We start from the raw sequence: 72,089 nt of genomic DNA on the forward strand, positions 1-72,089 counted from the left end.
ATTTGTAACTTCTTTTTCATTTATGATTTACTGATTTGGGTCCTCTCTTTTTCTTGATGAGCCTAGCTAAAGGTTTAACAATTTTGTTTATCTTTTCAAAGAACCAGCTCTTAGTTTCATTGATCTTTTCTATTGTTCTTAGTTTGTTTCTGCTCTGATATTTATGATTTCTTTCCTTCTACTAACTTTGGGTTTTATTTGTTTTGTTTTTCTAGTTCCTTTAGGTATAAGGTTAGGTTGGTTATTTGAGGTTTTTCTTGTTTCCTGAAGTAGGCTTGTATTGCTATAAACTTCCCTCTTAGAACTTCTTTAACTGCATTCCATAGATTTTGGATCATTGTGTTTTTGTTTTCATTTGTCTCCAGGTATCTTTTTATTTATTCTTTGATTTCCTCAGTGATCCATTGGTTGTTTAGTAGCATATTGTTTAGCTTCCAGGTATTTGTGTATTTTTCAGGGGTTTTTTTTTCTTGTAGGTGACTTCTAGTCTCATAGCATTGTGATCAAAAAAGATACTTTTTTTTTCAAACTACTTACATTTACTCAGTCTTGTTTTGTGGTCTGGCATGTGATCTGTCCTGGAGAATGTTCCATGTGCACTTGAAAAGAATGTGTATTCTGCTGCCTTTGGATGGAATGTTCTTTATATATCTATTAAGACCATTTGGTCGAATGTGTCATTTAAGGCCAGTGTTTCCTTATTGATTTTCTGTCTGGATGATCTTTCCAGTGATGTAAGTGGGATTAAAGTCCCCTACTCTTATTGTGTTACTGTAAATTTCTCCCTTTATGTCTGTTAATATTTGCTTTAGTTATTTAGGTGCTCCTGTGTTGGATGCATACATACTTAAAATTGTTATATCTTCTTCTTGGATTGATCCCTTGATCGTTATGTAATGTCCTTCTTCGTCTCTTGTAACAGTCTTTGTTTTAAGGTCTATTTTGTCTCATATAAGTACTGCTACTCTGGCTTTCTTTTGGTTTCCATTTGCATGAAATACCTTTTTCTATCCCCTCACTTTCAGTCTGTGTATGTCTTTAGATCTGAAATGAGTCTCTTGTAGGCTACATATGTATGGGTCCGGTTTTTGTGTCCATTCAGCCACTTTATGTCTTTTGATTAGAGCATTTACTCTGTTTACATTTAAAGTAATTATTGATAGGTATATACTTATTGCCATTTTGTTAATTATTTGGTGGTAATTTTTGTAGTTCTTTTTTGCTCCTTTCTTCCTCTTTTGTTCTCTTCCATCATGATTTGATGACTACCTTAAGTGTTATGTTTGGATTTCTTTTTTGTATGTGTATGTATTATAGATTTATGGTTTGTGGTTATCATGAGGTTTATGTATAGTTTTTTATATGTACACACACACACACACAAACATATATGATTATTTTAAGTTGCTGCTCTCTTAATTTCAAACACAGTTTAACAACCCTGCATTTTTAGTACCCTCCCTCCACAATTACTGTTTTTGACATTATATTTTATAACTTTTTGTTTTGTGTATTCCTTAACTACTTATTTTGGATATACATAATTTTACTACTTTTGTCTTTTAACCTTCCTACTAGGTTTGTACATGGTTGATTTACTACCTTTACTGTTAATTTCCTTTTACCAATGAGTTTTTTCCTTTTGTAATTTTCATGTTTCCTTTGTGGCCTTTTCTTTTTCACTTAGAGAAGTCCCTTTAACATTTCTCGTAAAGGTGGTTTGTTGGTGCTAAACTCTTTCAACTATTGCATGTCTGTAAAACTTTTGATCTCTCCATCAAATCTGAATGAAAACCTTGCCTCATATGGTTGTAGGTTTTCCCTTTCATCACTATAAATGTATTGTGTCACTCCCTTCTGGCCTGCAGAGTTTCTGCTGAAAAGTCGGATGATAGCCTTATGGGAGTCCCCTTGAATGTAACTTGTTGCTTTTCCCCTGCTGCTTTTAATATTTTCTCTTTATCTTTAATTTCTGCCATTTTATTACAATGTGTCTTGCTGTGATCCTCTTTGGGTTGATCCTGTTTAGGGCTCTTTGTGCTTCCTGGACCTTGATATCTGTTTCCTTTAACGTAATAGCTGAAAGCTTTTTTATTCTTTTTTCTTTTTTTCTGTTCAGCATTAGTGATTTCCACTGCTCTGTCTTCCAGCTTGCTGATCCATTCCTCTGTATCATTTAATCTACTGTTAATCCTTCTAGTGTATTTTTCATTTCAGTTATTGTATTCTTCATCTCTGTTTGTTTGTTCTGGATATTTTCTAACTCTGTTAAAAAATTCTAACTTCTCCCTCTGCTCAAGCATTCTTCTCCCAAGTTCTTTGATCATATTTACAGTCATTACCTTGAACTCTTTTTGGGTAGATTGCCTATCTCTGCTTCACTTAGTTCTTCTTCTGGGGTTTTATCTTGTTCCTTCATGTGGAATATGTTCCGCTGTCTCTTCATTTTGCCTAATTTGCTGTTTTTATTTCTACGTATCTAGCAGATTGGTTACATTCTGCTACCTTGGAGAAGTAGCCTTTTTTAGAAGACATCCTATTCATTGCAGCAGTGTACTCCCCTCTGGTCACCAGAGCTGTATGCTCCAGGGGGTTTCCCCCTATGTGGGCTGCATGGGGCTTTCTACTGTTGTGGGTTGACTACTGTGAGTAGTCTAGTAGGTGTGGTTGGACCCCTGTCCAGTTGTTTGCCAGGCCCTGCCTTGTGTGGAGACTGCCAGCCACTGGTTGGTGTGGCTGAGTCACGAGGCAACTGGCCACAGAACCCTGGGGGCTCCGAGGGTTACAGCTGGCTCACTGGTGGGCACAGCTGAGTTCTGGGGGGGATGGTTATGGGACTGGGGTTCCCAGATCTAGTATTGGCCTGCCAGTGGGTATGGCTGGTTCCTGACATGGTTAGCTGTAGATTCTGGGGTGTCTCAAAGCTGGTATTGGCCCACTGGTGAGTGGCTGGATCCCAGGGTGACTGGCTGAGGAGTCAAAGGTATCTTAGAGCTGGTATTGGCCTGCTGGTAGGTGAGGTTGGAGCCTGGGTGGTTCCAGGGCTGGTGTTGGCCTGCTGGTGGGCAGGACCAGGTCCCAGGGGGTCCTGGAGCTAGTGCCAGCTCACTGGTGGGTGGATCTGGGTCCCAAGATCTCAGGCTGCAGGGCCCTGGGGGTCCCGAATCTTGGGTCAGCCCACTGGTGGGTGGAACTGGCTCTCAGTGATGCTGACTGAGGGACCCAAGGAGTCCCAGAGCTGGTATTGGCATGCTGGCAGGCAGGGCCATGGCCAGGTGGTCCTAGGGCTAGTGCCAACTTGCTGGTATGTTGGCTGGGTCTTGAAAATGCAGGCTGTGGAGCTGCAGTGATCCTGAGGCTAGTGTCTGTGTGCTCATGGGTGGGGTTGTGGCCCCAGGGATCCTGGGGCTGGTGCACTCCCATTAGTGGGTGCATCCAGGTCCTGGGGCTAGTGCCAGCCCTCTGGCAGGCAGTTACAGGTCCTGAGGTCTCTGGCTGCAGGGCCTAGCGGTCCCAGAGCTAGTGTTGAATCACTGGTGGGTGGGGCTGAGGCCCAGGGGGTTCTGGAGCTGATATTGGCCCAGTGGTGAATGGAACTGGATCCTGGTATGGCTGACTGAGGGCCCCAAGGTGTCCCTGAGCTGCCAGCCTGCTGGTGGGTTGGGCTGATGCCCAAGGGGTCCTGGGGCTGGTACCTGCCCACTCATGAGTGAGGCTGATCCTGGGGCTAGTACTGGCCCTCTGGTGGGTGGGGAAAAGGCCCAGGGGACCCTGAGGCTAATGTCAGCTCACTGACAGATAGAGCCACATCCCAGGTTCTCTGGTTGCAGGACCCTGGGGTTCCCAGAGTTGGTGTGTTGGCCCACTGGGGGGTGAAGCTAGGACTCAGGGGGTCCTGGGGCTGGTGTCTGCCCACTTTTGGGCAGAGCTGGGTCCTGGGAGTCTCTGGTTGCAGGGCCCCAGGGGTCCCAGGAATAGCACCTGTGCACTTGTGTGTGGGGCCAGGTCCTGGGCCCTCTGGTGGCTAGGGCCATGTCCTGGGGCCACTGTGGGCTCAGGAGTTCTTAAGACAGTCTGCCTGCTGGTGGGTGGGCCTTTGTCTCCCCACCGGCTACTTGCTTGGCCTGAGGCATCCAGTTACTGGTACAGACAAGCTAGTGAGTAGGGCTGGGTCCTGGTGCTAATAAGCTAGATGAAGGATTCCAAAATGGTTCTTGGCAGCATCAGTGTCCCTGTGGTATAATGAGCTCCTGAAAATGGCTGCTGCCAATGTCTGTGTCCCCGTTGTGATCTCCAGTTGCCTCCCACCTCTCCAGGAGGCTCTCCAAGATGAGCAGGTGGGTCTTACCCAGGCTCCTTCCAAATTACTGCTTCTGCCCTGGGTTCTGGAGCGTGTAAGATTTTGTGTGTGCCCTTTAGGAGTGGAGCCTTGATTTCCCACAGCCCTCTGGGTCTCCCGAAAGTAAGCCCCACTGGCCTGCAAAGGCAAACTTTCTGGGGGCTTATGTCCCTTTGTAGGACCCTTGGACTAGAGATCCTGATGTGGGGCTCATACCCATTGCTCCTTGGGGAGAACCTCTGCAATTGTAATTATCCTCTTGTTTGTGGGTTACCCACCCTGGGGTATGCATTTGAGTATACTGCTACTCTGCCCCTCCTACCTGTCTTGTTGTGGTTCCTTCTTCATATCTTTAGTTGTAGAAGATCTTTTCTGCTAGATTCTGGTCTTTCTCATAAGTAGTTTCTCTGTAAATAGTTGTAATTTTGGTCTGCCCATGAGAGGAGGTGAGCTCAGAGTCGTCCTACTCCTCTTGGCCAAGCTACAGAAAATGTCTGGTCATTGAGTTTTTGATGCTTTTGGTGATGTTGTTAACAGTCTTTGTTACCTCTTTTATAAGGGCATGCATTGCCTGAGCATTTCACCAGAACTTCTTAGTGACCCACACACTTCTCCAGGAAGAGATCAGGCTATGCATAGTCTGCTACAGTGATGAATCCTTCAAGGTATATATCAAGTTGGTCTGGCTTTAGCTAAACATTGCTCTTGCAGATCCTGGAGAAAAAGCCAGCAATTAGGCCACCTAGAGTCACTATAAGGATCTGGTAGTCAGGTTTTAGTTCTTGGTGATGCCAAGGTAAGAGAAAGAGAGAAAACCTGGAAATGTTAGTTTGGAGGGATATAGCCAGATATTGAAAGTAACTGAAAGATTGAAAAATTTGGTACAGGTTGACAGTTTGGACAAGGTAGTAGGGTTCATTCCAGTTTACAGGTAGATGCCAAAAATGGTTTTTCCACAGTGGAAGAGAAAGTCAATTAAATCTCTATCAGACAAGACAGAATTTGCATATCCATCAGTTACTTGCAATTCACAAAGAGGTAGGAAATAGCTCAAAGAAAACTGACAGGGTCAGAATCTGATAACCCAGAAGGATGTGCTGTAGTTTTTTTACTGAAAAATAATCAAAAATATTTTTATATCTCATTTGTTTTCTTCTTTCAGTTTTATTGAAATATAATTGATATACAGCACTGTATAGTTTTAAGATATACAGCATAATGACTTGACTTATATATACTGTGAAATAATTACCACAGTGAATTTAGTTATCCATAATCTCATATAGATACAGTAAAAAAAAATGTTTTTGTGATGAGAGCTGTTACGATCTACTGTCTTAGCAACTTTAAAATATACCATACATCAGTGTTAACTATAGTCATTATGTTGTACATTACATTCCAAGTAGTTATTTATCTTATAACCGGAAGTTTGTACCTTTCAACCACCTTCATCCAATTCACCCAGCCCCAACCCCCACCTTTGGTAACCACAAATCTGATCTATTTTTCTATGAGGTTTTTTTAAAAAAAAAATTCCACATATAAGTGAGATCATTAGTATTTCTCTTTCTCTGTAAGACTTATTTCACTTAGCATAGTGCCCACAAGGACCATCCATGTTGTTGCAAATGGCAGAATTTCCTTCTTTTTTTGTGGCCAAATAGAATTCTGTTGTATGTATATACCACACTTTCTTTATCCATTTGTCTTTTGATGGACATTTAGGATATTTCCATGTCTTGGCTATGTAAATAATGCCACAGTGAACATGAGGGTACAGACATGTCTTCAACATAGTGATTTGCTTTCCTTCAGATATATACCCAGCAGTAGAATTGTTGGATCATATGGTAGTTCTATTTTTAATTTTTTGAGGAACCTCCATACTTTCCATAGTGGCTGTACCAATGTATGATCATCCAAACAGTGCACAAGGGTTCACTTTCTCCATACCTTGAGAGCATTTTTCTCTTGCCTTTTTGATGATAGCCATACTAACAGGTGTGAGGTGATGTCTCACTATGGTTTTGATTTGCATCTCCCTAATGATTAGTGATGTTGAGTACCTTTTCAGAAACATGTTTTTTTCTACAGTTACCCCCCCCCCCCCTTTGAACAACAATAATATCAAAGAAATATTATTCTGGATCACAAAATAAGGCTGATCTCATTAGAGTTGGCCTGATTATTTACATAGAAACAGGAGTAATGATTTTGTATATAAGCCTTTTTTAAGTTTGCTGTAAGTTTTCATGAGGACTCTCAGACTGGAATGTAAAAGCCTGTTGAGGATAGGAAGGCAAGCCAAGAATTTGCCATCGCATTTTATCTTCAGTACCTGTAGATTTGGTTGAATCCCTCTTTTTTTGAGGTCAACAAAATATCCTAAGATTCCTTGCCTGTCAGGAAGTGATTTTCCTTACTCATTTATAAAGCTAGAAACCTGTACGTAAGGTATCAGGCCAGTTTTCTTAAGAGGGCTTTGTAAGCATTTGCTCTATAAAGTCAACCTTTGTTCCTTTCCTTGAAAGTGTCTAGTCAGTCTCATTAAATGAATCTCATTCTCAAATATGACATTCCAGAAAAAGCCTTGGTTGCATAACTGATGTTTCCAATTACGTTCTGTTAACAAGGAGGATAGACTCATTGAATCTATGCACATAACTAATATTGCCATGAAAATAAGAATACTCAATAAGAGTTCCCGAATTATAGAGGGATCAGGCAGGGAGAGAAAGATAAATGTTTCATTTCTTTTCACAAAAGCATAGTCTACTAAATTGTTATGAGTTAGAGATAGCTTACATGCAGAAAATAGAACACTAAAGTACTAGCAATATTCCTAACAAAACCTATAATCATCCTTCATCACTTCATTTAGCCCTATGTAATTAATTCCTCTTCCACTTGATTTCAGGTTTCCAGTTTCATGAACCCATCTGGTTTTCTACTAGAGTTCTGGAAATCCTGATTTTGGCCACTGGTATGGCCTCAAAGTTGTTTGATGCTATTAGAAACCTGTGCCCAAGAATACCCAGCTGGCATAGTCCTTTTCCATGGGTCTCTAAGACAATCCTTTGTTTAAGACAAGCATTCTGGCCTGTAGCTGATGGCAAATGCTTTCAGGGAAGCATCAGAGTAAAAAAAAGAAAACTATCTGTGGTTGACAAAAGACAAAATGGCTGTGGTTAACTTATTACCGATAATTTTCAAAATGAATGATCTGATGAGAGTTCATTATAAAAATAATGCATTTAACCAGGAAATTTGGTTTTGTGGCATGCAAAGCAAAATAAAGTCAATTCAGAAAGGTTTTAGACAAAATATCTATAAACATAGCAGTTAGCCGTATTTTCAAAGAGTGGGTATCTAATTTATGAAAATGCGTGAACACAATGCTTGCAGAGAAAAAGACCTTCAAATGTAACATGTAATAATCCTGACACATAATACACCAAGAATACATCAAGCATTTATTTAGAGTATACCAAGAATATATCAAACATATTAAGTAAAGAATGTCAAATCTGGAGTGGGTCCTGAACATCTTAATAAGACTCCATAGGCAAGTGATGGGAATTCTCAGTTGAAAACCATTGGCCTAGAACATACTGGATTTAATTTTAAGAAATAAAATTGTGACCAAGATAACACTTTAAAAAATAACTGAAATTATCACTAATAACATTATACTGTTGTTGTCTAATATCAAGAAGAACAGTACCAGGACTCTGATAAATGGAAACATCACTGACAGCAAGGACATTGATAAATCTCTAGGAAATTCAAGTAATTTCGTAAATATTTGTATTAATAACATTTTACCCATACATATTTAGCCTAGGGAAGGCTAAGTGGTTCTTCTGATTTGACAACACTTCCCACGTAACTCAAAACATATCAGATAAACCTAATAATTTCTAGCAACTCTTTTTACAAGGTGAAAGAACAAATCCTTTGTGAGTTTCCAGGGGCCTTGGGAAATTCAAAGACAGTTTTAGGTGCAAAAGATAACATTTAGGATTCGGTTTTAGGAAGGCAAAATGTCAGAACTTGTCAGGAGGTTTGAACATTTAATTAAATGGGATCATGGGTCAGTGAAAAACAATGCTTGGCTACCTATTTTACGCCAGTGACAAAGACAGATTTTAAAAGTAAATATTGGAATTAACATGATTGTAAAAAACCTTACATCTTTTAAAAGTGAGAACACTTTGTTTTCTTAAATAATCAGGGGCATGGTGAAGTCAACATAAGGCACAGGAAATTATTCTAATAAGACATAGCCTATTTGCCTTCAAAGCAGATTACCAGAAGAAAAAGTAAAACCTTTTACAACCTCTTAAGAGCAGACCAATAATCTAAGAAAATTGTGTCACTTAACAGAGAGAAAACCAAATTCTAGTCTTGCATCAATATAATATTTGAATTAAAGCTGTTTTTAAAAGCTTATTAATAAATTTATCAACCTTAACTAGCTTGGACCACAACAAAATTCTTCATCCATGAACCTTTTACAACTTTTTATATCCTTTCAGGTTTTGTCTAACACTCTTTTCTTTTTCATTCTGGAACAACCAGTTCTTTTACTTTAGGACAAAACTATTTCCCTTCCTTAATAAAAATATACTCTCTATACCTTGCATGCAATATATCGATTATATATTTTAATAATTGGTAACTTCTGTTATGTAGAAAAAACTTGGAAGTGGATAATTATGAACTGTCATACACTAGCATTTTATACCAGACTAGCAAAGCTTGCAGATATACATTTCACAACTTTTTATAATCATACAAAGGATATAGTAGTATGTCCTTGTAGTAAAATTTCTCCAATTGGAAAAAAGTGAACATGTTCATTAATAAATCCAAATGTATACACCCTTAAAATTATGCCTAGCAATTAATTTTTCAGTATTTTATCTCATTTATAATGATCTAGGTATCACTAGATATCTATAATGATCTAGATATTACTGAATATCTATTAATTAACATCATTTAGCATAAATCTGTTTTCAGTTACCTAAGATCTTCAAAACTATCTTTTTTAAATACAGCTATATTGAGATATAATTCCCATACCATACAATTCACACCCCTAAGTGTACAGTTCAATGGTTTTTGATATAGTACATTATTAATTTTTAAAAATTGTGGTAAAAATATATGTATCATAAAATTTCCCTTTTAACCATTTTTAATTTCAGTTGCATTAAGTACATTCACAATGTTGTGCAACCATAACTACTATCCACTTTCAGAACTTTTCACCATCTCAAACAAAAACTCTGTACCCATTAAACAATAACTTCCCATTCCCCCTGCCCCAGCCCCTGTAACCTCTATTATACTTTCTGTCTCTATGAATTTATCTATTGATGGTACCCCATATAAGTGGAATCATACAATATCTGTCCTTTTGTATCTGGTTTGTTTCACTTAGCATAATGTTTTCAAGGTTTGTCCATGTTGTAGCATGTATCAGAACTTCATTCCTTTTTATGGCTGAATAATATTCCACTGTATGTGTATACCATACTTGATTTATCTATTCATCTGTTGATGGACACTTGGGCTGTTTCCACCTTTTGGCTATTGTGAATAATACTGCAAAGAATATTGGCATATACAAGTGTATTTTGGAGTATCTGCTTTTAAATTCCATTGGCTATACACCTTGGGGTAGATTTACTGGGCCATACGTTAATTATATGTGTAGTTTTTTGAGGTACCGCCAAACTGTTTTCCATGGTGGCTAAATCATTTTACATTCCTCCCAGAAATGTATGAGGGTTCCAATTTCTCTACATATTATCTGACACTTATTCCATTTTTAAAAAAATGATAGCCCTCTTAGTAGGTATAAAGAGGTATATAATTATGGTTTTGATTTGCATTTCTCTAGTAACCAGTTATGTTGCACATCTTTTCATGTGCTTATTGGCCATTTGTATATCTTCTGGAGAAACATCTATTCAAGTCCCTTACCCATTGTTTAATTGGCTGTCTTTTTGTTGTAGAGTTGTAGATGTTACATAGTCTAGATATTAAACCCTTATCAGGTATATGATTTCCAAATATTTTTTCCCATCCCATAGGTTGTCTTTTCACGTTCTTGATGATGTACTTTTATTTATTTATTTATTTTAATAAATTTATTTATTTATTTATTTTTGGCTGTGTTGGGTCTTCGTTTCTGTGCGAGAGCTTTCTCTAGTTGCTGCGAGCGGGGGCCACTCTTCATCGCGGTGCGCAGACCTCTCACTGTTGCGGCCCCTCCTGTTGCGGAGCACAGGCTCCAGACGCGCAGGCTCAGTAGTTGTGGCTCACGGGCCCAGTCGCTCCGCGGCATGTGGGATCTTCCCAGACCAGGGCTTGAACCCGTGTCCCCTGCATTGGCAGGCAGACTCTCAACCACTGTGCCACCAGGGAAGCCCTTGATGATGTACTTTGATGCACTAAGATCTTTAATTTTGATTAAGTCCATTATCTATTTTTTCTTTTTTTGCTCATGCTTTTGGTGTCATTTATAAGAAACCATTTCTGAATCCAAGGTCATAAAGATTTATCCTTGTTTTCTTCTAAGAGTTTTATGGTTTTTCCATTTATATTTAAGTTGTTGCTTCATTTTGAGTTAATCTGTGTATGTGGGGTGAAGTAGGAGTCCAACTTCATTCATTTGAATGTGGGAATCCAGTTCTCCTAGCCACCATCCATTGAAGAGATTATTCTTTCCCCATTTAATGGACTCGTCACTCTTGTCAAAAAGCAATTGGCCATAGATATATGGGTTTATTTTTGAACTCTTAATTCTATTCCATTGGTTGATATGTCTATCCTTATATCAGTACCACACTGTTTTAATCACTGTAGCTTTGCATTGTTTTAAAATTGGGAAGTGTGAGTCCTACAACTTTGTTTATCTTTTTCAAGATTGTTTTGGCTATCCAGGGCCCCTTGCACTTCCATGTGAATTCGAGGTTTGGCTTTTGCACTTCTGTAAAAAAAAAAGACTGTTCAAATACTTATAGGGATTGCACTGAATCTGTAGATTGCTTTGGGTAGTACAGGTATCCCCAACTTTTCAAAAATTCTGAAGAGGAGTTTCACTTTTACAAGAAAAGGCAAAAAGCAAAAATAGTGTTCAGCATTTCTTTTGCAGGGAGCTGTTATAGAGGCAGCAAGCGCCCTGAGCAGCGAGAGTGGCACCACCAAGCTCTTTCCCTGGGAAATACACTCAGCATCAAGTTGCCATAGCTATGAACTGTGTCTGTGAATATCTGTGCTTTACCTCAATTTATCTTGTGCATCCATTAGCAAGATGTGTCCTCAGGTAGCCGCTTCTTTGCTTTACGCCATTTCAGTTTACAAAAGATTTCAGAGGAACACTCTACTTTATATTAGGAATATATAGGCCTTCTTTAATTTTTTTCAGCATTGTTTTATACTTTTCATTGTGTAATTCCTCAGTTAAATTTATTCCCAGGTATTTTGTTCTTTTAGATGCTGTTATAAATGAAATTGCTATATTAATTTTCTTTTCTGACTTTTCATTTCTGATGTAGAAATATAATTGAATTTGTGTGTTGATTTTGTACCCTGCAACTTTGCTGAATTTTTTAATTAACTGTAATAATTTTCTTCTGTATTCTTTGGGATTTTCTACATAGAGGATCTTGTCATTGGTGAATAGAGATAGTTTTCCTTCTTCATTTTCAGTTTGAATGTCTTTTATTTATTTCTCTTGTCTAATTTCTCTGGCTAAAAATTCTAGTGCAGTGTTAAATAGCAGTGGTGAAAGTAGGGATCCCTGTCTTGTTCTCAATTGTAGTGGGAAAGCTTTCAGTCTTTCGGCATTGAGTCTGTTGTTAGCTGTGGGTTTTTGATACATGCCTTCTATTATGTTGAGGTAGTTCCTTTCTATTTCTAGTGTTCTGAGAGTTCTTATGATGAAAGGGTATCAGATTTTCTCAAATGCCTTTTCAGTGTTGAATGAGATGATTGTGTATTTTCTTCCCTTGGTTATATTAGTGTGATGTATTATGTTGATTGATTTTATGCTCAACCTTGCATTCCTGGATTAAATGCCACTTGATCATGGTATATAATTTTTTAATGCTTTCAATCCTGTTGTATTTTGTTTGGTTGTATTTTGTTTGCTAGTATTTTGTTGAAGATTTTTACATCTATATTCATAAGGGATATTGATCTCTAATTTTCTTTCTTGTGATGCCTTCATTCAACTTTGGTATCAAGGTAATGCTGGCCTCAAATAATGAGTTAGGAAATGTTCCCTCTCGTATTTTTTGGAGGAGTTTGAGAAGGATTAGTGTAAATTCTTTAAATGTTTGGTTGAATTCATCAGTGAAGGCTTCTGGTTATAGACTTTACTTTGTTGGAGGTCTTTGATTACTGATTCAGTCTCTTTACATGTTTTAAGTCTATCAGGTTTCTCTTTTTTCTTTAGTCAGTTTAGACAATTTACATGTTTCTAGGAATTTGTCTATTTTTAATAGGTTATTTAACTTATTGGCATACAATTGTTCATACTATTCTCTTATAATACATTTTTCCCTCAAAAGTCATTAATAATCCTCCCATTTTCATTTACAATTTTAGTTATTTGCATCTTTTCTTATTTTTCTTTTTTAGTCTAGCTAAAGGATTGTCAATTTTGCTAATCCTTTTGAAGAGCCAAATTTTGGTTTCATTGATTCTTTCTATTGTTGTTCTGTTCTGTTTCATTTATTTCTACTCCTTCCTTCTGCTAGATCTAGTTTTAGTTTGCTTTTCTTTTCCTAATTACTCAAGGTGTAAAGTTAGGTTTTGATTTGATATTTCTTCTTTTTTAAATTATTAGTTTATTTTTAGAGCAGGTTTAGGTTTACAGATAAACTGAGCAGAAAATACAGAGTTCTTATATGCCTATTCTCCCCCTACCCCTGCCCACAGTTTCCCATATTATTAACATTTTGCATTAGTGTTGTATAACTGTTGTCATAGATGAATCAATATTGGTATGTTATTATTAACTAAAAATCCATTATTTACATTAGGGGTTCACTCTTAGTGTTGTACATTATATGGAGTTTCACAAATGTATAATGCCATGTATCATACAGGATAGTTGCACTGCCCTAGTAAGGTGCACCTGTCCTCCACCTATTCATTCCTCCCTCTCTTCCCCTGAACCCCTGGAAACCACTGATCTTTTTACATTCTCCATATTTTTGCCTTTTTCAGAATGTCATAGCTTTTTCACTTAGTAATATGCTTTTAAGGTTCCTCCATGTCTTTTCAGGACTTGATAGCACATTTATTGTTGTTGCTGAATAATATTCCATTATATAGATGTACCATAGTTTGTTTATTCATTCACTTATTAAAGGACATTTTGGTTGCTTTCAAGTTTTAGCCGTTGTGAATAAAGCTAAAACTTACATATTTGTTTGCAGGTTTTTGTGTGGACATAAGTTTTCAACTTATTTGAGTAAATACCAAGGAGTACAATTGCTGAATTGTATGGTAAGAGCATGTTTAGTTTTGTAAGAAACTGCCAAACTCTTCCAAAGTGGCTGTACCATTTTGCACTCCCACCAACATGAGAGAAGGTTCCTGTTGTTCTACATCCTTCCCAGCATTTGGCGATGTCAGTGGTTTGGATTTTAGCCATTCTAATAGGAGTGTAGTGGTTCTTGTTGTTTGAATTTGCAATTCCATAATGACATATGATGTTGAGCATGTTTAATATGCTTATTAGCCATCAGCGTTTCTTCTTTGGTAAGGTGCCTGTTTATATTTTTTACTCATTTTTAATTGAGTTGTTTGTTTTCTTAATCTTGAGTTTTAAGAGTTCTTTGTATGTTTTGGATAACAATCCTTTATCAGATATGTGTTTTGCAAAGATTTTCTCCCAGTTGGTGGCTTCTTTTCATTCTCTTACTAGTGTCTTTTGCAGAGCAGAAGTTTTTAATTTAAATGAAGTCCAACTTACCAATTTTTTCTTTCATAGCTCATACTTTTGGTGTTGTATCTAGAAAGTCATCACCAACACCAAAATTATCTAGATGCTTCCCTATGTTATCTTCTAGGGGTTTATATTTTTGTGTTTTGCATTTAGCTCTTTGATCCATTTTGAGTTAAATATTGTGAAGGATATAATATCTATGTCTAGACTCATTTCTTTGCGTAGATTCCAATTGTTCCTGCACCATTTGTTAAAAGACTATTATTTCTCTATTGAATAGCCTTTGTTCCTTTATCAAAGACAAGTTGACTTTGAATGGGTCTTTTATGAACTCTCTTTTCTGTTGCGTTTATCTCCTCTATTCTTTCCCCAACACCACACTATCTTGATAACTATAGCTTTACAGTGAGTCTTAAAGTTGAGTAGTGTCACTCCTCTGTGTTCTTCTTCAATATTATGTTGGCTATGATGGGTCTTTTGCCTCTCTATGTAAACTTAAGAATTAGTTTTGACAGTGTCCACAGAATAACTTGTTAGGATATTGGTTGAGTTTGCATTGAGTTTCTAGATCAAGTTGGGAAGAACTGATTTATTTATTTATTTATTTATTTATTGGCTGCATTGGGTCTTTGTTGCTGTGTGCGGACTTTCTCTAGCTGCGGCCAGCGGAGGCTACTCTTTGTCGTGGTGCACAGGCTTCTCATTGCGGTGGCCTCTCTTGTTGAGGAGCATTGGCTCTAGGCACGCAGGCTTCAGTAGTTGCAGAACACGGGCTTCAGTAGTTGTGGTGCGTGGGCTCTAGAGTGCAGGCTCAGTAGTCGTGGCACACGGGCTTAGTTGCTCCACGGCATGTGGGATCCTCCCGGACCAGGGATCGAACCCATGTCTCCTGCATTGGCAGGCAGATTCTTAACCACTGCACCACCAGGGAAGTCTCAGAACTGACATCTTAACAAAATTGAGTCTTCCTATTCATGTACATGGAATATGTCTCCATTAATTTCTTTTCATTTCTTTCATCAGAGTTTTATCATTTTCCTCATATAGATCTTGGACACATTTTATTAGATTTATACCTAAGTATTTAATATTTTTGGTGATAATGTAAATAGTATTATGTTTTTAATTTCAGATTCCAATTGTCCATTGGTATTATGTAAGAAAGCAATTGACTTTTGTGTATTAACACTGTATTTTGCAAATATGCTATAATTGCTTATTATTAGTTCCAAATTTCTTCTTGTTGTTATTAATTTAGATGATCTATTTCTTCTTGTGTAAGTTTTGGCAGATTGTGTCTTTGAAGGAATTGGTCCATTCCATTTAGGTTATCAGATTTGTTGGCATAGAGCTGTTCCTCATAATCCTTTAATATCCCCTTAATAACTATGAAATTAGCAGTAATTGGCTCCTGAAATATCAGAAATAAATAAATCACTAATATCAGAAATAAAAATTTCTGATATTAGTGATTTCCGTCTTCTTTCTTTTTCTTACTTAGTCAGTCTAGAGGTTTGTAAGTTTTATTAAACTTTTCAAAGAACCATCTTTTGGTTTTGTTAATTTTCTCTGTTGATATCCTGCTTTCAATTTCATTGATTTCTGGTAATTTTTATTACTTATTTTCTTCTGCTTATGTGAGATTTAATTTATTCTTATTTTTCTAGTTTTCTAAGGTAGAAGCTTATATTATTCATTTTAGATTTTCTTTCCTAATAGCTGCATTCAATGCTATAGTTTTCCCTCTAAGTACTGCTTTTGCTGTATCTCACAATTTTGATGTTATGTTTTCATTTCCATTTCAAATATTTCTGAGTTCAAAATACTTTTTAATTACTCCTGAGACTTGTTATTTGACCTGTGTGTAATCTAGAAGCATGTTGTTTAATCTCCAAATATTTTGGGATTTTCCAGCTAACTTTCTGTTATTGGTTTCCAGCTTAATTCTATTGTGATCTGAGAGCATAATACATATTATTTTAATTCTTTTAAATTTGTTAAGTTGTGCTTTGTAGTCCAGAATATGGTCTATCTTTGTTAATTTTCAGTGTCAACATAATGAAAATGTGTATTCTGCTGTTGTTGGATGAGTTGTTATATAAAGGTCAGTTAGATTCAGTTGATTGGTACTGTTCAGTTGAATTCTGTCTTTAGAGATTTCCTACCTGTTGAATTTATTAATTACTGATAGAGGGGTGTTGAAGTCTCCAACTATAAGAGCGGATTCGACCATTTCTCCTTGAAGTTCTATCAGTTTATGGCTTATGTAGTTTGATGCTCTGTTGATAGTTAATGTTACACATTAAGGGTTGTAATGTCTTCTTGGAGAATTGACCCCTTTATCATTATTTAACACCTCTCTTTATCCCTGATAAGTTTCCTTGCTCTTATGCCTGCTTTGTCAGAAATTGATATAGCTATTCCAGCTTTCTTTTTATTAGTTTTAGCATGTAATATCTATATCTACCTCTTTATTTTTAATCAATCTGTGTTTTCATATTTAAAATGGGATTTTGTAGAGGATATATAGTTGGGTCTTCTTTATCCACTCTTCCAGTCTCTTTCTTTTTATTGGTGTATTTAGAACATGATGTCTAAAGTGATTATTCCTGGGCTTCCCTGGTGGCGCAGTGGTTGAGAATCTGCCTGCTAATGCAGGGAACACGGGTTCGAGCCCTGGTCTGGGAGGATCCCACATGCCGCAGAGCGGCTGGGCCCGTGAGCCACAACGGCTGAGCCTGCGTGTCTGGAGCCTGTGCTCTGCAACAAGAGAGGCCGCGATAGTGAGAGGCCCGCGCACCGCGATGAAGAGTGGCCCCCGCTTGCCGCAACTACAGAAAGCCCTAGCACAGAAACGAAGACCCAACATAGCCATAAATTTAAAAAAATAAATAAATAAATAAAGTGATTATTCCTTTTCTAACAGCCTTCCTTTCTTTATATAGATCTGGGTTCCTTACCTATATAATTTTCCTTCTCTCTGAAGGACTTCTTGTAACATTTCTTGCAAGGCAGATGTACTGACTACACATTACCTCAATTTTTGTTTGTCTGAGAAAGTCTTTATTTCTCCTTCACTTTTGCAGGATAATTTCTCTGGGTACAGAATTCTAGGTTGATGGGTTTTTGTTTCTTTCAGCACTGTAAATATTTCACTCTGCTCTCTTCTTGTTTCCATGGTTTCTAAAGAGAAGATCAGTGTAATTCTTATCTTGCTCCTCTTCAGTAAAGTGTTTTCCCCCACTCTGGATTCTTTCAATATTTTCTCTTTGTTTTTGATTTTCTGCAGTTTGAATATGCCATGCTTAGTAGTAGACTTTTTGGTATTTATCTTGATCAGTGTTTTCTCAGCTTCCTCCATCTGTGGTTTGGTGTCTGTTGTTAATATTTGAAAATTCTTAGTCATTATTACTTCAAATATCTCTTCTGTTCCTTTCTTCTTTCTTCTTCTGCTATTCTCATTATGTGTACATTACACCTTTTGTAATTGTCTTACAGTTCTTGAATATCTCATTTTGTCTTTACATTCTTTTTTTTTCTCTTTGCATTTCAGTTTTGGAAGTTTCTTTTTTTTTAAATTAATTAATTAATTAATTAATTTTTGGCTGCATTGGGTCTTCATTGCTGTGTGTGGGCTTTTCTCTGGTTGAGGCAAGCAGGGGCTACTCTTTGTTGCGGTGCATGGGCTTCTCATTGCAGTGACTTCTCTTGTTGCGGAGCACAGGCTCTAGGCACGCGGGCTTCAGTAGTTGTGCCTCTCAGGCTCCAGAATGCAGGCTCAGTAGTTGTGGCACATGGGCTCAGCTGCTCTGTGGCATGTGGGATCTTCCTGGACCAGAGCTCAAAGCTGTGTCCCCTGCATTGGCAGGCAGATTCTTAACCACTGCACCACCAGGGAAGTCCTGGAAGTTTCTTTTGACGTATCTTAAAGATTACTCAGTCATTCCTCCTACATGTCTAGTCTATTGCTGAGCCCATCAAAGGCATTCTTCATTTACTATAGTGTTTTTGATTTCTAGCATTTTCTTTTGATTTTTTATTGGAATTTCCATCTCTTTGCTTACATTACCCATCTGTAATCATATTTGTTTAAAATTCTTGGTGTGATACTACCACAATCTTTGCCACTCTAAATCTGATTCTCATACTTTCTCTGTCTCCTCAAGTTGTGTTTTTTGTCTTTTAGTATGGCTTATAATTATTCTGTTGAAAGCCAACCATTATGTGCTGGATAAAAGGAACTGAAAGTTGCTCCAGTGGTTGTTTGTGCTCCTGGACTTCTGCCAGCTCTCTGTATCTTTCTGTGTGTCACTAAAATTTGGAGAGCAGCAGTTTTCTGTATTACCTCATCTCTGATAGATCTAAAAAGAGATGCTGATTTTCAGTTTGTTCAGTTTCTTCTTGTTGTAAGAATGAGAGTGATAATTTCAAAGTTCCTTACATGCCATGCCAGAAACAAGAAGTCTTTTTCATCTTTTCTAATGTATGCATTTACAGGTATAAATTTTTTTAGTGAGCAATGCTCTTACTGTATCCCATGTGTTTTGCTATGTTGTGTTTTCATTTTCATTTGTCTGTAAGTATTTTTTAATTTCTCTTTGATTTTTCTCTGATTCATTGGTTGTTTAAGTGTGTGTTATTTAATTCCCACAAATTTGTGAATTATTCAATTTTTCTTCTGTTACAGATTTCTAGATTTATTCTATTATGGTCAGAGAAGATACTTTGTGTTATTTTAACCTTTTAAAACTTATTAATATTGTTTTGTGGCCAATATACGGTCTATCCTGGGGAATGTTCTGTGTGCATTGGAAAAGAATGTGTATTTTGCTGTTATTTAGTGGACTGTTCTATAAATACCTGTTATCTCTAGTTGGCTTATAGTGTTGTGCAAGCCCTCTATATCTTTATTGCTCTTCTGTCTAGATGTTCTATCCATTATTGAAAGTGGGGTATTGAAGTTTTCAATTCTGTCCATCATTGTTTCATATATTTAGGGGCTCTGCTATTTGTTGCATGTAGGTTTATAATTAGTATATCTTGTTGAATTGACCCTTTTATCAATGTACAGTGCCCTCCTTTGTCTGTTATAGTATTTTTTAACTTAGAATCTATTTTAAAAGGTATCAGTGTAGTGACCTTTCTCTATTTTGGTTGCTATTTGCATGGAATATCTTTGCAATATCATTCTTTTCCCTTTGAACATATTTGTTTCTTTTGATCTACAGTGGGTCTTTTGTAGATACCATATAGTTGGGTCATATTTTATTTTATTTATTTATTTATTTATTTATTTATTTTTGGCTGTGTTGGGTCTTCGTTTCTATGCGAGGGCTTTCTCTAGTTGTGGCGAGCGGGGGCCACTCTTCATCGCGGTGCGCGGGCCTCTCACTGTCGCGGCCTCTCTTGTTGCGGAGCATAGGCTCCAGACGCGCAGGCTCAGTAATTGTGGCTCACGGGCCCAGTTGCTCCGTGGCATGTGGGATCTTCCCAGACCAGGGCTCGAACCCGTGTCCCCTGCATTGGCAGGCGGACTCTCAACCACTGAGCCACCAGGGAAGCCCAAGTTGGGTCATATTTTAAATGTATCTTACCAAATCTCTGCCTTTTGATTGGAAAGTTTAATCCATTAACATTTAAGGGAATTACTGATAAAGACTTACTTTTGCTAATTTGTTATGTGTTCTGTGTATGTCTTGTATTTTATTACTACCTTATTTTTATTTTAGTTGATTTTTTGTAGTGAACCATTTTTCTTCCTTTCTAATTTCCTTTTGTATATATTCTATCCATATTTTCTTTGTGGTTACCATAGGGATTGCATTTAACATCCTCAAGTAATAGCAAAATCTAATTTGAATTGACACTAACATAACAGAGAGGTACGCTGACTGCAGAAGAATCTTCAGTTTCCCAGCACATGGACCTGCTAGGGATTGGAGAGACTCCTGGCAGCCTAACTGGAGAGAAGTGGCTGGCTTGAAGTTTTCTAGGGCAACAGCATGTATTGGCAGTAAGCTTGGCAAAAGGGGACCTGAAGCACCAGAATGTTGGCTAGGTGGTTGCCAATAGGGCCATATATTTCACAGCACTGGATCTGGTTCATGTCTATAATGCCCCTGGGGACAGCAGTGTATGGGGACACTGCTGGGGACAGTGGGGACAGCAGTGTACAGGCAGTCTGGTTGCTAGAAGGGCCACCAGGGCATCAGTGCAAACACAGAAATATCTGGAATTCCCCCCAGGACAACAATGTGTTAACAGACACATGTATGGAGGGGCCATGGGGATTTAGAGGGTGGGATAGAACAAGGCTGAAAAGGCTCTAGTTCCATAGCAAGTAGGCTGGCTGATAGCCTATGACCCCTCAGTTCCCCAGCCCCAGGGCTGGCTGAAAGCCATAAGAACTCAATAAATGCTAGCAGGTAAACAGGCTATTTGTCACATGGTCCTCAAAGATACCAATGTGCCAAGGGGACAGTGCCCAAGAGGGTTCTATGTTATACACACATGTGCTGGATTATGGCTGGAAGGTCCCTCAGTTCCCCAGTGCAAAGCCTGTTCAGTGACCTAAAAGGCTATGGTTTCTACATCACAAGGATAGACTGATGTCTGAAGAACCTTTGGTTCCCCAGCATTCAGGCTGACTGGGTGCTGGAAGGAACCCTGCAGCCCTAGCAAGTGAGTATGTTGACGGTCTAATGGTTTCTCCAGGAAACCCTGTGCAAAGGATAGCCGAAGCCTCAAGCTTCCTGAGCTTGTGGGTTGGCTTCAGGCCAGAGGGAACAGTATTCCCCAGCTCCAGGCATTTTATGTGATTGAATATACTCTAGTTTCCACAACAGTTTGGCAGGCCGATAACAGAAAAACCCTTGGATTCATAGCATGCCAGCAGGCTGTAGTAGGAGGAAGGCTGGAACCCCAGCTGGTGGGGAGTCTGGTGGCCAGGATGTTCCCTGAGGCACAAGCTCAACAGACAGTGGCTGAATGGTTTCTTGCTTTGTCAGCTTGTGGGCTGACCAAGGTGCAAAAAGCCCTGTGGTACCCTTGGGGAAGGCCAATAATATAACCTAAAATGGTCTGATTTCTACTGCAAGTGGACAGACTGGTGGCCAAAGAACCCTTGGTCCTTCAGCCTGAGGATATGCTGGGGTCAGTCAGGAACATCTGAACCCTAGATGGTGGGAAGACGGTAGCCAGAAGGTTCCCCAATGCACTAGTGTGCTGGAGGTATGGTGGCTGAAAGGGTCCCCTGAAGTGCCATTGTGCTGGAAAGATGATTGCTTAACAGGTCCCTATATTTCACAGCACTATAGTGGGCAAATGTACACAAGCAGTCTGGTCTCAGAAAAGGCCCATAGCGTATCAGTGCAAGGTTAAAACATGTCTGGAAGTGCTCCAGAGTACCAACATGCTGGCTGGCACATGTCCAGAAGAGCCCCAGGTTCCTAGAGGTCAGAATAGACCTGATGGTGGTCGGAAGGTTCCTCAGGGCACCAACAAGTGGGGAGGGCAGGACTTACGGTAGCCAAAGGGACTCAGACAGCTGAGCCAAAGGGCCAAGGGTAACCCAGTTGAGGTCTGTACTGTGACTGAACATGCTCTGGTTCAGCAGCAGAGTTGCAAAATGATAACCACAAAGCCTCCAGGTCACTAGCATGCCAGGAGAATGTGGGCGGGAAGAAATTCCTGAAAGCCAGAAAGGCCCTCCTGACACTAACATAATGGAAGTAACAGGGGCCAAAGGGACACCAGTGTGCTGGACATGTGGTTCTCAAAACGGTCATATAATCTATAGCATGAGATCTAGCTAGAGCCTTTAAGGGTCCGTGGGACTCTAGTGTACGGACAGTCTGGTGACCAAAAGGGCCCACAGGGAAGGTGGTGTCCAGAATTTCTACCCGTGGCACCAGCGAGGTAGCAGGTAAGTGACAGGAAGAGTCCCAGAACTTGAGAGGGCACAATTGAAACCATGCAGAAAGGCCTCATCTTGCTGATAGCCTAGTAGGAGGACCCTATGGTTCCATCATTTAAGGACAATCTGGGGACCTGAAGGATCCCCAGAACCCTAGGAAGAGGGGAAGAAGTTTCACCGGGGAACCCGCATGAAGGACAGACGATGGCCTAGAGGGCTCATGATTCTCAAGCTTGCAAGCTGACTGAAGGCCTGAAGGGCTCTCTATTCCTGTTTGGGATGCTAGGGCCATAAACTAAATGCTCTCATTTCAGTCACAGGTAGGCAGGCATGTAGCTAAAGAATCCTCAGTTCCCCAGAGCATACACAGACTGGAGTCTAATAGGAAACCTGGAACTCTAGCTGTTAGAAAGTCTGGTGACCAGAAGGTTCCCTATGGCACAGCCCAGATGGAAATGCAGTGGTGAAAAGGGCCCCCTTGCACCACAGTTCTGGTTGGATGGCTTCCAGTAGAGCCCTGTGTTCCATAGCACTGGACAAGGCTAGTGCCCATATGAGCTCTCCTAGAACCCAGTGCAGGCAGTCTGGTCTGAGAAATGACCCAGCATACAGGCTAACAGTCTCTGGAAGTGCTCCCAGTGTGCCAGCACATTCTGGAAGAGCCCGTAGGAACCTAGAGATCAAGATGGACAGGATGCCCAAGGGCTACAGGTTCTACATCCTACAAGAGGAGTGAAGGTCAGAAGGGTACACAGTTGCCCAGCTTGCAGACCAACTAGTAGCTCTTAGGACACGTGGAATTCTGGGGTCTAGGGTGGATGGTGATCAGAGCATGCTATGTATACTAACTTCTGCAAAGGCTCTTGACAAAAGGATTCCAGGTTCCATTTCAAATGGGACAGCTGAGGACTATAAGGGCCATAGTTTCCCATGCCTGTCTGGTAACCAGAAGGTTTCTAGTTTGTGTATCACACTATCAGGCTTGTGGCCAAAGAACTTTTGGTTCCCAGGCAAGCAGGATAACTCCAGGCCAGAAGGAACCCAGGAAGCATAGCGAAGGGGTACATTGGTGGTTGGAAAAAATTCATCAGTGCACCCACATTGGGGGGAAGTATGGTGGCTGAAAGGGCTCAGGTTTCTTAACTGAAAGTGCCCAGTGTATTCCAGTGCGAGGCCTCTATTACGACGGAAAATGTTCTGGTTTCAACAGCATGTGGGAAAACTGGCGGCTGGAAATCACCCAGGTACCCAGCACACCAACAGACTTTGATTACAAATTTAGGGCCAGAAGGGCCTTCACGACATTAACGTTACGTGGAGTAAGGTGCCTGAGTGGGACCAGGGGCACAGGCATACTGGAAAGTATGGTTCACAGTAGGGCCATGTGTTCCTCAGCACAAGATTTGGCCACGACCCATGGGACCCTAGGTTTTAGGAAGTATAGTTGCAAAATGGGCCCTCAGGGCAGCAGTGCCAGGTCAGCTGGTGTTCTGAGCTGCCTCCCATGGCACCAGTACAGTGGCAGGCACATATCCAGAAGAGTCCCAGGGACTGAAAAATCAAGATGGACTCAGACCAAAATGTCTTGTCCTGCTGACAGACTAATAGGAGGAACCTGGGTTCCACCGCATACGTGTGATTGGGAGCCTGAAAGATCCCCGGAACCTTAGTGAATGGACATGTTGGTGGCAGGAAGATTCTTTGGGGTCCCCACAGGAAGGACAGACGGTGGCCTAGAGGGTTCATGATTCCTGGGCTGGAAGTGCAGATGATATCTTAGGCCTGTACTGTGAACAAAGGTGTTCTGGTTTCAACATCAGGCCTACAGTTCCCCTGGGGTATGGTAGTGCTATGAGGGGAAATGGTCTCCTTCCACCACCGGTGAGCAGGCTGGTCGTCCAAGAGAGCAACACAGTTCTTGGTTTTCCAGAGTGCACACAGGCTGGCAGCTGGCAGGAATCCTGGAACCCTAGCTGGTGGCAAGTCTGGTGGCCGGAAGGTTCCCCAGGGCACTGTGCAGATGGAGGTACGGTGACGAAAAGGGGCCATCTTGCACCAGGGTTGTAGATAAATGGTTACTTATAGGGTTCTGTGTTCCACAGCACTAAGCAGCCTATTGTCCTTATAGAACCCAGTGCACAGGCAGCTCGTCTCAGAAAGTACCCCCAAGAACACCAGCGCCAGGGCAGAAAGTTACCAGAAGTGCTCCAAGTGGAAGTGTCCTGAAAACCTCCTTGTTCCCGGATGTCAGGACGGAAAACAATGCTCAGTGGGCTCTGGGTTCCACAGCCTATAGGGAGGGTGATTGTGGGAAGGGTACGTGCAAATGGTGTAGCTGAGCACTGGAGGGGCCAAATATCCCTAGAACTAGGCCTGACCAGTGGCTGGAAGAGTTCTCGTTTCTGCATCATGCAGGCAGGCTGGTGGCCAAAGAACCTTCAGTTCTCAGGCATGCTAGAAGACTCTAGTCAGGAAAGAACCCTGAAACCTAGCAAGGAGCCACGTACCTGAACCGAAAGTACCCATGTTACCTCAGTGTGTTATGTACTATGACTGAAAGTGCTCCCATTTCAACAGTAGGCAGCCAAACTGATGGCTGGAAAGCCCCCAGGTCCCAAGCACACTGGTGCATTGTAGATGGGAACTACCCTAAAACTCTGTGGTGAAGAAGGCCCTCATGACACTAATGTGGTAGAGTTTGGGTGCCAAAATGGGTCTGGAATACCAGCATTTTACAAGTATGGTTTCCAATAGGTCTATATATTCCACAGCACAGGCTCCGGCTAGGGCTGATGGGACCCCCGTATGCAGGTACTGTTTCCGCCTAAATGGCCAGCTGGGCAGCAGTACTAGGGCAGATGTTGTCCAGGAGTAATGCCCATGCTACCAGCGAGGGGCATGGAAATGTCCCAGGCATGAGAGGGCAACATAGCCCAAGAGCAAAAGGCCTTGTTCTGCTCTCAGTCTAATTGGAGGAGCCCGGGTTTCCATCCCATGAGGATAATGTAGGAGCCTTCATTATCATCAGAACCCTACTGAGCAGTAAGGGTGTTGGCAGGAAGGTTCTCTAGGGCACCAACAAGAGGGACAGCTAGTGGCCGAGAGAACTCACGATTCCCCAACTAGTAAGCTCTCGGTTCCCCTGCAGGATGATAGTGCTGTGACCCCAAATGCTCTCCACCTAAGGCGGGAAGACAGGTCGCCAAGAATCCTTGGTTCTCGTGAATGTTCACAAAGTGGGGGCCAGTAGGAAACCTAGAACCCTAGCTAGCAAGAAGTCCGATGGCCAGAAGTTCCCTGGGCACTTACAGATGTGGTGGGGAGGGACTTCCCTGGTGGCGCAGTGGTTAAGACTCCACGCTCCCAATGCAGGGGGCCCAGGTTCGATCCCTGGTCAGGGAACTAGATCCCACATGCATACCGCAACTAAGAGTTCGCATGCCACAAGTAAGGAGGCTGCAAGCCTCAACTAAGACCCAGCACAACCAAATAAATAAATAAATATTTAAAAAAAAAAGATGCAGTGGAGAAGAGGCCCCTTGCACCACATCTGTGGGTGGATGGTTGCCAGTAGGGCAGTGTGTGCCACAACTCCGGTGCAGGATAGTGCCCATATGGGCTCTCCTGGAACCCAGTGCACAAGTAGTTTGGCTTCAGAAAGAACCCATAGGGCACCTGCACCAGGTCAGAACATGTCTGGAAGTGCTCCCTTGGTGTGAGTGCCCTGGACCAAACGTGTCCAGAAGAGTCTTAAGGGACCTAGAGTTCAGGCTCTTAGTTTCACAGCCTACAAAGACGGTGATGATGTGAAGCATATCTGGTTTCTCCAGCTTATGGACAGGCTAGGGCCATAAGGACACGTGGAACTCTAGGTGCTGGACCAGATGGTGCTTGGAAGGTGCCCAGGGACACTAATTTGTGTGGAGTTCCATGTTTGAAAGGGTTCTAGGTTCTTTTTCAAATGGTATAGCTGAGGACCATTCCCAAGGCCAGGCCAGGCTGGTGACTGGAAAGGCCCTGATTTCTGCACCACAGTGTCAGGCTGGTGACCTAATAACTTTAGGTCTGCAGGGAAGCCGAACAATTCTAGACTCTAAGGAACACCGGAATCTAAGGGAGGAGACACGTCGTTGGCTTGAAAGTTCATTGGTTCATCCATGCTGGTGGGAAGCACGGTGTCTGAAAAGGCTGAGATTCCTTAGCTGTGGGGCTCACGGTACATAATCCCAAGTCTGAGACTGTGACCAAAAGCACTCTAGTTTTAAAAACCGACAGGTAAAGTAATAGCCAGAAATCCCCCTGTTCCTGAGCATGTCAGTGTACTCTGAGCAGTAAGAACTCCTGGAAACTTCCCTAATGCGATGTGGAGTATGGTGCCTAATTGGGACCGAGGCCACCAGAGTACTGGAAGCGTGGTTTCCAATTAGGCTATATATTCCACATCACAGGATCTGGGGAGGGCCCACCTGACGCCAGTTCACTGGCAATCGGGCTAAATCAGGGCCCCCAGGCAGCGGTTGCATGGCAGATGGTGTCGGGAAATGCCCCCTGCGGCACCAGCGTGGTAGCAGGCAAGAATCCAGAAGAGTCCCGGGGCCTGAGGGCTCATCAGGTTGATGGCTGAATGAGAGGAGCGCATGTTCCCTCCTTATGAGTACGGTTTGAGGACCTGAAGGATCGCCGGAACCTTGGTGAGAGGGAAATTTAGCGGCAGGAAAATTTCCTGGGGCACCCGCGAGAGGGCAGACGGTGGCCGAGAGGGCTCATTTAATCCCACGATTGCTAGCTAATTGAAGGCCTGAAAGGCTCACAGTTCCACCTGGTCGGTGCTAGTGCCGTGAGGAGAAATCCTCTCCTTTCACTGCAGGTGCGCAGGCTGGTTGCCCAAGAACCTTTAGTTCCCCAGAACAAGTTCAGGCTGGGGGCCGGTGAGTATCCCGGAACTCTAGCGGCCAGGAAGTCTGGAGGCCGGAAGCTTTCCAGGTATACCAGCTAGATGGAGGTGCGGTGACGCAGAAGGGCTCTCTCGCTCCAGGGATCTGGATGGATGGTTGTTTATAGGGTTCTGTGTTCCACAGCATTAAGCAGCCTAATGTCCTTATGGGATCTCCTGGAACCTAGTGCGTGGGCAGCCTGGTCTCAGCACCCCTAAGACACCAGCACCGGGGAAGATACGTGCGGAAGTGCTCCCGGCATGCCAGCGCCCCTGGACGGCTCGTGCCAGGAAACCCACCTCCAGGTTAGTAATGATCCCCAACGGACTCTGGGTTCCATAGTCTGCAGGGCGGATGGTGGTCAGAAGGTATATGATTCCCCACCTCGCGGGCTGGCTGGGGGCCATAAGGACATATGGAACCCCGGAGGCCGGGCCGGATGGTGATGGGAAGGTGCCCAGAGACACTATCTCGTGGGAGGCCCTAAACCAAAAGGATTGTAGGTTCTGTTGAAAACAGAGCAGCTGAGGACTGAAAGGGCCATCAGTTACCCAGTTCAAGGCCTGTCCAATGACCATAAGGGTTTTGGGTTCTCCACCACAGTGGCATTTTTGTATCAGAATACCATTTGGTTCCTAAGTACATGTGATGACTCGGGGCCAGAAGGAGCCCTGGAACCTTAGTGAGAGGCCATGTTGGTGTTTGGAAGATTTCCCTGGGTAACCAAGTGAGGAGCCGGGGGAAGTGGGGGTTAGGGAAAGAGGAGGATGGATGGTGTCTGAAAGGCTCAGATTCTGGATCCGAAAAGGCCCACGATATCCCAGAAGGCGTCCTAAACTGTGACTGAATATGATTCGGTTTCAGTAGCAGATAGGCAAATTGATGGCTAGAAATCCCTGGGACCCGGACATGACCGTGTACTGTGGGTAGGAAGGACTCCCAGAAATTTATGGGAACGTAAATGCCCTCATGACACTAACACGAGAGTACAAGTATGGTTTCCAGTAGGGGGCGTATATTCTCGACACGAATTCTTACTTCAGCCCATAGTATTCTAGTACACAGGCGGTCTGGTCACAAAAGGACCCTCAGGACAGCCAAGCCAGGGAAGATGGTGTCTGAAAGTGCTCGCTCGGGCATCAGTCCAATGTTAACTAGGCATCCCGAGGAGTCGTGGCGTGGGGCGGTGCTGAGAAAGTGAGAATGACCCAGACGAAAAGAGCTAGTCCTTCTGAAAGCCGGGTAAGAGGAACTCATGATTGCGTTGTGTAAAGACAATATGGGGGTCTGAATAATCACTGGCACCCCAGTGAGTGATCAGGTTTTTGGCAGGAAGATTCCTTGGTCACCTGTGTAAGAGACAGATGGTGGCTGCGAGGAGTCAGGACTCCTGAGATTGAGGGCTGAGTGATGGCCTGAAAGGCTCACGATTCCCCTGCAGGGTGGCAGTGCTGTGACTGAAAATACTCTCCTTTCCACCTCAGACAAGCCAGCAGGTCGCCAAAGAACACTTAATTCCCCAGAGCATGCACAGAGTGTGGGCCTGTAGAAAATCCGGCACCATAGATAGTATCAAGTTTGATGGCCGGAAGGTTTCCTGGGTCAACACCCAGATGTATTTGAAGTGGCAAAAAGGAGCCCCGTGCTTCAGATTTCTGGATGGGTGGTTGCCAGTAGAGAACGCCATTCTAAAGCAAGGGTGCAGGCTAGTGTACATAAGGGCTCTCCTAGAACCCTACGCAAAGGTAGTGTGGTCTCAGAAAGGACCCACAGGTCACCAACACCAGAGCAGAATGTGTCCAGAAGTCCTTTCTGAGTGCCAGTGGCCAGGGCAGCATGATTCCGGAGGAACCCCCTTGGGTCCTACCGATCAAAATGAATGAGACGCACAGAGGGCTCCAAGTTCTGCAGCCTATTGTGAGGGTGATGGTCACAAGGGTACACAGTGCCCCCAAATAACGGTGAGACTAGGGGCCATAAGAACTCTAGGAACCTTAGGTGCTGGGTTGGCTGGTGATTGGAAAGTCTCCAGGGACACTAGCGAGCAAGCCAGGTGACTGAAAGGGTTCTAAGTTCCATGGCACACGAGCTAGCGGAGGACTGGAAGAGCTCTTGGCTCACCGCAGCCGGGCCTAACTCGTGACCCAAAGGCTTCTAGGTGCTGCATCACGGGGGCAGGTTCGTGGCATAAGAACCTTCGGTTACCGGGCACGTGAATGATAGCAGGCCGGAAATAGTGCTGGAACCTTAGAGCAAGGGTACTATTGGTGGTGCGTAATTTTAGAGGGCACCTGAGCTGGGGGAAGGATGGTGGCCGAAAGGGCTCAAATTTCTTAGTTGAAAGGGCCTGGGGTATCTCGGTCGGAGACCTGTACCTGGATCGAATGTGTTCCGGTTTCAGCAGTACGCAGGCCGTCAAACTTGGCTGACAGCCCGTGATTCCCATTGGACTGTGGGCAGGAAGGACCTCACGAAAACTTTTAAGGCTGGAATGGCCCTTATGACACTTAACAGGATGGGAGTACTGGGGCCAAAGGGGACCCCAGGCACCAACAAACTGTTAGTATGGTTTCCAGTAAGGTCGTATATTCCACAGCAAGGATTCTTTTCTTTTCTGTAGATTACTTCTTATCTTTATTAGAGTTATTTGCATTTTTGTAGCATCAAATATTTATATCAAAATTCCTCTCTGACACAGGAGGGCAAAAATGTTGCTGAACTATACAGGTAAATGAGTCTAATACTGGATTTTTTTTTTTATTGTAGTTGACAATACTGTGTTAGTTTCAGCTGTACAGCACAGTGCAGCTTATATTGCCTTATAGGTTATTACAAGGTACTGGGTGTATAATTCCCTGTGCTATACAGTAAATCCTTGATCACAGCAAGGATTCTTAATTCAGTTCGTAGGACCTCAGTGCACTGACAGTCTAGTTGCCAAAAGGGTCACCATGTCAGGGGAAATGGTGTCCGGAAGTACCCCACCAAGGCATCATTGAGGTGTCAGGCATGTACACAGTAGGGTACTGTGAGCAGGAGCTGTGGCTTGCTGGGCCCAAGGCGTAAATTCCGCCTCCTGCTGAAGTGCTGGTAGGAGGAGCCTATGCTTCCACTGAGGGGTGTGAAGAATCCGTAGAACCCTATGGAGGAGGCTGGTTGGTGGCAGGAAGGTTACCCTGGGGCACCAGCTGGATGGGTGGACGGTGGCCCAAAAGGATCTTACTTCATCACTTTGCTGACTTGGAGCGGTTGAGGCCTACCCCTCCCCAGCCAGTGGCTAGTGCCATAACCAAGTGCTTTCCTTTCCACAACAGGCGGACTGTCTGGTCACTAAAGAACCCAAGACTCACTAGCGCATATATAGACTAGGGATTCCAGAGGGAATTCGGATCTCCTGCTGTCGGGAAGTCTGGTGGCCGGAAGGTTTCTCGGGGGCACTGCCCGGAAGGTGGTGTGGTGGCGAAAATGTTCCCCTTGCAACAGTGTTCTCGATAGGTGTTTGTCAGTAAGGCCACATATTCCTTAGCAGTAGAGCAAGCTGGTGCCCATAAGGGCTCTCCTGGAACCCAGTACGCGGGTAGCATGGTCTGATAAGGGACCCGCAGGGCACCAGCGCCAGGGCAGAAGGTGTCCGGAAGTGCTTCAGGGTGTCAGTGCCCTGGACCGCATGTGTCTGGAAGAACTCCAGGAGTCCTAGATGCCAGAGGTGTCTGTTCTATAGCCTGTGGTCTCAAGGGTATATACTTTTTTGATGACTTTGGGCCAGAGGAGCTCTGGAATTCTAGTGAGGGGTTAAATTGGTGGTTGGAAGGTTCTCCAGGGTACTAAGGCCGATGGGGGCGGAGTGGGTAGGGATGGTGGCCGAAATGGCTCAGGTTACTAAGCTAAAAAGGAATCTGGAGCAGTGAGGCAAACTTATAGTCAAAATCTCCGGGCGCACAGTATCGACTGTGGACGGAAAGGTTTTCCTGAAACGCTTAGGGGTGGAAGGGCCCTCATGACACCAATACGATGGTAGTATGCTGCCAAAAGGGCTCCAGGGAGCTGGAAGTTTAGTTCGCAAAAGGGCCATATTCCACAGCAAGGATTTTGGGCCGGGCCCCTGGCACAACCGTGCGTGGTAAGTCTAGTCGCCAAAAGGGCCTCCAGTTGCAGAAGTGCCTCCCACAGCCCTGTGCCTCTCTCCCGTGACCCCAGTGAAGTGATAAGAGTCCAGCTGTCTGATTGGGAAAGATGTCTCCAGACTGAAAGACCTGTTGACGGCCTAGTATGAATTGCTCGGATTTACGCCTTATAAGGACCATCTGGGGGCCTGAAGGATCCGCGGAACCCTGGCGAGGGGGCAGGTTTCTGGCCGGAAGATTCCAGGGCGCCTGCGCGGGCGAGAGACAGTGGCCGAGAAGGCTCATGTTTCCCGAACTTGTGAGCCGACTGAAGGTTGAAGGACTCCTGCTACCTCTGCTGGATGCCAATGTTGTGACTGTAAGTGACCTCCTTTCCTTAGCAGAGGGGCAGGCTGATTGCCGAAGAACCTTGGGTTCTTCCGCGTTCACACAGGCTGGTAGGAAGTTTGGTGGCTGGAAGATTTCCAGCTGCACTAGCGTCATGTAATGGGCGCCCGAAGCTCTACCGCCCTGGAAGGATGATTGCCAATAGATCCTTGTGTTCCACAGCAAGGGAACTGGCTACCATAAGGTTACCCTGGAACACGGTTTATGTGCAGTATGGTCTCAGAAAGGACCCTTAGGGTACCATCGCCAGGGCAGAAAGCGTCTGGAAGTGCTCCCGTGCATCACCGAGTTGGCAGGTGGGTTTCCAGTAGCGTTCTGGGGTCTGAGAGGGTGAGGTGGACTCAGGCAGGAAGCGCTAGCCCTGCTGGTGGCCTAGTAGGAGTTGTGGATTTTACAGCACCTGGGTTTCGGAAAGGGTCCCAGAGGCACTACCATGCGCGTGGGATGGTTGCTGATAGGGCCCTAGATTCCTTTGCCAATAATTTGTAGCCTAAGGTTCAAAGGCCTTTGGGACACCAGTTCATGGACAGGCTGGTTGGTGGCCATACGGGTCTTTGAGGCTGTATCTGGAGAGCTGTAAGGTGGTTGAAAGGTACCCCTGGCTCCCAGGGTGTGGTCAGACTGGTGCCCATGAGGAGTCTTTTTTTTAGCCTGTAGTCTTCTGGGTTCATTGTGTCAAAAGATCAGAAATAGCAAAACTAAAACCAATGAATCATCAAAGTAGTAATTAGTAAAAGTTTATTGTGCACATACCAAAAGACAGTTTGCAAACTGGAGCATTCAAACCAAAACATGAAATGAAGCTCAGGGGTATGTTGTCATAAAGCAGTTTATATAGTGAGAAGACAGTGACTTTATTTCGCACAGTGGTTGGTTATAATATTGGAATTTTCTTAAATAATAGGGAATTGGTCAGTAGTTACTTCCTTTCGATCCTGGGAAAGAGTTTAAGTTTTGTTTATGATTTCCAGAGGCATAAACAAGAAATGACCCAGGTTAAGTTAATCTTGTAAAATAAGCTAAATTAAGCTTTGCTTGTTTGACTAAACTGGTTTTGTCTGCTCAGGGAATTTTCAAGGCTGCTCTCCATTTGTTCTTGATTTTTACAACTATATGAGGGTCAAATAATGGCTGGAAGGGCCCTTGAGTCCCAGAATTCTCAGTGGCTGCTCCTCAGGTGCTCTCTGCTGCTAGAACTCATATCTAGTACTTTTCCACAGAGAAATATATCCACTACAATTCTAAGTTCAACCAAGCTGCCTTTTACAAATGCAGATGAAAAATTTTTTAAAGCAAGTGATTTGGAAATTTATCATTCTTGCACTCTTACAGAGAACTCTTATTGAATAAACAAAAGACAATTGGGGAAGTTGTATCCAGAAAATGTTGCAATGAAAATTGTATCCATATAAATACAGGGAAGTTTAAATAGTTTTGATTAATATTATTATAGAAGATAATATACAAATTGTAGCTCCTGAAACAAAAGCTATGTATGCATAATTAAGATATAACTCCAGTCTAAACAAAAATACCAGTCAGTATATTCCTATAGTAGAAGAAAAGGGAAACACAAACTGGCCTTAGCTGCTTCTGCTTTGGGGATGGATGCAGGCATAAATTTTTGCTAGTAGAAATGATTCTTTTATTGAAAAAATTTAATTTCCCTCATGATGGAGAAAGATAAGACTATGGCTTGGATAAATCAAGCTGAATTGCTCTGTGCAATAAAGTATGATCAGATTGAAAATTTCCTTTGGTAAATTATGCGTGTATATAATAAATATGTGTAAATAATATTTGTATATGATATGTATATTTTATATATTTGAATATATATGTGTATACATATACACACACACACACACCTTATATATGCCAAAATGTTCACTTTGGCAAGGATTAGATCCAGAAGATAAACATTTTTATGATGACATGAATTCAGGGACTTGGTGAGCAGCATTGTTAAGATCTTTTCTGTCCTGTGCTGGCTTATATTCCCCTGTATTATATTATTCCAAACCATTAGGAAATCTCAGTTATATGCATCAACCTTATATTTATATGACAGTGAAGGAACCAGAGCTATGGTGAGTTTGACTTGTCAAGCCCAAAGCAGAGCTTAGAGTGAGAGGAACAAGAGACAACAGAACATCCAAGTGTAGGAAGGGCCGAACCAGGAATTAGATGCCAATTAATTTATTTTACCCCAAATACCAGAGGCAGTTAGTTGAAGGATCAGTAAAACACTGAATTACTCTAATGCAAATTGAGAGGAAAAAAATTAATTACCAGGGTTTTTTTTCACAAATTAACTGAGAAACATAAGTTTGAATAAGATATTTATATTTATAAAGATCTCAAGTCAAACTAAACACAGACTGTTTATTTTAGAAATCACTAGGAAAGAGAAAAGAAGGAAAACAGGATATATAGAAAAGGATATGTTGGATGGCTTTTTTGATATGTCAACTTGGCTAGACTACAGTCCCCAGTTATTCAAACACTAAGTTTTGCCGTGAAGGGGTTTTTCAGATATAATGAAAGTCTCTAATCAACTGACTTTCAGTCAGGTTCGGTCTGACTTATTCAGTTGGAAGGCCTAAAAACAGAGCTGAGGCTTTCTTGAGAGAGAGAAGATATTCCAACTGTGCACGGTAGTGTCCACCCATGCCATGGACAACTTTCACCATGCTCAGAATCTTTCTTTCCTGACTGCCTCTGAACAGAGCTTTGGCCCATGTCCATGCATTACAACCTTTTCATGATTGTCCCTTCCTGACTCCCTACCCTATAGATATTGTACTAACCAGCCACCATGATCATGTAGGCCAATTGCTTGTAATCTCTCTGTTAGGTAGGTAGGTAGTTATGTAGATATTTTTATATATCTCTATGTAAATATTTTTATATCTTACTGGTTCTGCTTCTCTGGTTAAACTGACTGATTCATTGTGACAACAACGAGAAGACTAGAAATATCTTAAATGAAATATTTTGAAACTGATGAATATTTTTTTTAAAAGGTAAGGAAGGTATGAAAGGAAAAGAGAAGAGGGTGATTGATAGAAAACTCTAAGAGGTAGTCATTTGGTAAATAGAATAATCTAGTTAAGCAAAATTAGATGTGAGAAATGGGAAAATAACAAATGTATGTGAAAATGAAAGGATTATAGGAGGCTATTTTCTGCAGCTCAAGGTTAATAGATTTTCTAGTGTTATATAAAATCCTGAAATTGACTCAAGTACGGTTAGAAAACCACACTAAACCAATTAACTATGGAAGAAATAGAGATTGTAGTCAAACGAACTACTCTCTCAAAACCTGGCCAGGTGTTATATATATCATTTCTTTCAACTCTTTGGGAATAGATTGAATGTATAACATTAGTTTTTCAAGTCATAATGAATAAAGAACCATTATAAAGATATTTATATTAAGCTAGAAAATAGCTATATCAAATCAACACAACTATTGCTTCTTTATTTTCGCATATAAATTCTATATAAAATATTAGCCAATATAATCAGAATCACATTAAAAGATTAATACTTCAAGACAAACAGGTATTCATACTACAGCTTAAAAATCATTGATATGAGAATTTTAATATGCCAAAAATAATCATAAGATCATTTTTATAGAAGTTAATATTGCATTTGATAAACCTTAATATTTATTCCTAATAATAAAACTCCTTACTGAAAGGAAAATATAAGGATACTTCCATAATGCTTAATGTAATAAATGTATGTGTTGTTTATATCAGTATTTACACACACACATGCATGCACACATATCAGTAGAAACACACTAAATGATAAAAGACCAGAAACTTTTCTATTAAATTCAGAAAAGGAATGAAATGCTTTGAACGTTTTACTTAAAACTATTACTTTGAACATTTAGAAATGCTAGCAAAAAAAAAAAAGGGGAAACAATAGAAGTTATGAATATTGAAAAGGTGTCAAACACCTTAACTGATACATCATATGACTCTATACCTGAAAAATTCTACAGAATAGACAAAAACAAAAATTTTAAGAATTATTAGAGCATTCAGAAAGTTGGCTAATTAAAGTTAGAATGTTAAAATCAATACCTTTGCTACTGCAGTTTTCTGAACTCTACAGAAGAACAGTTTTTTAAAAAAAAAACTTAGATGTGTTTTATTATTGGATTGGAAGACTATTTTAAAGATTCCAAATTTTAAACCATTTTATAAATACAATCTGGTGTCAATTCAAATCCTACACATGCTCATTTAGTTCATACCTGTTCTTTATTTGTTCTGCAGAGAGGAACGGGAAATTTTTTGATGATTTTGAACATCTGGAAGAAATTTAGGTTGGAGGTGGGTGGAGGTACAACAAAGCAGAGCATGGGTAATTTACTTCATTTCTATGCACTTCAGTTAGCTCTGTTTTCTATAACCAAGAGCACCCTCCACTTAGAGATATTGTGAGTTTTAAAGTAAATTGAGTATGTGAAAAGGAATAGCAATAAGCCTAACATGGTATGGTGCATGCTCAGTAAATGCCAGCTCTCTTCCTTTTATCCTTCCTAGATGAGCTGTTTGGGTGAGATGATTCAGTTGTCTATGATTTGGGCAATCTATTTTGATGCAAAATCAAGTTCTTTAATATATTACCATATAGAATAGTTCAGAACCACCATATTTACCAGCACATGCATCCTGATATGACTCAAGGACTAATGCAGTCTCTGGGGTCATGATTAATCTTTCTGTATTTTCAAGGTGCAAACTTTAGGTATTGGGCCAATTCCCAAAGCCTTAACTGGTAGATTTCTAAATCAGTTTGTGTTGCCATTTAATCTTCTCTTTGGTTGGCTGGTAAAATCTGATGGAACTAGAGCTTAAATCAAGATCACTAAATCTCCCTTTTTCTGTTTGGAATCACATGGGATTTCATTCCATCCTTACAGCAGACAGACTGTTTCATCTCAAGGTTTCAGGGAAAGGAAATGATCCCTCTCCTTGTACACAAGTTAGGGAATCCTTGCACATTTCATACATTCTCAGCTTGACTTATAATAAATATCAGGTTAATATGTCATCAGAAGGATGGATATTACTTCAGGTATTAATAAAATGTTTGCTCTATGGTGTGACTATTTTATGATAACGAAGATTTGGCTGGAGATTTAATTTCTTAATCATACAACACCATTTCCGCTGCTAAAGCTGTGATTGAGTCATTATCATGGTAGTCAGGCCCTTTCCTTTTTTTCATTTATGTTGGCCACCAAATGTCTTTCAGTATCCAGCTTTGTTTTTCTCGGGCATCTATTTGCTGGTGTCTGTTTTTGTTTTTTTTCCCTTAGCAGATATCTGGCATTTCAAGGTTATGCCTGGGAACTTTTCTTTTCATTAGTTTAATAAACATATCCATGTGTCAGATCTTGCAGAATATCTTAAAGGAGACAACTAATGAATACGAAGTTCCCTTGGAGAGGAGAAAACAATAGATCACAATTCAATTATGGCAGTTTTAGAGTCAAGGAATACAGAACTTTATACTAACAGCCTTTAAAAGCCAAAAAATAATAGTGACCGTGTTTTCTACAACATAAAATGGTGTTAAAACAATCGTTAGTAGAAGAGTATATTTTATAGCACATTTTAATCATAAATAGGTCATGAAATGAACACTCTTATATCCTAAGGAAGAGAATGATTATATTTTGTTTGCTACTTTCAGAAAGCACGTTGAGGAGGATTACAATAAACACATACAATAAAACTGAGCAATAAAGAAGAGTATTCAGATCAATGGGAATATTATATCAGAAAATGCAAGCTATAGGAACCAAGCTCAAAATTTCACCTGAAGCGTCTTAGTATTTTTATTGCCTAAAGGAAATGTACTAAGGCAAGAGGAGAGAGACTTTTTGCCCTTGTTATAACCACCAAGAAGAATTGCTCATAGAGATATTTATATTTAAAGGGAAAAATGCCTTATTATTTAGAGAAGGGAAAATGGATGTGTAAAACTTTGGATTATTGCCATTTAATATTGACCTCCATTACACTGAAAAAACTGCCTTGTACTACCACATTTAATTTTTTAATCTTGAATAGGTAAACAGTTTAAGAATAGCTGGTTACAGTTATCTAAATAATCCATGGCTTGTGGTATGGAATTTTGTTACATAGTAATGTTAATTTTAATACACCCTATGGTAAAATATATTCCAAAGATGGCAACCAAAATCCCTGGAAGCATCTTTTTGATTATAAGTATAACATAAGTATAATCGGTTCAGCAAAATGATATGAAAACATATTGAGATGTGTATCATCCTGAAATTTCCAAAGCAACTAAAATACACCCAACCTTTTGCTAATTTCATAATTGCTTTATTTTTGTTAAAAATTTTTATTGAGGTATAATTGATATATAACATTATATTAGTTTCAGGTGTACAACATAGTGATTCAATATTTGTATATACTGCAAAATGATCGCCACGATAAGTCTAGTTGCCATAGTTACAGAACTTTTTTTTCCTGTGAAGAGAACTTTTATGATTTATTCTCTTAGCAACTTTCAAATATGAAATACAGTATAATTAACTATAGTCACCATGCTGTATGTTATATCCCCAAGACTTACTTATTTTATAACTGGAAGTTTGTACCTTTTGACTCCCTTCATCCATTTCTCCCACTCCTTGGCCCCCTACCTCTGGCAACCACCAATTTGTTCTGTGTATCTATGAGCTTGGTTTTTTGGTTGTTGGTTTTGTTTTGTTTTTTTAGATTCCGCATATGAGTGAGATCATATACAGTGTTTGTCTGTCTCTGACTTATTTCACTTAGCATAATGCCCTCAAGGTCCATCCATGTTGTCGCAGATGGCAGGATTTCATTCTTTTTTATGGCCAAATTATATTCCTGTGTGTGTGTGTGTACAGCACACACACCACATTTTCTTTATCCATTCATTTCTCTATGGACACACTTAGGTTGTTTCTATATCTTGGCTATTATAATTAATGCTGCAATAAACATGGGGATGCAGATAACTTTTCAAGTCAGTATTTTCGTTTTCTTTGCATAGATACCCAGAAGTGGGATTGCTGGATCATATGGTAGTTCTATTTTTAATTTTCTGAGGAACCTTTGTACTGTTTCCATAGCGGCTGCACCAATTTACGTTCCCACGAACACTGTACAAGGATTCCTTTTTCTCCACATCCTTGCCAACACTTGTTATTTCTTGTCTTTTTGATGAGAGCCATTCTAAACAGGTGTGAGGTGATATCTCAGTGTGGTTTTGATTTGCATTTCCCTGATAATTAGTGATGTTTAACATCTTTTCATGTGCCTGTTGGCCATCTGTATGTCTTCTTTGGAAAAATGGCTGTTCAGATCCTCTGCCCATTTTTAATCAGATTGCTTGTTTTTGTGGGTTTTTGTTTTTGTTTTTGTTTGCTATTGAGTTATATGAGTTCTTTATATATTTTGGATATTAACCCCTTTTGGATATATGATTTGCAAATCTTTCTCCCATTATTTAGTAGATTGCCCATAATTGCTCTGTTGCAAAAGGGGGAAGGGAGTGTTTGGGGTGGGGAGGAGAAGCCCCTCCCAAGGAGAAAGAAACCCAAAGGAGAGCCATTGAGAATTATTTGTCAAAGGATTCTTTATAAATTCAAAAGAAAGACAAAGCAATGTAGATGTGTGAAAAGTGATGAAATCCCATCTCCCCAAAGGTCTGGGCTTTGTTTGGTTACAAAAAATACCAAACAGGGGACATTCGTTTGGTTAATTTACCATTGTCCAGACTCAAGTCTATGGGCTTTGTGGTTCAGATAATAGATCTCAAGAGCATAACAATAACAGATTCATCACTCAAAATCAGATTTATATTCACCAAGCTTAGAATTGTGTGAAAAAAATTTTACACAGGAAGGGGAAACAGCTGGGACGAAGTGAGAGACTGTCATGGACATATATACACTACCAAATGTAAAATAGATAGCTAGTGGGAAGCAGCCGCATAGCACAGGGAGATCAGCTCACTGCTTTGTGACCACCTAGAGGTGTGGGATAGGGAGGGTGGGAGGGAGGCACAAAAGGGAGGGGATATGGGGATATATGTATACATATAGCTGATTCACTTTGTTATACAGCAGCAACTAACACAACATTGTAAAACATTATACTCCAATAAAGATGTTAAAAAATAAATTATAAAACTAAAATATAAATATATCTGTGTATCTACCTATTTATCCATATCTGTATTCCAGAGTTCATATGCAACAGAGCACATGTGTTGACATGACCAATATATTTTCTTCCTTTAGGCAAATCTATAGTGAGAAGCCAGACTATAACCAAGACACTGCTAAGGAAGCTCGGAATCTGATAAGAGAAGATAGATAATCTGAGGAAGTGTCCTTCAACCATAAGGTAGCTTAAGAACTCTTTCTCATAATGGAACCATAATAATATTTATGATCAAGACTCACTCTAACCTAGACAGTGCCTGGGTGAATTCTGCACACACTTCATTCTTAAACTCCTCTACTCTTAATTTAGTTGCTGGTCAACTTCAACCTAACCCATTTTTTTCTTCATGTAACTCAATACCTCCAGTCAAGTCCCTTTAAAAAAAAAAAAAAAGAAAGAAAAGCAAATACCTTTAATCAAGACAAGGAGCTGTACTAATATTTAAACTAGTTTTATATATCCACTATGAGCTTCATTATGGGCTTATTTATAGATTAAATTTCAGGGCCACATTTTTACACTTTATTTTCAAGTTTCATCTTTTCCCAAAAAGCTGTTAAACAACCTAATCAAAATGTATCTTGAATATGATGACATGTAAGGCTTCATGACTTGAGTCATGTAGAAAACTTACATACCTGGAAGTGAAGGGCTTTCTCCCCTCATTCGGCCCTATTTTAAGAAAGGAGAATCAGGGCCGCTGTAATAAAGTGGGATAGAATCAACACTTTTTATTTTCCAGCATCCCTGATTTTAAAATGAGAATGCAAATGGAAAGCATTTTTACTTTTATAAAACCATTAATGTATCTTTCATTTTGAACCTGAATATATCTTTAGGTGTTTAACTAATGATTTTTTTCCTCTCCATAAATATGAGTGATAGAAAGAGGAAGAAACATATAAGGAGTTATTCAGTTCATATCTTGGAAAAGTAATAGCAATAAAGATCTGATAGTATTGCAGAGGTTATACATTTTTTTGCATGTAACAGCAATCATGTTTTAGTTGGTACTCATGGACATGAATTGAAAGAATGAATTGATACGGGTATAATACTTTCATCTATTATTCAGCAAGCTATCAAATGAGGTGTTATGACTTACCATGAGCAACTTCAACCTATCATTTTGCCAATCTAAAAATCTGATTAAATGTCAAGCAAGTGCAATGTGAATGTGCCTTCCAGAAATGTTCTAAATAAGTAGAAATGGCTGTTTCTTTAGCTTTCATGATTTAAGCAGTATTTTTTTGAGACACCAAGTTATTAGAACTGAGATGGGCACTGTTACCTCAAAGTGATAATAACTGAATTTCAACTCATCAGCCTACCTCACAATCCAGTTCACTCCCTTTTCATTATGCTCCAGTCATACTGACTATCTTTTGGCCTCTTGAACACACTTTACATTCCAAGATATGGTGCCCATTTGAGACCTTACATTTGTTCTTCCTCCAACTGGATATTTTGACCCAGATCTTTAATATCTCAGTTACCTGAAGGATTAACAGGGCTAAAAGATCGGCTTCCAATATGGCTCACTATATGGCCACCAATTTGGTGCTAGCTATCAGCAGGGGAACTTATTTCCTCTTCACAGGGGCCTCTCCACAGTGCTGCTTGAGTGTTCTCAAAACAGGGAGGCTGGCTTCTCTCAGAGTGAGCCATCCAAGAGAAAGAGCCACACAGAAGCTATGCCTTTCATGACCTAGCCTTGGAGGTCCCATCACTGCCACTACATTCTATATTTTAGACATGACTATTTATACCATCTCACATTAAAAGGGAGAGGAATTAGATTCTACCTTTTGATGGGAAGACTGTCAGAATTTGCATCATATTTTAAAACCAACACACTAAAGCTCGTGATTCTTGTTAATCTAAAAAAGTTACTCCTCAGTTAACATAACAGGTATGAGTATATTGCTCATGAAATTAATATAGTAACAGTAATAGTAGCAATAAGTAATAAGTAGTAATATTTATTTGAACATTATCATTTTTCTGTTAAATATGTGACTTTTCTATACTCCCCTGAATTTTTAAATTTAGTTCAATTGTATCTACTGTTCCAAGTCTTTTCAAGAGAAGTTTTTCTCTAATTTTATAAAGGAAGTACATAGAAAACCATAATTCACTTACAAATTGATTTATAGCAGACAGTGATGGAACACAAATATTCTGTTAAGTCCTATAATGGTAACTATAAAATATATATGAATTTTGATTAGTAGTAACATGTTAAACTGTATTATATATAAGATTCATGCAACTACATCTCATTTTATCCAATTAATTAAAGTAGAAATTATATTCAAATTCTAGGACCTGTTTTAATATTCAAAGATTTGTATAAAACAGTAAAAAGAAGAAGAGAGATGCTATAACATATAAAAGTGTGTATATTCTTTCTGTATTTAAATGACTTAATAATGGTGATTCAGATTAATGCCTTAACTCAATTGTTGAATGTTTTTGCACTTACTCTAAACTCTTAGTCTTTTTTTTTTTTTTTTAAGTTTCAGTTTTATTCAGGGAACTAACTTACTAAGTACTATAATCCGGGAAATAACCTCTCAGGTAGCCCTGAGGAACTGCTCTGAGGAGTAGGGGAGGAGCTGGTATATATGAATTTTTGGCTAGGAAATACATGTAGTCAAGCATACATCTTGGTAAAAGATTACTGCTAATTATAAAGAACAGATATCTTGTATTAATGATTTTAGCACCTTTCTATGTATGGGAAGATGCAAGAATCTGGGGTCATTGATATTCATCCTGAGATATGCATCTTAACTATCTAGGGGCCAGTTTATCCAAAGCACAGAATGCTTCATCTCATTTTTTTGCATTTTGAATTTCCTTCAGGGCACACTGGCACTGTTGGTGGGTGTGGGCGACTGCAGTGGGTGGCAGTTTAACCCTCGTATTGCTAAATGATGAGTGACACTCTTCTTTTTTCATTCACAATGGAGACAAAAGATCCAACTCCATGGCAACAACTTTCAGAAGTTTCAGTTGCTTTAGAGGTTTTACAGGAATCTGTTTAGTGAAGCAGGTGTACACAATTCTAGATAAACTCTTAGTCTTTAACAGAACTAATTTGATACGGAATTTTTTTTTGAGTAGAAGGTAAAACTCATCATTGGCATCTTATGTTTAGGTGAGACGAGTGTTTACCAATGCCCCTAAATTCCCTATAATTAATCAGGTCTTAAAACAGCAGAGTCCATTTTTCAAGCCAATGTACAAAACTGTAGAGATTAACGGCATTATTATCATCCACTATAATTTATTTATTTATTTATTTAGGCTGCACCGGGTCTTAGTTGTGGCATGTGGGATCTTCGTTGCGGCGTGTGGGCTTTTTGAGGTTGTGGCATGTGGACTTCTTAGTTGTGGCACGCATGTGGGATCTAGTTCCCTAACCAGAGATCAAACCTGGGCCCCCTGCACTGGGAGCGTGGAGACTTAGCCACTGGGCCACCAGGGAAGTCCCCACTATATTTTAAATATTCATACTGTGGGTAGATATATTTCCTGGAGGTATATTCAGTTATAGGCAAGAATGGAATGTTTTAAATTACTAAAATTATTTCTGTTCTTCAGCTGGAAAAAATTCAGTAATATCACCAGCTGGAATTTAACACAATGCACGGCCTGTGTTGAATGGAAATAGCCTCTTAAAAATGTCTTTTGAGAATAGCTAGTAATTGTGACCACGTTATTAGCCAATTTTTAAAGTGTTGTTTTAATTCTTTATTCTTCTTGTAATTTTATTTCAAAATTCTGGAAGATGTTTGTCTTCATTGTGAATTATTTTGACTAAGGAAATTTGCTTTGTACTTTGGGTAGCAGCATGACATGTTTGCAAAAAGACAGGTTTTAGAGTCAGTTAACACTGTGTTTGAATTCCACTTATGCCCTTCATTTGCTTGTGCCCTTGACAAGTTACTGATCTTTTCTTGGTTTCAGTGTTCTCATCTGTAAAAATGGATTAACACCCGATAATATGCAGTGATATTCTGATGATTCAACTAGGCACCATATATGCTTGGCACATAACAGATGATCAATAAATGTTAGTCCTTTATGCCTTTCCAAAAGACCCTGTCTTCTGGGGCCATTTCTGTTAAACTAAAAAATAAAACAAAATTCTTATAAATCATTTTTTTTATTATTATTATTTTATTTTGATTCTTGTCTCTCTTTTAAAAAAATTAATTAATTCATTTCTTTTTGGCTGCACCAGGTCTTCGTTGCTGTGCGCGGGCTTTGTCTAGTTGTAGAGAGCGGGGGCTACTCTTCGTTGCAGTGCGCGGGCTTCTCATTGTGGTGGCTTCTTTTGTTGTGGAGCACGGGCTCTAGGCACGTGGGCTTCAGTAGTTGTGGCTCGCGGGCTCTAGAGCATGGGCTCAGCAGCTGTGGTGAGCCCAGTTGCTCCACGGCACGTGGGATCTTCCCGGACCGGGGCTTGAACCCCTGTCTCCTGCATTGGCAGGCAGATTCTCAGCCACTGCACTACCAGGGAGGCCCTATAAATCTTTTTTAAAAATGAATTCAAGATGGTTATAACCTATGATCTGATTTTGACAAAATAAATGGAACAACAGAAACAAACCTGTTTTTTCTGAATCTACTTTAGGATACCCTCTTCCTTTTTTGCCATCACCTGGTAGGTGCCACCACTTACCTGCTGTGACCTTGAGGAAGTTACTTAACGTCCCTGTGCCTGTTCCTCATCTGTAAATTATAGGTAATAATACTGCCTACATCATATGGTTGTTATGAAGATCAATTGAATTAATTCAAATAAACATTTATAATAGTGCCTGTAATATAATAAATAGTCCATTTGTATTAGCCACCAATATTATTTGGAAAGGTTTTGTAATTCTTTTTCCTAATGCTCAAGAACCATCTCCCAACCCCCATAGCCTGGCTTGAATCTAATTTTCAAATTTTCATATATTCCCACCACTAACAACATCCAATATAATTCTGCTAAACTCAAGTGCAGATGGTGCAGTTAATTTTGGGAGGTTCCCACAGCCCTTGAAGTCCATTCTTAGGTCCCTTAACATACTTTAAAAAATTTAATTTGGGAGCTATGCAAAGGAATGTATAATATTTTTGAGTGCAGAAGTATAACAGAGCTCCAACATTTGGAGTTTATAACAACATTTGGAGTTTATATAAAATGATTTATATTGTATTTAAACATCTTTAATATGCATTTATTTCTACATCTTCCAAGCCAAGTCTCTTAAACTTCTATGGATGCCTTTTTCTGGCTTTTCTATCCAAGTTCATAGCATATATTTTACTACTAAAGTATTCTAATGTATGTGTCCTCATTTTGCTGTTTCTAGCTCAGATGGAAAGTTTCCATTATGTCGAACATGGCGATTATCTGACTAGCTTTTTAAAAGAGCACTCATTTTCCTCCCTTCAAAAATATGCAAAACAGAAATCTTTCATAATTCTATTTACATAATGGGGTCCTATTGTGTGAGTCAGCATAAGCAAGACACATCCCTCTGTGAATCTCTATTTCCTTCTTTAATGAAAGGTATTAAGTCCTTGTCATTTATTGATAGGTCCAAATTTCATCTCCCAGGTAATTGATTAAGGATGAATCACTGGAAATTTGTAACAATTCAAATAGACAAAGAATGTAAATAATAAGTAGGTCTGCACGACGAACTCTGATAAGAGAGGAAGGAGAATGGAAATAGCATCAGAGCAGTACACTTTCTCATTGTAAAATATTTTGTTCAGTTTATTTCAGAACCGTGTCCACTGTCAGGGATGATGAGTAAGCAAGGACATCAATAAATGGAAAAGTCCAGCCCTGATAATTTGTTTTATAAAAGTTTCTTTTTTTAAATATATAATGTTATTCTCCAATTTTATAAACTATAATCAGGACAGTGCTTAAAACAGCAATTTCATGTAGCAGTAATAGAGTCCCCCAGATATACCAGTTTAGCCTTTTCCTCATTGCTATAGAAATGGAAGGGAAAGAGGACTGGATCTTTTCTTGAAAAAGTAAGGGAATGGGTTCCAGTGAGGTAGAAAAATGATTCAGTTTTCTATAATTAAAAATTAGTGGAATCTAAGGAAAACAATGGGTTACTCCAGGGGCATGCAATTCAAAATCAGGAAATGTAGTTGTCGTGATGCCCAGGACCTGAAATGCTTGAACAAAAATGCTTCTTTTATCATATGAGTATTTTCAAGAATTGATAAAGTGCTTGGCTTCATATTTCATTCCTTATGCCAACTCTGACCTCAGTAGTGGTAGGAGGCATATCTTATTTATCTGAATATTTTTCAGTAACTGGTATACTTGCCTGGCATATAGCAGACACTTGTTGATATTTTAATTAAATGAAAGAGCCAATAGGGGACTTCCCTGGTGGCACAGTGGTTAAGAATCTGCCTGCCAATGCAGGGGACACGGCTTTGAGCCCTGGTCCAGGAAGATCCCACATGCCTCGGAGCAACTAAGCCCGTGCGCCACAACTACTGAGCCTGCAAGCCACAACTACTGAAGCCTGCACACCTAGAGCCCGTGCTCCGCAACAAGAGAAGCCACCACAATGAGAAGCCCGCACATTGCAACAAAGAGCAGCCCCCGCTCACCATGACTAGAGAAAGCCCATGTGCAACAACGAAGACCCAACACAGCCAAAAATAAATAAATTTATTAAAAAAAAAAAAGAGCCAATAAATGAAATCTGAATAGTATGCTAAACTTGAAACTTCATCAATAGTAAGTTTTATATGAATATATATGTGGGGGGTGTGCGTATGAGTGAACAAATTTGAGTTTGTATATGAATATGTTTATTTATAAATGTATACAGTTACATATAAGTATAAATGCATCTCTGTTGTTTGTATAAGTGAAAAGAGAGAGTTGATATGTCTTGTTATTATACTGTTATATCCTGGAAGACACGGTTTCTATTTTCTACTTCCTATGAAGAGGTCTACATTTTCTAAAGTAATACTCTACATAGGTGAGAGCACACTTTATGTGGATTGAAGAAAATATATTACTTATAAGATTTTAACTTTAAAAATTTTCAATAAGTCCTTTATAATTAACAACAAAATAAAATTAAAAGTAGTAATATTTCCCACCACTATATATATAATCTTCATTTCTTTAAAAGAATCACTGCATTCTTCGCATTCTTAAAATTATATGCCATATCTTTTTTTCATTTTGAAGTAAATTGTACTAACTTAAACATATTTGCACATTAAGAGTTTTGGCTTCCCTTTACCTTGTATCTCCCAATTTGACTATTATTTTAGTTAACGCAAAATTACTTTTATCCTCTCACAGGACTTTTAATATAGTCAGGAAGAAAGTACAATAACTATATTTTTATATAGGATAACAGGTAACTGGTAGTGAAGTTCAGTATTTGGTGTTAAAGCAAAACACACACACACACACACACACACGCACACACCCACACCCACAGAGTCAGTACACATACGGGATTTATGTACTATTTCCCCTGAGTTTCACATTCAATTGCTACTTTTTTGGTCGCAAAAAAACTTTTGAGTTTAATAAACTGAATATATGTCCAATATGTCATTCATAGATATGAAATTTTTTGGTGCCTTTGGTGGTTAAAAAACAAATAATGTATAAGCATTTTGATTGTGGTTTTAGGTTTAGAAACAGAAATGATTTCTCTTAAGGCCTAATATGGCTGCCAGCCTGTGGCAGGAAGGAAGGTGGTAGGCATTGCCGCATTCTGCAGGTCAACAAATTTCATGCAAGTCTCTCTGTTACTGTTATCAGGGCTGCTGTCAGTTGTCATGGCCGACTGCCAACTGGTGGAGTCAATGGTTGTATTTTATCTTCCTAAGGAAAACTCACTCAGCAAGCTATAGAACATAACTGCTGGCCTGTGACTTGTTTATTTTTTAAATAAACATGTAGTCCAGAGAGGGAATCACCATTCTGTGCCTATTATTTACTTTTGAGTCAGAGAGACATAATCTTTCACTTGCAGTGTATTTGGAAAGAGAATATTGGGGAAGCATAACAGCAGCTGTATCTAGCTTTTATAATATTTATGGCTTTCCTTCTCGGAGATGAGACCAAGTTCTGTGTTTTTTTGAGTTTTGAATTTTGAACATAAAAAGGTAGAGAATCGTTGGTACTGAATTTTAAAGAGAAATTGTGGCTAAATGGGACAAAATACAGAAAGGACCTTCAAGCATTCTACTTCCTGATCTTCAGCATTATCAGTTACCTGTAGAGTTATGTTTCCAAGTGTACGTAAACTATTGAACAGTTAAAACTATTGGACATCTCTGAAAATATGAAAGCCATACATTATTGTATTGGCTTTAATTCAAATATGAAGAGATGCCTAATACATGTGGTGATAACTGGAGTGTACTTTGAAGGATGTTAAATAATGCTTTATTCCAACTCTTAACCAGGTTAAACTTGAGCATATAAACTAAAGATTTGCCCAGTTAAAAGTAAATATAAGAAGCACAGCATGTTAATTGATTGCTCTCTGGAAGAAAAAGCCATTTGACTAGGATTCCCTTCTTAAATGGCAACCTTAAGAGGAGAGGTTTAGTCCTTTTGGCTTGGTGGCCAAACTTTAAGAGGTGATAAGCCATCCTCAGAATCTCCATAAATCTGTGTGACAGTTTCATGATACTGTACTGCCATGGTTGAAGCTGGTCCATTACTGAAATGAAGAATCCTAAATGAATTTAATGTTCTTTCTTTTATCCATGTTTCTTTCATTGATTCTGGCTTATAATTCTGGACAGAAAATTTAAGGTAGTAAATGTGTCAAAATACTGCATCACGATGGCATGCAAGAAAGGGCAGAAGGAAAACAGAAATAGACTGTTACCTTTAGCCAGTAAGTGTTGTAGGTGAGGAACAACCAGACTCAAAAAACAATAATCCTCATTGGGGTATGGTAAAGTTTCTATGACGTCATCAAAATTGCCTTCATTAATTTGTTCTTTAGGCATTTGAGTGCCAGATATGTGCCATGTGTAAGTAGTTCACCATCTTATACAGCATGTACTTGTTAAACTTTCCAAGAGCAGTAACAGATTTACCTAACTCAGCTGTGCTCTCTTGCAGGCCTGTCTTACAACCAAAGATCTATATTGTGAGATAGCTAATCAGTAGAGGCAGTGGAATATGATAAAAGATGTCAGCAAAATATTTCTAGAACATGATTTTAGATTCACCAATACTGCTTTAATGCTCTGACATCTCGCTTTCTCAGCATCCTTATGTTTAACTATCATCTTCTGTATATAGTCTTATAACTTTTACTGGATCCTTCCTATTGGCTAGTAAAAATGGTTTTTGTTTTGCTTCTCTGTGCTTGCTGAATTTACTTCCTTACCTACCATTCATATTTCAATAATTTTCCTGTCCCTACAGTTTCAATGAAATTATCCTGATTGAAGTCAGTGAAGATCTCCATTTGGGTAAATCCAGTGGAAATGTTCAGTCCCCATCTTAGATTTCCTCTCAGGAGCATTAAACAAGAAAACTTTAAGCATCAGGGAAAATAGCCATCAGAACTATGATTGAAGGACTTGGGGACCATCAAATGTGTATAGTGAAGGAAGGTGAGAGAGATGACACGAAGATTTTAGCTTTGGTTACTCAGAGTATGGTAATGCCTTAAATAAAGCTAAAACAAATGGAGAAGAGCAGGAATTTTTAAAAAGAATAAATAGCTTGTTTTTAGGTACATTGAGTGAATTGGAGACAGACCTTTCTATCAGATACAAATATCTACTTGGGAATGGAGTATAAGTAATAAATGAAAGAGAGAGCTGAGGCCAAGGTATACAATGAAAAGAAGGGTAAATGATGGGACCCTGGGAGGTTACTGAGGTGGAGATGGGAAGAGGAAGCAGTGAAAAAAATTGTACTGATGATAGCAATAAAAAATTCAAGAAAAGTAAGTGCCCTAAGTCAAAGAAACTGAACTTTGAATAATGAGAAAGTGTACAGATAAATACCAAATAATTTTAAGGCTGTCTGGGGACTTTTGGGTGCACTGATTAGACCTAAATTTTGGCTTTGTGAGAGCAGTTTCTTTAGAAATTAGAAAGCAAGTCACTGAGTAAGTGTAAACAAAAGAGATGGATGTTCCTTTTAATAACATTTAAAAGTGAAGTACATGGGAATGGGATGGAGCCACAGATCTAGGGGAAATCAGAATGAGGGGAAGGTTGTTTTGTTATGCTTTTCATCTGAGTAATAAAAACAAGGTAAAAAAATTAATCAAATGAGAACCCCCTACTTTTAACCTTTTAAGTCTCACTCACTTAAAAAGTTAAGCTGTTTTTAATATTTGTGTTCTTCTGATAAAAATCTACACATTCAGACAATATACTTCTATTTCTATTATTGAATTGTAACCATAATGTAAAAGAGATGCTTTTTTTAAAATTCATAAACCATTCATTTATTCCACAACATTTTCTTCATTTCAGCAAAATCACTGATTATGTTTTTTATTAATTTTTATTTTATATTGGAGTATAGTTGATTAACAGTGTTGTGTTAGTTTCAGGTGTACAGCAAAGTGATTCGGTTATACATATACATATATCTATTCTTTTTCAAATTCTTTTCCCATTTAGGTTATTACAGAGTATTGAGCAGAGTTCCCTGTGCTATACAGTAGGTCCTTGTTGGTTATCTATTTTAAGTATAGCAGTGTGTATATGTCATTCCCAGTTTCCCAATCTATCCCTCCCCCATCCTTCCCCGCCAGTAACCATAAGTTCGTTCTCTAAGTCTGTGAGTCTATTTCTGTTTTGTAAATAAGTTCATTTTTATTATTTTTTATAGATTCTGCATATAAGAAATATCATATGATTTTTGTCTTTCTCTGACTTACATAATATGATAATCTCCAGGTCCATCCATGTTGCTGCAAATGACATTATTCCATTCTTTTTAATGGCTGAGTAATATTCCATTGTATATATGTACCACATCTTTATCCATTCATCTGTTGTTGGACGTTTAGGTTGCTTCCATGCCTTGCCTGTTGTAAACAGTGCTGCAGTGAATATTGGGGTGCATGTATCTTTTTGAATCATATTTTTCTCCAGATATATGCCTAGGAGTGGGATTGCTGGATCACGTGGTAGCTCTATTTTTAGTTTCTTAAGGAACCTCCATACTGTTCTCCATAGGCTCTACCAATTTACATTCCACCAACAACGTAGGAGGGTTCCATTTTCTCCAAACCCTTGCCAGCATTTATTGTTTATAGACTCTTTGATTATGGCGATTCTGACTGGTGTGAGGTGATACCTCATTGCAGTTTTGATTTTCATTTCTGTAATAATTAGTGATGTTGAGCATCTTTTCATGTGCCTCTTGGCCATCTGTATGTCTTTTTTAGAGAAATGTCTATTTTAGGTCTTCTGCCAATTTTTTGATTGGATTGTTTGTTTTTTTGATATTGAGCCGCATAAGCTGTTTGTAAATTTTGGACATTAATCCCTTGTCAGTCACATCATTTGCAAATATTTTCTCACATTCAGTGGGTTGTCTTTTCGTTTTGTTGATGGTTTCCTTTGCTTTTGAGTTTAATTAGGTCCCATTTGTTTATTTTTATTTATCTTACTCTAAGAGACGGATCGGAAAAGATACTGCTGTGCTTTATGTCAAAGAGTGTTCTGCCTGTGTTTTCCTCTAAGAGTTTCATAGTATTTGGTCCTACATTTAAGTCTTTAATCCATTTGGAGTTTATTTTTGTGGTTGTTGTTAAAGAATGTTCGAATTTCACTTTTTTTTTTTTTAAACTATAGCTGTCCACTTTTCCCAGCACCATTTATTGAAGAGTCTGTGTTTTCTCCATTGTACAGTCTTGCCTCCTTTGTTGTAGATTGATTGACCATAGGTGCATGGGTTTATTTCTGGGCTTTCTATCCTGTTCCATTGATCTATATTTCTGTTTTTATCCCAGCACCATACTGTTTTGATGACTGTAGCTTTGCAGTATAGTCAAAATTCTGGGCGCCTGATTCCTCTAGCTTCGTCTTTCTTTCTCAAGATTGCTTTGGCTATTTGGGGTCTTTTGTGTCTCCATACAGATTTTAAGATTTTTTTGATCTGGTTTTGTGAAAAGTGCCGTTGGTATTTAATAGGGATCGTATTGAATCTGTAGATTGCCTTGGGTAGTATAGTCATTTTGACAACATTTATTCTTCCAATCCAACAACATGGTATATCTTTCCATCTGTTTGTGTCATCTTCAGTTTCTTCCATCAGGGTCTTATAGTTTTTAGGATACAGGTCTTCTGCCTCCTTAAGTAGGGTTATTCCTAGGTATTTTATTCTTTTTGATGAGATGGTAAATGGCGTTGTTTCTTTAATTTCTCTTTCTGATCTTTGTTGTTAGTGTACAGAAATGCAACAGATTTCTGTGTATTTATTTTGTATCCTGCAACTTTACTGAATTCATTGTTGTGCTCTGGTAATTTGCTGGTGTCTTTAGGATTTTCTATGTATAGTATCATTTCATCTGCAAACCGTGACAGTTTTACTTCTTCTTTTCTCATTTGGATTCCCTTTTTTCTTTTCCTTCTCTGATTGCCGTGACTAGGACTTCCAAAACTATGTTGAATAAAAGTGGCGAGACTGGACATCCTTGTCTTATTCCTCTTACAGGAAATGCTTTTAACTTTTCACCATTGAGTATGATGTTAGCTGTAGGTTTGTTGTATATGGCCTTTATTATGTTGAGGTATGTTCCCCCTATGACCACTTTCTGGAGAGTTTTTTATCATACATGAGTGTTGAATTTTGTCAAAAGCTTTTTCTGAATCTATTGAGATGATCATATGGTTTTTATTTTTCAGTTTGTTGATGTGGTGTATCACACTCATTGATTTATGGATATCGAAAAATCCTTGCATCCCTGGGATAAATCCCACTTGATCATGGTGTACGATCCTTTTAATGTATTGTTGGGTTCAATTTGCTAGTATTTTGTTGATGATTTTTGTGTCTATGTTCATCAGTGATATTGGCCTGTAATTTTCTTTTTTTGTGGTATCTTTGGTTTTGGTATCATGGTGAAGGTGGCCTCATAGAATGCGTTTAGGAATGTTCCTTCCTCTGCAGTTTTTTGGAATAGTTTCAGAAGGATAGGTGTTAACTCTTCTCTAAATGTTTGATAGAATTCTCCTGTGAAGCCATCTGGTCCTGGACTTTTGTTTGTTGGGAGTATTTTAATCACAGTTTCAATTTCAGTACTTGTGATTGGTCTGTTCATATTTTCTGTTTCTTCCTGGTTCAGTCCTAGGAGATTGTACCTTTCTAAGAATATGTCCATTTCTTCTAGGTTGTCCATTTTATTGGCATGTAGTTGCTTGTAGTAGTCTCTTATGATCCTTTGTATTTCTGTGGTGCCCATTATAACTTTCTCCTTTTTCATTTCTAATTTTATTGATTTGAGCCCTCTCCCTCTTTTTCTTGATGAGTCTGGCTAAAGGTTTATCAATTTTGTTTATCTTTTCAAAGAACCAGCTTTTAGTTTCATTGATCTTTTCTATTGTTTTCTTTGTCTCTATTTTCATTTATTTCTGCTCTGATCTTTATGATTCATTTCCTTCTACTAACTTTGGGATTTGTTTGTTGTTCTTTCTCTAGTTGCTTTAGGTGTAAGGTTAGGTTGTTTGTTTGAGATTTTTCTTGTCTCCTGAGGTAAGATTGTATTGCTGTAAACTTCCCTCTTAGAACTGCTTTTGCTGCATCTCAAAGGTTTTGGATACTCGTCCTGTCATTTTCATTTGTCTCTAGGTATTTTTTGATTTCCTCTTTGATATCCTCAGTGATCCATTGGTTGTTCAGTAGCATATTGCTTAGCCTCCATGTATTTGTGTTTTTTACAGTCTTTTTTTTTTCTTGTAGTTGATTTCTAATCTCATAGCGTTGTGTTCGGAAAAGATCCTTGATATGATTTTAGTTTTCTTAAATTTACCGAGGCTCTCTTTGTGGCCCAGCATGTGATCATTCCTGGAGAATGTTCCATGTGCACTTGACAAGAATGTGTATTCTGCTGGTTTTGGATGGAATGCGCTATAAATATCAGTTAAGTCCGTCTAGTCTAATGTATCATTTAAGACCTGTGTTTCCTCATTGATTTTGTGTCTGGATGATCTGTCCATTGACGAAAGTGTGGTGTTAAAGTCCCCCACTATTATTGTGTTACTGTCGATTTCTCCTTTTAAGGCTATATTTGCCTTATATATTGAAGTGCTCCTATGTTTGGTGCATATATATTTAGAATTGTTATATCTTCTTGGATTGATCCCTTGATCATTATGTAGTGTCCTTCTTTGTCTCTTGTAACAATCTTTATTTTAATGTCTATTCTGTCTGATATGAGTGTTGCTACTCCAGCTTTCTTGTAGTTTCCACTTGCATGGAATATCTTTTTCCATCCTGTCACTTTCAGTCTGTATGTGTCCCTGGGTCTGAAGTGGGTTGCTTGTAGACAGCATATATAAGGGCCTTGTTTTTGCATCCATTCAGCCAGTCTGTGTCTTTTGGTTGGAGCATTTAATCCATTTACATTCAAGGTGATTATCAATATGTATGTTCTTATTACCATTTTCTTAATCGATTTGGGTTTGTTTTATGGTCTTTTTCTTCTCTTGTGTTTCCTGCTTAGAGAAATTCCTTTAGCATTTGTTGTAAAGTTGGTTTGGTGTTGCTGAATTCTCATAGCTTTTGCTTGTCACTAAAACTTTTGATTTCTCTGTTGAATCTGAATGAGATTCTTACTGGGTAGAGTAATGTTCATTGTAGTTTTTTCCCTTTCATCACTTTAAATATATCCTGCACTCCCTTTTGGCCTGTATAGTTTCTGCTGAGAAGTCAGCTGATAACCTTATGGGTATTTCCTTGTATTTTTTTTTTTTTTTTTTGCTTTTCCCTTGCTGCTTTTAATATTTTTTCTTTGAATTTAATTTTTGTTAGTTTGAGTAATATGTCTCTTGGAGTGTTTCTCCTAGGGTTTATCCTTTATGGGACTCTGCGCTTCCTGGACTTGAGTGGTTATTTCCTTTCCCATGTTAAGGAACTTTTCAACTATAATCTCTTCAAATATTTTCTGAGACCCTTTCTCTTTCTCTTCTTCTTTCGGGATCCCTATAATTCGAATGTTGGTGCGTTTAATGTTGTCCCAGAGGTCTCTGAGACTGTCCTCAATTCTTTTCATTCTTTTCTCTTTATTCTGCTCCGTAGCAGTGATTTCCACCATTTTATCTTCCAGCTCACTTATCCGTTCTTCTGCCTCAGTTATTCTGCTATTGATCCCTTCTAGAGAATTTTTAATTTCATTTATTGTGTTGTTCATCACTGTTTGTTTGCTCTTTAATTCTTCTAGGTCCTTTTTAAACGTTTCTTGTATTTTCTCCATTCTGTTTACGACATTTTGGATCATCTTTACTATCATTACTCCAAATTCTTTTTCAGGTAGGTTGCCTATTTCATCTTCATTTGTTTGGTCCTGTTGGTTTTTACCTCACTCCTTCGTCTATAACATATTTTTTGTCGTTTCATTTTTTTTTTTTTGATGGGTGGGGCTGTATTCCTGTCTTACTGGTTGTTTGGCCTGAGGCATCCAGCACTGGAGTTTGCTGGCAGATGGGTAGAGCTGGGTATTGATGCTGAGATGAGGACCTCTGGGAGGCCTCACTCCAATTAATATTCCCTGGGGTCTGAGTTTCTCTGTTAGTTCAGCAGTTTGGACTCAGCGCTCCCACCACAGGAGCTGAGGCCCGACCTCCAGTCTGGGAACGAAGATCCTGCAAGCTGCGTGGCATGGCAAAAAAAAAAAGAGAAAAAGGAGCAGTACAATAACAAAGAATAAAAAGTAAAATAAAATTAGAAAGATAAAAAATATATTAGGAAAAATAAAAATATAATTGAAGCAACTGCAACAAGGTAAAACCACAACAGAAAAAAAGAAAAAAAGATGGGGTGGGGGAAGAAGCCAAAAGGAGCAGAACAATAACAAAGTGTAAAGAATAAAATAAAATTAGAAAAATAAAAGATTTATTAGAAAAAATAAAAATATAAATGAATCAACAACAGCAAGATAAAAAAGAACCCCAACCTAAAAGAAGGAAAAAAAAAAAAAAGGCCAGAAAGGCCTTGGCTATGGGGCAGCTGATCTTAGGTGGGGGATGGAACTTAGGCAAGGGTGGGGTTTAGGGTGGGGCGGGGCCTAGGCAGGGGTTGACATTTAAGCGTGGGGTGGGGCCTAGGCTCAGGATGCAGGCAGCTGGAAAAGGCCTTTTGGGTGGGGCTTCAGCAGGGTGACATTCCAAGTGTGGGGCAGGGCCTCTGCTTAGGACCTGTGTAGAAGGGGAGGGGCAGCACATCTAGAGGGGTCCTCTGGAGTGTGGAGTTCTGGAGTTTGGAGGTAGGTCCCTGAGTGAGGGTGTGTGGGGGGGTTTAGGCCCAGCGTTGGAGGGGGTGCCTGAGTGTAGAGGTGGGGCCCTGGGTGGGGGTGTAGGGGTGGGGCTTGGGCTCTGCGCGGCAGGAGGGAGGCTCCGAGGGCAGAGGATTAGGCCCTGGAGCCCAAGAGGCTCCCCAGTGCCCAAGTGGACAGGGAAAGCATTGGCCCCGTTCCCTTCCGTGAAAAGGAATTTTTTGCAAAGACGCTTCTAATTCAGTACCTGGGACACTGTTTCCTACCCATTTTGTGTGGTTAATACCTGCTCATCCTTTACAGCTCAGCTTAAATACATGCTTTGGCTCTCTAGACTAAGTAAGCTTACCCTTGCTGTATGCTTTTGTAGGACTCAGTACCTTTCCTGGATATTATTAGATTATATGTACATCTATTGTTTTTTCAGTATCTTTCTTCCCCACTGGACCATAAGCTCCATGATGGCAGGGATCATTTCAGCTTTATTATCTACTGTGTGTAGCACAAGGGCTAGTACATAATTAGTACTCAGTAGATATTGGTCACTTGAATTAATGAGTAATTTGTTTGGTGGTATGGTAATGGTTCTAGAACCTTCCAAATAACAATTTTCAGATTTGAAATATATAGTATTCTAATAGTATTTCAAATTTATTTGAGACATGCTATTATGCTCTCATAAAACCATAAATATATCTTTAGATGCTTGTCATTATTGTTACATAACACAGTTTATGAATATTTTATATAATAATACAGTTCCTTATATTGACGTTAGGTTTATAAAGGACATTCATATATAAATATAAGTTGATGACTGGGTATGATGCAGGCTTACTTACAGGTTCTACTGAAGCAGATGGTGACACAGAGTTTGTGGGAGACAAAATATTTATTTGGAATCAATACTTGTAAAAGGAAGAGGAAGAAGCCAGGACTGGAGAGAAGGAGAAACTTATCTGTGATACGGGCCTGACAAAGCTTTGGCCAGCCCAGTGAGGGGACTGGAGTGAGTACAGCCCATCAGAGTATCCCACTCTGGGCTGAAATGGCAGGGCCTTTACATCCCACAGGGCCTTTACACCCCTGCCTGACTCAGTTAGTGGGCACATGCTGCCCCTGGGAAGAGAACGGCCTCAGACAAGGCAGCTCATGGCAGCTGAGGCTGACCCTGAATGGGCTGCCAGCTGGAGGCTGCCTGCTGACCACACTTCTCACAGCTGCCAGCAAGCCCTTCCTATACTTAACTGGTAAGTTCAGCATTTTGAGTGCTTAAGAGTTTTGATACTTTGGGTCTGCAAACAACCATAAGAACTAACAACTGCTTGTAAGTAGCAGAGCTGGGATTCAAACCCAGTCATTTTGGCTTCAAAGTTCATGCTTTTAACCACTCTACTATCCTGTCTTCCTACTCTGTTCAGTACAGAAATGCATGCACAGTAGGAATAAATTGACTACCTATCTCCCTGCTAATAACATATATAAAGAACATGCAGGTTGAGCCTGTGTTGTTATATGGTAAACTATGAAACTATGTTAATCCTTAAGAGGATATCAAGAAGGCTCTCCATCAAGGAAGATAAAAGTATCATTTTTGGCCAGATCCTTTTACTGTTCTGTATTTTTATTGTCCCTGCTATATATTGTTCTCTGACTCAAGTGGTCTCCTCTATTCCTCAGAATTTCTTGGAGTCCCAAGGGAGTGCCTTACGCATTCCCATAAAAGTATTTGGTCTTCTACAATACAGTGCCCATGGTGCATTTCTGCTCCCCCTGCTCTTGTCTTTCCCTTCTTTTGCTGTGCATAGGTGAATCCACTAGTTACGTCTATGTCTCAGGCTACTTAGCCTCCAAGAGGGTACTGCTCCCACGTTTCCCACTTCTGATGAAGGGATGGGAAAGTGCATGATACTACAGAGTACAGAGAATTGCTCCTCTCCCCTGACTCCATTAAAGTTTTTTACTGGATCAAGCTGCTTCTTGATCGTCTCTTCCCTAATGCTGAGTTCTCTCTTAGAACCTCAGATCCTCATCCACGTAGATGTCTATTGATCCATGGCTATTGATCCGTGGCTGCTAGTTCATCAGACAAGTCTTAACATTGGTAGCTATAGGCCAGTTTCAAGCTCTATGCCTTAGGTTATGTTTCCTGGAAATTGATTCTGATGTGGAGCTTTGCTGGCAAGACATCGATTGTGGAATGCTCTTAGAATCACTACCTGAAGTGGGAGTGCGGATACCCTCAAGGGACAGAAGGAGAAGATAACCTGCATTGTCACTGGAGAAGCCTCCTCACCCTTGGGGAGCTCTGGAGCTGGGACGGCCCTTTAGTGTGGTTCAGATGGTGCGTAGATCAGTCATTGAATGCCCCAGCTATAACCTTAGATGAAGTATTTCCCTTTGAGCAAAGGGAGGGTCTCCACTATAAGCTGCCATCAGGTAACTCCCAAGAGCAGGATGAATGAGTGCTTCAGTCCTGAAGGGGGAAGCTGAGTGGCACCTCACACCATCTAGAGCGCCATCTCAATTTTTTATGCCACTGACCAAAATTTGGTCTTTGAAGTTGTAAGACCGTCTCAGAAATACTCCCTTTTTGTTTGGTTGTGGATAGATTATTTTTTCTATTTGCTTTTTTTTTCTTAATTTTTTAAAACTTTTTATTTTTTATTGATTGCTGGGAAGATGTTTTATTTATTTATTTATTTTATTTGGTTGTGCCGGGTCTTAGTTGCGTCAGGCAGGCTTCTCAGTTGCGGCTCGCTGCCTCCTTATTTGTGGCAGGCAGACTCCTTAGGTGTGGCAGGCGGACTCCTTAAGTGTGGCATGCAAACTCTTAGTTACAGCATACATGTGGAATCTAGTTCCCTGGCCAGAGATTGAACCCAGGCCCCCTGCATTGGGAGCGTGGAGTCTTAACTGCTGCGCCACCAGGGAAGTCCCTCTATTTGCTTTTATAATACACATTCACACACACACACACACACACGTTACTATTAGGTTTCTAATGCACATGGCCCTTTTACTCTCCCTGCTCTAAGTATAGTGTGTTTCATTTGTTTTCAAAAGGTTACAAAATATCCTGGCTTCAGGCAAGTGAAAATATTATCTTCTGAGATGAGTATTTTCTGGAAGATTATCTCTGTAACTCACACATGCTTCCCTACATGCTTGGTTCCTTTCTTTAAAAAGAGCTATTTCCCTGAGATCAGATACATATTAGAAAATGCTGTCTCACTGAGGCCACTGAATGTAAATAACAAGACTCCCAACAGAAAGAGTTCTAAATAAGCTTTTTGGGTGATTATTTCTAATAATTCAAAAGACTTATTGCCCAGATAATAAGCAATGCACAGGATACTATAGATGTTGTAGGAACACTAAGTATCTCTAGCATATTTACTGTATTAGACAAAGTCCATTCTGTTTAATTTGTTGATAAGTGTGCCTGGATCTCCTCCTGCAAATGTCTTAGAAATATATAAATGAAAAGTTATTTGCTTACAAGGATGTCTCCAGGGTGACTTTGTAGTACACAGTTTCTTTTTGACACTGTCTCACTCTCATTTTCCCATGACTTCCACCAGCATGCCAAAACCCGCTCCCCATTGTTCTATCTCTGTCCCTTGGCTCTCTTTCCATTCCTCAGAGCTGTAGATCTCAGCTCTAGTGATGAGATCAAACACGTTGACTTTAAGGTGGGAACAGTTTATTTAATCCTTCTAAATATTTGCATATGAAAACGTGAAACTCTTGGTGAAATTCAGGGCTGTGAGGCAACAATGAAAAAAGTGTCTCTAGAAGTTTGGTTGTGAGGAGCAGGCCATTTCCTCTGCCCCTTAAAAGGCCCTATTTAGGTAATTTCTACTCGTACACAATTGGCCTGCTAATTTCTGATTAAGAGCAGGCTTAGTGTGTGATATAGGGCACTGGATATGTAGAAATATTGACTTTGGGGATGTAGTGAAAGGAAAATTGCTACTTAAACCTGTGAGGGTTTAGAAAGATGCTGGCACTCTAAGGATTAACCATTGATCAATCTTATCATTTGGTTAGGTATGTAAAATTTGAGTTTTAAACTGTAAATCAAATTATAATGGCGTGTACTTTTTTGGTGAGCTGAGAGCTGAGACAGCTATTTAAATACTCAAGTACTTTATAAGGAATTTAGTCCCGTTCAGTTGTATGTTTCGCTTTCTGAAGTTTTTATAGCTCTATAAAGCCATGAGGAAGAAGACCAAATAAATATTTTGTTGATGATACAGTGAAAGGAAAAGGTACATCAGCCCTGTTTTGGTTGACTAATGCTGGAGCTGTTCATCACCATGCAACTGTTTTTCATATCAGTTTTAAGTTATTTAGTAATTATTATTTAGTAATTCCCTTTAATATAAATGTATATGTTAAATGTGGTGACAGGGACTTCCCTGGTGGTGCAGTGGTTAATAATCTGCCTACCAATGCAGGGGACACGGGTTCGAGCCCTGGTCCGGGAAGATCCCACATGCCGTGGAGCAACCAAGCCCGTGTGCCACAACTACTGAGCCTGTGCTCTAGAGCTCGCGAGCCACACTACTGAGCCCGTGTGCCACAACTACTGAAGCCCACGTACCTAGAGCCCGTGCTCTGCAACAAGAGAAACCACCACAATGAGAAGCCCATGCTCGCCGCAACAAGAGAAAGCCCGTACACAGCAACGAAGACCCAACACGGCCAAAAATAAATAAATAAAAATAGATTTATATAAAAAAAAAAAGAGGACTCTAAGTCTGGAATAAATTATGATAGGAAAATCATGAAAATCTTTAAAACAATGTGGTTGCAGACAACCTTAGAATCCTTTTTATTTTTAACTTTTTGCAAATTGGAACCAACTGTAAGTTAATGCTTAATATATTGAAGCCACACTTGTGGTTACCTTGAAACTGTAGGTTATGTCAGGCAACTTAATCCTGTAGTATTCAAGTTTTTTTAAAAAATTATTTTGTAAATAATAATTTTCCCCTGAGTAAGACAATGAGAAGCACTAAAGTCACCACAAATAATGACAGTGACTCAATGCAAGGCAGGCTTTCCTTGTCAATCTAGGTCAAAGTGAAATAGTGGCTCTACTTTCCAGAATATGCTGCCATGACTGGGGGTAAAATTTGTAGAAGCTTTTTTTAGCTCTTCAGCTGGAAGTTACGCAGGTAAAATGACTATCTGTGTGTGTGTGTGTGTGTGTGTGTGTGTGTGTGTGTATATGTATATATATGGCATGACAGTGACAATATTATGAGACATTGCTGGTTAAGACAGTGTTCCTGGAGGTCAACTAGCTTTGTAACCTTGGGCAATTAGCATTAGGTATTATTTATATGTATATGTGTGTGTATGTATATATATAATTTTACATATTATACATATATAAAATATATATTAGATATATTTAGATATATAAAATATATATTCATATTGTATAATTTACATATAAATATATAATTTATATATTTGTACATACATTTATATATTGCTTAAATATATATATATATATTGCTTAAATATATATGACCACATGTTTATACTTTATCTACCTATGTTTTATTTAGGTTTTATCTAATATAACCTAAATTATATATGTAATAAAATACAAAAATTATATATTTACTTAGGTTTCTTAGATTATTTTATTTGATTATATCATATCCAATGAATGAAGTTATATGAATTGCATTTGCTAATGTTGTGATATATTTCTTATGGCACAGCTTTTAGTGCTTTGATAAATGATATTATATACTTTCAACCACTTTTAATTATCCCTAATAACCCCAAAAGGTTTAAAAGTGTTTTCAGCCCTATTCAAAGTGGCTTGCTGCCTATTAAAGGCTGAGTGCCTCTGGCTGAGAGGCCTCTTGGCTGCTAACATGGGTAATTATAGACGTTCCTAAGGCTATTAAATTCATAAGGCTATTAAAATATCTAATGTTTCTTAGTTTTGATTATAAGACATCTGAAATTGCCTGGCTGGATTAGGAGTGTTTTGTATTAAGCATTTAGGTCATAAGATCTCTAGACCAAGTCTTATCTATGTTCTGTGTTGTAAAACTACATTTCTGCTACTCTAAAAACATTAGCTAATACCTACTTTTTGAAGACTTAATGTGTCTTCCCATGCTGTAGCTGAGCTCCTTATTTATGCAGCATTCCTACAGACAATGAGGAATTAAATCTTGTACTTAGATTGCATTACTTGTGGAATTCTTTATTGGGGGTAAAATTGAATACACACACACATACACAGGGCGTTGCTGTTTGTATATCACACTGATATATGCAAATATAAATACATAAAACTCTAGATAATTTTTTAAACTCTAAGTGACCTTAGAGATAATCTTGACCAAACCTCTAAATTTTTAGTTGATAAGCTGAGGCAGATAGAGTTCAAATGATTTATACTGTCACACACCAGGTTATTGGCAATATTGAAGCTATATGGAACTATAGCTGCCAATTCTCAATAGAGAGTAATAGACCATTATGTTAATATAATCCACTCTTTGTAAAATAGCGATCTCTCCCACTTTTATTTTCTCCTAAGTAAATTTATTACAATGGACGATTCAGTTGTTTGTGCGAATAAACCTGATGTTTGTTATTCAGATAGAATACAAATAAAAATTAATAATAATTAGTTTCTGACAGTTTCATCCTGTCAAATTGCCTAAATCTATTTTAGAGCACATGTAGTTTTTAAAGCATTTAAATCATTTCTCCCTAAAATAATCTATACATGGAAGTTTCAGGAAGAAAATAATTTGGTATAAAATAGGGATGCATCCTCCATTACCTTCTTTAGGTAAGGGCTTGAAGATGACTGGGTCCTTAGCCTAAATCACAGATATAATTGGAGAGAAGTCAATCAGATTTTATGTACTGGAAAATTCTAACATCAGACAGAGCTTTTTGAGGATAACTGCTTCATTGAAACTCAGTTTCTTCACCAGTGAAATGGAGATAATGCTACATCAAGTTTCTATTTTATGAATATTAACTGAAATAATGATTGTAAAGTATGTCACAGAAAATACCCAACACAAGAAGGTGGTGTGGCATTTATTTATTTACCACAGGCCTCCATAAGTAGTTCTCAGATCCTATAAGAAATAATCCTTGACTTTTAGAGACCCAGATTTAAATGGACACCAGATACCAAGGAGCACCAGGAATGTGGATCAGTCAAAAGTTTCTGGTAAAAAAGAGTAATTTAATTAAATTTAATATTAATTTTTGGTCATTCAGGAGATAAGAAGTGACACTGTATATTATAATGATCATATAATCCTATCATCAGGAATTCAGAAGAAATAGAGTAAGGAAAATTTAAAACCAGCCTGCTATCCATATAAGAGAAAATTATTCACTGACCTTTACTCTAGAGAGGATCTAATTCAAAGCAAAGGTCTCTAATTGCTCAAGTCCATATCTTGTGTGACTGCATAGCATTTAATTATTTCTGAAAAAAACTTTAGTTTGGAAGGAAGTGGTTACATTTCCTACTGGGTTTTGTCACCTCTTATCCAAAACACCTCCGATTGACTTTGGTTTTGGCATCAATGACTTTTCATGCTTCTGTAGTGCTTCCTAGCTTTTTTTTTAAATCCTTAATCATGGTTCATTCTTTACGTCATTTTTCAAGAAATTTCAAAAACAAGGCTGGTACTCAATTATTGGTGTTAACAAAGCTGTATTGAAGAATGATATTAGGGAATAATAAAGGTTGTAGAGACCACAATAGAAAAAAATGTAAAGCTAAATATCAAAACTTTTTTCCAGCTATGACAAAGTAACTGGTACTTAGATAAAATATAGTCATACACACAATGATATGACATGAGAGAACAATAATAGTGGCCAATAATTGAAGGACAGTGATCTTGAAAAGAAGGAAAGTGTGTTTAGGTGAGTCCTGCATTCCCCACTCCTTACCCCCTGGAGAAGTTAAAGACTCTCAGTGTAGGCTTTGAGACTAAATAGAAGTAGGAACTTAGAGCTTGTGGCAGTCTCATTGAAAATAATTGGAGCTCAGGACTGGCAGAAAGTCAGAACCTGAGAGTATAAGATGCTGGAGAGGAGGAAACTGCTGAGAACTGAGCTCTGCATAATGTGTGCATTTTAGGCATTTGCCAAATTCCAAGCGGCCCAAATACCCAGGCAAGACATAGAGAAAAGGATGTTACATACAATGTTCTTGGATTGGATGACACACTATTGCTAAGATACCAATTCTCCCCCCACCCCCTAAAAACACAATAAATTTAATGCAGTTCCCATACCAGCTAGATTTTGTGTGTAGAAATTAACAAGCTGGTTTTTAAAATGTGTATGAAAATATAAAGAGCCAAGAAGAGTCATGGCTAGCTTGAAGAAGAGCAATGTTAAATATCTTACACTACCAGACGAAGATTTATTATTAAAGCTTCAGTGATTAGAAGTATAATATTGGCTCAGAAATAAACAAAGCTACAGAATGGGAGTAGATATTTGCAATATGTCAATCCAATACAGGAGTCATATTCAGACATACAAAGAACTTCTACAAATCAGCAAGGAAAGGATTGACATTGCAAATTGAAATTTAGATAAAATATATAAACAAGGACTTCATAAAAGAGAATATAATGGATTGAATATTTGTGTCCCCCTCAAAATTCATATGTTGAAGTCCAAACCCTCAATGTGACTATATTTGGAGGTAGGGCCTTATAAGGAGGTAACTGGTAACTAAGGTGAATTGAAGTCATGAAGGTGGGGCTCTAATCCAATAGGATTAGTGTCCTCATGAGAAGAAAAACCATAGAGCGAGCTCTCTCCACCATGTGAGGACACAGTAAGAAGGCAGCCATCTGCAAGCCACGAAGAGGGCCCTCATCAGAAACTGACCATGAAGGCACCCTGATCTCAGACTTCCATCTTACAGAACTTTAAGAAAACAAATTTCTGTTGTTTAAGCCATTCAGTCTATGATATTTTGTTATAGCAGAACAAGCAGATAAATACAGAGGATATCCAAATGGCCAATAAGCATATGTAGAAAGATACTAGACATCATTAATCATGAGTGAAATGCAAATTAAAAACACAGTGAGATACCACTATATGCTTACCATGGTGTGGGAAAAAATGACAATACAGAATGTTAGAAAACATGTGAAGAAATTGTAATTCTTGACCATAGTTGATGGGATTGTAAATTGGTTCAACCACTTTAGAAAAGTGTTTTCCAGTGTCTGTTAAAGCTGAAAATGTGTACCCAAGATAAATGAATATATATGACCATTAACATATATGAAGCCTGAATGCAACATATTTAAGAAAAAAGTGATTTACTTTTAAGGTACTATTATGAAAGTAGTACATCTAGTAAGAGGCAATTTTAATTCAACTGTCACATTCCTGGCTTTTCTTTGTTTAATGCCCTAGTATTATGGTTATCAAATGATTGGCATAAACTACGTTTTACTAAATTTTATTCATTCACCTATTTTTTTATATTTCTAGACCTTCAAAGCTATGATCCTGATTTCTGCAACTTAAAAGAACAATCTTAAAAATTGATGAATTTGAGCAACACAAACAGATGGGCATGGAAGAGTTAAATACTGACACTCAGCAAAGCAAAAAGGGGATGAAGCTGCAGGAGAGTTGTCACTGAGAAGAATTTTTAGGCTTACAAAATGAGAAGACGCACAAGGTGACTCAGAGAGGTCCATGTCACCTGGTGAAAGAAGCCAGGCAATATTATAAGAGGCTGCATCTCCTTGGTACCATTAAGAGGCCAGTTGTAGGTTAAGAAATCTAAGTTTTTAAGCATACTGGGAGAAGCTCCATAATTTGCAGTATACATTCATGTTTGCAGGGGTTAAAATACTGATGTATAAAATCAGAATTCTAACATATTAGCTTAAAATATCATCACAGAAATTGAAGTGCTCAAACATGCCAAGGGAAGCCAAATTATTGGCTAGATTGACTGAAACCAAACAAAGGAACTTCATATATATCTGATGTTTAATGGCTCAAGCTAAGATACCCAGATGCATACAACTTAAAATTGTAAAAACCTTGTCGATGGGATAGAATCCTTAATTTCAGTGGGTATTTCTTTCCCCTCTGTGGTGCTTGAATGTGTACTACCGATGAATTCTTCAGTATCTTTCTCTCACTGTCTCTCATTCTCATTTTATACTTTCATGTCTAACTAAATCCCATTTGGATTGACTCTCTTTAAATACATTAATATATTGAATCATGTTAAAGTCAAGATTTGCAAGCTGGTTGTCTCTCTTTGAGGTGACTGGCCTGACCAATTTTATATTGATGTTGAAAATCATATTTGTCTATTTTTCAAATTTTTAAGGAAAACACACCCTCATGTACTGAGTGCACTAAGTAAACACATAAACAAGGACCCCTAAAATTTGAAGGTTTTTTTCCCTCTGAACAACAGGTCGGTCTGTAAAATTCATCCTATAGAAGGGGTCAGGGGAGGTATTTTGAAGCAGGTAGGCATTTCTTGAAGAGTTAAATTCATATGTGAATTAATATATTCAATATTTCATCAGTAAACATTCTTGTGAGAGTATTATGTCCTAGGCATTAGGAACATGGGAATGCAGAGTTTGGGGCATGCTCTTTCTCAGTGCTTACAATCTCTAGGAGGAACAGGAAAGTAATCACATGTTCCAAACTTATTGACTATCTAGTAAGAGATAAATTCAATTTTATGTAATAAATATTATAATAGAAAAGAACAGGTATATACAGGAGCATAAAGAAGTTAGATTCCTTATTCTAGCCCATGGATGGCGGATGGGAAAAGTGTTCAAATGCATAAAAATGGAAAACTCAAAGATTTAGGAAAGAGAAAGGAAGGATGTTTGATGGAGTAATTTCTCTAAGCAGACAGAGCTGAAAGTTTATTTAATAAATGACAGGGGTGGAGTTGGGGATGTAGATAATAGTGGATGTCTACACAGAATTTGTAGGTCAGTGGTGAAGATCTTAAGGGATGGGGGAATTTTTCTGCCAGGTGGTTTCTGTTATTTTTATAAAACAGGGGAGGTAATTTGCTGTAAGTGAAAGGAAGCTGTAATTGGGGAACAGAGGAGAGCCCAGGTGAATTTGAGGACAGGGATTATGGCATAATCAACATAAAGAATTGAGTGTGCTTCTCCAGCAACCATCAGTGGTCCAAGTATAGAGAGGGGAAATGTCAAGTTGTCCAAGGTTGGAATTGTACAAGTTATGTATGATGGAAGAACAAGGGGAAAGGGAGTGATGGCAATGATGGATCACATGATAGATGATAGATAGGAAAGAAGAATTAAATTAGAAAGAAGCTAATAGATTGGAGGAAATTGTGTGTGTGTATCTGTCTGTGTATGTGTTGAAGGGGGAAAGATGAAGAGACTAGAGGGCATAATGAGCTGGAAGAATGGTGTCTACATTTAAATGAATCTCAGCAGTTATAAATAGGAATAGAAATAACTAGATCACTAGAAAATATTGACAGCATTCTGCAGTTAAAAGATAACTTTGTAAAATTGCAGACATAGAGACTGGAGACAGTAAGAGTAGATCATTTCTGATACATTGAAGTCAGGGGTCCAACATGGCCCAGTAATAATCAGCATGGGACTCAAAAGTATATAAATGGATAATGCTTGATTAGAAAGATTTAAAACAATCTCAAGAATTTCAACAGTCATCTAGAGAGAAGGGTTATGAATTACTGTGGAGTACTACAGCTGAGCCACCCTGGGATTCAGAGTCAAGCTGTCTATAAAACTAGTGGGCCATGAACCCTTCTCCCTGTATCCAGCTTCTGTTTGTAATAGATTTTGTCCATGAGAATTTCATTTTCTGGAAGAAAGGGGGGAAAAATGGACAGTCTTCACACTTCTGGAAGAATATAAAAAAATATAATGTGACTCCAATGATCATATTTAATACCTTGAGGATTTTGTAATTTTATGAGAGGAGACAACCCTGGGAGGAAGGAGGTGGACCACAGAGTAGAACCTTAGGAGGAAACAGATAACCTTAGCAAGTCTGGAGTGGCAGTAGCTGTGTCAGTTGCCCCTGACTTAATTTTTAATTTTACCAGTTAGGTGATACCCACTGGAGAGGAATAAAAGGCTTGTTGGAGGGTGAACTTTTAAGAGGGTGGATGTCCTGCTAAACACAAATTGGGGGTCACTGTTTTGTATTTAATTTTTAACAATTCCCCCTTTTTGGTCATTCTCTCAGCAAGCTGAGAGTGTAACCAACGAGTATAGTGTTACTCTTAGTTACCACTGTTGATGTAGCTATGCTGAAAAATCACATATTCAGTGCTTCCACTAGTTGAGTAGTCAGGATGGAGGGCCATGTGATTGCTGTTACCGAAAGTTGCATCCTCACCAGGGACATGGACGGTCAAATCATTGAGTTCCTCAAGCTGTCTAATCTTGATGGCTGTCATTTGATGTGTGAGTGGCTGCCAAAAGGCATTTAAAACCTTTGAGAGGATACAACACACCAGAAAGGTTCATACGATGACTATAAGGAAAATAATAGCCAAGGATTGAAAAATTCCCCAGAGCAGATATTCACAGGAGCCAAAATTTAAGCAACTAAATGAATCAAATTACTGGTAACATTATTCCAGGACATATAAGATTTTTAGGAATTTCATATAATTTCTGAATTACTTATTTTAATGATACATATCACATATAAACTTGCTCTAAGAATATTCAATGTTACTTTTTATTTGGCAGTGTTTCCCGTCCACATTAACATATCAAATAAGCCTAAATAAATAACATTTCTCTTTTTATAAGGAAAAAGAGCATCTCTTTTGAGATCTCCCAGGGTCCCTCTGGAAAACCCCAAAGTTAGTTAGTTCAAGGTCAGAAAGACTTCATTCAGAATTTGATTTGGGGAATTTTGTTCGAAATGTCAAAAGTTTTAAAACACTTGATCAAGTAGGATCACAGGTCACTGGGAAGCAGTACTTAGTTATCCAGTCAACCATAGTGACAACTAAAGAATTCCAAAGGTAAATACAGAAAGTTACATAGTTGTATTTAAAAAACCTTTGCTCTTTTAATATTGAAAAGACTGTTTTCCTAAATAATCAAATATCTGATGAAGATGACATGGATCACAGGAATTATTTTCTAAGACACAGAATCTTTGTTTTCCAGGCAATTTACAGCAAAGGTAAAGCAAAACCTTTTATAATCTTTTATTAAGACCAGACCGATAATCTAAGAAATTTTGTGATTTTAACAAAGAGGAAATTAAACTCTGCTTTTGTATTAGTACATTATTGAGTTCATTTAAAAAACCCTTATAAATTTATTCAATTTAGCTGGCTATGACATAATAACATAAAATTTCTTTTCCTCAAACCTGCAACTTTCTACATACATTGAGGTTTTGTCTTATTCTTTTTCCTTTCTTATTCTGGAACAACACGTCATTTTATTTAGACAACTTTACTGTCTTTTTCCTTAACAAAACACATCCTGTATTCCTTGCATACTCTTCATATAAAACTACATCCCATTTTATTCTCATACTTTGTATATACAAAGTTGTTTTCCTTTACCCTTATCATTTTTTTTTTTTTTGATTTTTGAGAAATTGGAGAGTAGCCTTCCCTTATTTTTTTTTTTTTAAATTTATTTATTTATTTTTGGCTGTGTTGGGTCTTCATTTCTGTGCGAGGACCCTCTCCAGTTGCGGCGAGCGGGGGCCACTCTTCATCACAGTGCGCGGGCCTCTCACTATCGCGGCCTCTCTTGTTGCGGAGCACAGGCTCCAGATGCGCAGGCTCAGTAGTTGTGGCTCACAGGCCCAGTTACTCGCGGCATGTGGGATCTTCCCAGACCAGGGCTTGAACCCGTGTCCCCTGCATTGTCGGGCAGACTCTCAACCACTGCACCACCAGGGAAGCCCCACACTTATCATTTTTATATATTGATTATAAAATTTAACTATCAGTAACCTTTACTTTCCAGGGAAAATTAGGAAGCAGGCAGTTATGAACTGTGTATCATATATTAACATCAGTAGTAGGTTAACAAATTTATAAATACATAATTATAAAATTTAAAATTTTTAGAGACTTGTTTTTCATAGCACAGTTTTTCAATGTGGCAAAAGACATTTATTAATAGACTCTAGTATATTTTGTCTCTGTAAAAATTAAAAAGCCAAAAGTAGATAAATTTAAACTTATGTTTAGCAATCAATGTCTCAGTATATTATTTGGAAAGGATCTAAATTTGCAATGAATACCCATTATGTAGTTTAACTTGGTATAAACTTTTATTTACATTTATTTAAATTACTCGTTTTTAACAATCATGCTTAGTTTAGACATCAAATAGCGAACCATCATCTTATTTTTCTTGTTGACAAATTCTGTAACATGGAGATAGCATGAGCTTATTTGACTAATAAACCCAGGTAGAAAAAGTTGTATGTTTGCATTACATTTAATATTGACAATTCTGAAAAACATGGCTGTTTTTATTAACCCAACAAACTTAAACTACTTTTATTTATCAAAGATTATCCCAATCATGTGATTATCCCAATTAAGTAGAACACTTTTTTTTTCTTGTCTTAAACTCTTAGTGAGGTAACATGTGTCCATGGACTGAAAAGCCAACTCTGTGGCAGACATAGGTTTGATAAATGCTTACCATAGGACCACTAAGTTAAGTATGTGGCATCTGCAATCCTTAACTCATAATTGCCCTGACTTTTGATCATTTTATTTGGTACTTTAGTATTATTAAGCAACTCATTCAGTGAAACATGAAAGAGGTACTATAAAGAAATTAAACACAATTTTTCTTTCTACTTCCTCAATTTAATATTTTTTTTCCTTCTGCTAGATTGATGTGACTTTAATGTATAATTTGCCCTTCATTTAAAAAAAAATTTTTATTTTATATTGGATATAGTTGATTAACAATGTTGTGTTAGTTTCAGATGTACAGCAAAGTGATTCAGTTAGACATATACATGTGTATGTTTTTTTCAAGTTCTTTTCCCATTTAGGTTATTACAGAATATTAATAAGAGTTCCCCGTTGCTATACAGTAGGTCCTTGTTATCTGTTTTAGATAAAGCAGTGTGTGTATGTCATACCCAACCTCCCAATCTATCCGGCCTCCCCACCCTTCACCCCCATAACCATAAGTTCGTTCTCTAAGTCTATGAGTCTGTTTCTGTTGTGTAAATAAGTTCACTTGTATCATTTTATTTAAGATTCCGCGTAAAAGCGATATCATATGATATTTGTCTTCTCTGTCTGACTTACTTTACTTAGTATGATAATCTCCACGTCCATCCATGTTGCTGCAAATGGCATTATTTCATTCTTTTTAATGGCTGAGTAATATTCTATTATATATATGTGCCACATCTTCTTTATCCGTTCATGTGTGGATGGACACTGCAACAGCCTGAGACACGCCATGTGTTCTCCCGGGAAAGTTTCCCTGCATCGCGGGACCCTGGCAGTGGTGGGCTGCACAGGCTCCTGGCGGGGGGGAGCATGTAGATAGTGACCTGTGCTTGCACACAGGATTCTTGGGGGCTGCAGCAGTA

The sequence above is a fragment of the Balaenoptera borealis genome (genome assembly GCF_965194805.1).
Source record: "Balaenoptera borealis genome assembly, chromosome: X".
Taxonomy (NCBI): domain Eukaryota; kingdom Metazoa; phylum Chordata; class Mammalia; order Artiodactyla; family Balaenopteridae; genus Balaenoptera; species Balaenoptera borealis.